At 39.2% G+C, this 55,158-nt stretch overlaps 3 protein-coding genes across 5 annotated transcripts; all 3 read left to right on the top strand.

Moving 5' to 3' along the window:
• The first annotated feature begins 25,116 nt into the window (after positions 1-25,116).
• On the top strand, positions 25,117-35,080 carry LOC110914899 (zinc finger CCCH domain-containing protein ZFN-like). Of its 2 annotated transcripts, XR_004884084.1 has the most exons (8): positions 25,205-25,542; positions 27,026-27,183; positions 27,865-27,927; positions 28,440-28,923; positions 30,275-30,568; positions 31,557-32,093; positions 32,163-32,250; positions 33,876-35,080. XR_004884084.1 is itself a non-coding variant. In XM_022159534.2 (7 exons), the coding sequence occupies exons 1-7, from the start codon at positions 25,470-25,472 to the stop codon at positions 31,815-31,817; spliced, it is 1,257 nt and encodes a 418-aa protein (XP_022015226.1). In that variant the 5' UTR covers positions 25,117-25,469; the 3' UTR covers positions 31,818-31,947. The 2 variants fall into 2 exon arrangements, 1 of the variants encoding a protein (XP_022015226.1); XM_022159534.2 differs by lacking the exons at positions 32,163-32,250; positions 33,876-35,080 and having other exon boundaries at positions 25,117-25,542; positions 28,440-28,550; positions 28,627-28,923; positions 31,557-31,947.
• Positions 35,081-41,988: 6,908 nt separating this feature from the next.
• Positions 41,989-49,057, top strand: LOC118488271. 2 transcript variants are annotated; one of them, XM_035985550.1, is made up of 3 exons: positions 41,989-42,119; positions 42,189-42,479; positions 42,551-49,057. In XM_035985550.1, the coding sequence occupies exons 1-3, from the start codon at positions 42,114-42,116 to the stop codon at positions 42,968-42,970; spliced, it is 717 nt and encodes a 238-aa protein (XP_035841443.1). In that variant the 5' UTR covers positions 41,989-42,113; the 3' UTR covers positions 42,971-49,057. The 2 variants fall into 2 exon arrangements, with proteins under 2 accessions (XP_035841443.1, XP_035841442.1); XM_035985549.1 differs by having other exon boundaries at positions 42,080-42,479.
• A 2,436-nt stretch (positions 49,058-51,493) lies between these two features.
• Positions 51,494-52,024, top strand: LOC110889169 (extensin-like). The gene has a single exon (XM_022136677.1). It carries the CDS (start codon positions 51,494-51,496, stop codon positions 52,022-52,024), a length of 531 nt encoding a protein of 176 aa, XP_021992369.1.
• The last annotated feature ends 3,134 nt before the right edge of the window (positions 52,025-55,158 follow it).

The following is a 55,158-nucleotide window of genomic DNA, read 5'->3' as shown; positions in this document are numbered from 1 at the left end:
TCAAACCTAAAGATGGGCACCCAAGTCAGCTATGGAAACTCTAAAGCAAACAAAAGAAAGGAAGAGAACTCGCCGCGTGGCAGGAAAACTGATAGAGCCACCAATAAGGCTGGTGGTAAAGTTTACTTGGGGACTAAGCCGAGGTGCGAGGAATGCCATTTTTACCATGAAGGTCAATGTCTGAGGCCTAAGTGTGGAAAGTGTGGAAAGGAAGGGCACAGCAAGGATGCCTGTTGGGCGAAGGATCCAGATGGAAGAGGTAATGGTAGAGTACCAGGGTGCTACAGATGTGGTGAAGCAGGGCACTTTAGGAAAGATTGCCCTAGGAAGAACCAAGCAAGGAAGGGTCTTCACGATCGGAGCTCGTGAAGCACGCCAGGATTCAGATGCGGTTACGGGTACGTTCCCCATTAACCAACCTTATGCATCTATTTTTGATTAATACTGGCACCAACTTTAACATTGCATGCTTAAAACTTAAGAAACTGTTTGACCTAGTTTCGAGTAAAATAGACGTCCCGTATTCTTTAGAAATGGGCATATAAAAGGCTAGTTTAAGCAAGCGAAGCAATTAAGGATTATATTTTGGGGATTCGGAAGGCCGGAACCTTCTCTTACCATTGACTTAGGAAGTCATGATATGATATTCAGCATGGATCGAAAATCCGAGTATACAGCTGAAGTCGTTCGATATAAGAAAATCCTTCGCATCCCTCTTGCGAATGATGAAACATTTATAGTACACAACCTTCCTGCAATAGGTGCAAGGGTGCTAGACCCCACAAGGCAGCGGATCTGCGACATCTCTCATTGGTCGAAGAGACACAGAAACGCCTCCGAGTAGACTGCAGAGCCTGAGAACATCCCCGTGACGGAAGAAGTTCCAGCAGCCCTTTCTGAAGACTTACCAGGAATACCCCCACAGCGACAAGAGAAGTTTAAGATGAACCTCGTGCCAGAAGCGACACCAGTGACAAGATGACGCCTTACCGACTAGCTTCGTCCGCGAAGCATGAGCCTCCGATGTAACTGCAAGAGCTGCTAGATGGAGGGAATCAAGGACATGACATCCTCAGTTAAGGATACAAGAAGAAAATATCTCTAAAACGACCTTTAGGACTCGCTTCGAGCATTACGAGTTCCTTGTCGTACCATTTGGCTTAATACATGCATCGAAAATATTCATGGACCTCATGAATCGAACGTGTAAGCCATACCTGGATAGATCATGATTATATTTATTGACTACATTCTTATATGGCCAACAACCAAGGAAGGTCGTGAGCAACAGCTACAATTTACCTTGCAACTCTTAGAGAAAGAACAGTTATGTGCTAAGATGTCGAAAAGCGGATTTCGAATTCGCGAAGTAATAACTTTAGGGTACATGGTGGATAAAGACGAAATTCATGACAACCCTACAATCAAGAGCTAAGGAGTTAGAGTTGCAATTATGTGACGCTTCTCGACAAAGGCTCGATTGCGCGTCAATGCAACGAGACCACAACATTGCATACGCGTCATGTTGGTTAAAAGATCATGAGAAGAAACCATGATCTAGATACAGCAATTGCGCACCGCAAATTTGACGTCATTACCTGTAAGAAAACGCTGCACGACCTTTACTGATCACAAGGGTTGCAGCACACCGTTGATCGTAAAAACTTAAGTTTTAACGTAGATGGACTAAACTACTGAACGATGCAGACTGTATGGACATGATACGTGCTTGTGTGATAAACTTTGATGAAAAGTTGGAACACTCACTTGCCCTTAGTGGAGTTTTCATACAACAGTATTTATCACGCCGCTGTTTAAATCGCTTCATGTAAAGCTTTAGATGGAACATAATAAGACGATACCCGTCGTATTGAACGGAGACCGGAGATAAACAAACTACTGGCCCGAGTTGGTTCAGGAAAAACTAGAGGCAAGATCGTTCAGATATGTGATCATATCAAGACAGCCCGCGGAATACAGAAAGATTGCGTCGATGAGCGGCAGAAAGCGTAGGAATTTGAAATGAGAAGTATGGCTTTAATGGGAGCCTCGGCTAGAGAAGACCTGGTATGATTTGGAAAACGTAAAGGTTGGACCCCCAGTGAAGGGATCGGAACCATTGCTCACAAGATGAAACTTCCAGAAAAAGATCAGTAGTGATCACGACACATTCCATGTGTCTAGTCTTTAGAGGAGTCTGACTCAAGGAACAGTCGTTGTTCCCATAAATAAGATTCACGTCAACGACAAACTCCAAATTTACTATAGAACCTATTAAGGTTGCGGACCAAGAGTCCACGAAATACAGAGAAGACTTAATTGAATTACTTGAGTACGATAGAATTCATAACATGACGTAGAGCTACATGGGAACATGAAGACAAAATTTTAAACCTAAGTGACCACATTTGATTCACAACTCCCCTGCGACCGATGACATCGCTTGAATTTCGGGACGAAATTCTTTTAACGGGGGGAGACTGTGACAACTGTCACTTTTCCGTACATTCCGTACACTAAATGAACAGTAATCTGGGCTTTAATAACTGTGCATGATCTAGTTTACAAGGAAAATGAATTTCTGATTACTGTTATATACATACAATGGCATTTCATGTTTCAAGACTTTTATCGTTGCTACATGCAACACGATATAGCTCTAATAATGCACAGAACAGAATTGACACCATTATTAGACAAACTAAAATGCTGACGATGTTCAGTACATAGACAGACAATATTTTGAGGCCCAGTATGAGCCAGAGACGACGTATTATGCTAGTATAGTGTGTAGGGAAGTAAGGAACACAAAACTGCTTTTCTAGGTGATAGTTTAAGTGCCGGGAAGTGCCTAAAACTCACCCAAAGTGCAGAATTCTGCATAATTCATCAAAATTCAGCTTTTTAACAAGCTAGTAATGTGCAACAATAGGGCGAAATGGTCCTGTATGCTTACCTAAGTGTCGGGAATTAAAAGTGTCACAAAAGGGTACTTAATGAACACAAAACGGAATAACTTGACACTTTAACGAACCGGTATCTAACCGAACAACCGGACATTACCCAGAACACCAAAATATTGCTAGAAGCATTGTTTTACTATTTTTGAACTAGTTAAGGTTCCCGAACACCCTAGCATACTATATAATGCATGTCACACATAAAACACTAGACTTTTACATTTAACCTCCAACTAATTATCTACCTTTACCACTTAAACTTACAATTAACCCCCCCCCCATATGGTTTACGGCCCAAAGCATGGCCCCACCTCTAAATCTTACAAGATTTATTTTGATTTTTCTTGGATATTGGAAGATTCATTTAGATTGTGATAGGATCTTGTATGTACTTCCAAAGACATAATAACCTTTGGCTAATAGGGATTAGAGAGTTATAAGAATACTAAACATCTCACCATCTTCATCACTTCACAACTCTCTCCTCTCCACCCCAAACTCTCGGCCGACCCCTCTCAGCCACACCACCATTGTTTTCAATCCAAGTTCAAGCATTCCAAGCTCATCTTGAGGTGTAAGAAAGTCACTAACGAAGCTTGGAGCTTGTGGATCATCAAGGACCTCTTCCGTTTGCTTTTATCCACTCCATTTTCATCATTGTTCTTCCCTAGCTTGAAGCTAGTAGTAAGATCCTTCTTGACTCTTTTTTACTTCCATTTTTAGTGGTTAAAAGATATGTTATGTTGAAAATCATAAGATCACTAAAAAACATAAACTTGAATCTTGAACATAAAGCTTACATATGATGAAATATGGATGAAATGATATTGTTTAGTGCATGAATGATATTTGCTTGTTGTTTACTTGAAAATATGGTGTTAATCATCACATAGAGCTTGCTAGATTGTGATTAAACACATGATCTAGCAAGTGGGAGGATGATTATGTAATAAGATGATCATCTTCTTGTATGAACATGAACTTGATGAATAAAAGGGATTTCTTGGAAAATAATAAACCAAGTGAGCTAGTGGACTTATGAATCTAAGATTTGTGAATGATTTTTCTAAAAGAACCAAGTTTAAAAAGGTGATTTATGAAAGATCATGGTTTTTACTAAACTTACACTATTTTTGGTGATGAAATAAGTGTAGAAACACTAGAAAAACAAGAAGGTTTGATAAAGGGACATTTTTGTAAAATATGTTTACAAGTTATAAACATCTAAAACTTCCAAGAAAGAAGTTTACCAAGAAATAAATATATTTTGGAAGGTAACTAAGGCTACTAAACACATTACCAAGTTACTACGCATTTTTGTGAAAGATCAAGTTCATCTTACTATGTAAATTGAATAGTTTTTGCACTTGGTAAGGGCAAGATGTTTAGGGATTGATTGTTGATCATTGTGTGTGATTTTGAAAAGAAAATGATATGCTAAATAGCATGAACACCTCCATTTTCAAAGGAAACTATGGCGAAATTTTCTAAAAATGCAAACACTTAGAAAATATTTTCTAGACAAGTATTTACAAGTATGTTTTAAACTATGTTTTTCAATATAAGCTTTGGCATAAATTTTGTTACAAAAATACAAGTATTGGAGGTTGGTTTTTGTAAATAAAAATGGATAAATATATATTTTATATTAAGACACTTGTGTGAATATTTGTATACTTTGTGGACTAGTTATATTATTTTAGGGTAAAATAATGTAACTTAACAAGTACCAAGAATTTACAACTCCAAAATAATACCAAAAATCACAAGGAATGAAATATAAGTTACACACACAATATTGTGAAACCGAACACAAAAACGTAACTTATAAAATATTCCGGAAAATACCGTTACAAATATATTTTTGGTAAATATTATGTTGGATACAAGAAATGAAAATATGATTTTTGTAAATGTTACCAAAGTATATCATATTATCGACAAAGAGAAAATATATTATTTTGAGACTACTAATACGAGAATACAAAGATACATGTATGAGGAGTACTGATACAAAAATATTGTTTAACAATTATTCCAAAATTTAATATAATTTAAAGTTAAAATAATTATTAATTTAACAAGAAATTATAACTTGAAATAACAATGAAGACATAAAAGAAACGTAACTCAAAAACGTGAATACTAAGGCAAGGCATGGCCCGCTCATCTAATAGACCCTAGTACATTGTAGGGAGTCGTGTTTGCTGAGGAAATTAAGTTGCGAGTACCGAAGGCGCAAAACTGTGAGTTCATGCTCCCCCTTTTCTTTAACGATTTTTGGTTTTATAACTCTCGGGGGTGAAATACATGTACGAATGCTTAAACGGTATGAAATGCCTACGAAATACTAGATCATGTGAGCATGGACTTAATATTGAAATGCCATTAATACTTAATTAGGGACGAGGGTTAGATCTAACGGGTACGGTCGAACCCCACTCATGGTCACAACTAGTACCAAGCAGTGCTTCGGAATCCCAGTCGAGGGTAATCGACATAGTCGAGGGTAATCGACATAGTCGAGGTAAATCGACATAGTCGAGGGAAATCGACATAGTCGAGGGAAATTGACAAGGGTATAAGTCCACTCATTACGAGTGTTCCCTATGTCCTCACATGCCTTAAAGTCCTTGTAAAACATTTATGTTCATACACGCTTTTCACACATGTTTACAAAGGAGTCTCTCAAAGATTTACAAGATTACAGTACTCACACAAAACGCATGAACTCACTCAACTTTTGTTGATGTTTTGCAGAATTACATGTATTTCAGGTAACATGATGGATCTTGGGCGCGGGTGTTGTTTCTAGAAGTAGACTTCAGGTTTAGATGTCATCCACTTTTGTTGGTTTGTAACCTAGTCGAAGGTTGTGTTTTAAAACTTAAATAACCAGTGTTTGTAATACTCAAATTTTATGAATGGATGAACATCGTTTTAATCATGTAGTTATTTATTATGATTGAATGCAATGATATTAAACCAGTCACACATCATACACTTCCGCAAAAGTCAGGGTGTGACATCTTAGGTCGCATTTTCAGAAACACCCCTTTTACCGATATTGACCAAATTCGGTCAGCTTTGCATCGCCTATATATACACATACACATTCTACTAATTTTTTTTAAACTTACTTATGGTTGATGTCCCAATCCGCCTAGTCAAAACGAGTTGTTTTTACAAACTTATCCTTTATCACTCAAAATTATCTACGTACGTCTAATCAACCATAAACTACCAATTTAACAAAAACTTCTGAACCATACATTTTTAACACGCTTATACACAAGCTCCGTATAAACACTAGACTTCAAATTTTCAACCTTGGCCAAACGTTTTTAAACCGATTATCACTCGTATCGAACCACCCAAATACCGTCTTATCCCAAGTCTTCCTCTTGAATAAATTTTGGGACGAAATTTCCTAAAGTAGGGAGACTGTAACGCTTCGCATTTTCCATACCTTCCTTATTTAGAAAGTGTATTTGTAACTCTATTTTCGGAAACTTATAATCATATACCATTCGTACTTTCTTCCCAATCTTGTAATTGAAGGCTTTGATCATAATGGAATTCATTTTTATACTTATACGTGTTACGTACTTGTGTTATACGCTACAAACTCGAATACATGTTTATACGCAAAAACGACACTTGAAATACTTGAAATTATCAAGTATACGTGCATTATACTCATACGTTACTTTGATATGCTTAGTTATTAGTTTCTAGCATAAAATAATGGAATTATTAAACTCTAGGGGTCAAACTGCAATTCTAGAAATTTAGTAAATTCTGCAGGTTGTGCACGACAATGCAACTGAGGTGCACGACCATGCACACTGCGATCCGCATGACCGCACACCTGAAGTGCATCACCCTGCGATCCGCAATTTCGCACGACCGTGCACTTGATCTGCACGACCGTGCAAAATGACCAGATCTGGCAGAATCTTTTAGAAATACGTGAATTTTGGCTCCATTTCCCCTTTTTCCAACTCCCAACCACCACCAACTTATTAATTACCTAAACCCTAATCCCCCACTATAAGTAGGAGTCTCCTACACCTCATTTTCACTTTCCAAACACTTAATAACTCTCACAACACTTCAAAATCGTCCATAAATTCTGATTTTTGGGCAGAATATCTTTGAAGTTCAAAGTGAGTTCTAACTCAATTCTACTACTTATTCTTTGAGTTTTCTTGCTTCAAAACACTTGGACAACATCAAGGTTTGTAAACCAATGTTCACCAAGGTGTAACAAGGTGGTACACCTCCGATTTTGGAGTCCAAAGCGGGTTTAATTTTTTGCTTTCACTAAACTTTATATATGTTCATCTTTTAGTTCATTCCTTGTGAAGAACTTGTACCCACTTTATCCTCAATCAAACCCATGATTGTGGGGCTTGTGTGTGGTTGTTCTCCATCAAGTTTAAGGTCCAAGAACCTCCTAAACTTTCTGTTTTGGAAGTTATGTTGCAAACATTTGTAAAACTTAACTTTCTTACATGAATCTTGTGCCTAAAAAACCCATCTATGGTTATGGGACTTGTTTAAGTTGATTCTTATAAGTTTAGAGGTGCAAACACCCTCTAAGCTTTCTGTTTTGACAAGGTTTAGACAACTTACAAGTGCAAGTGTAGTGACCATCCAAGCTCACCATTGTTCATATGGTGAGTCTTGCATGTGTCTAAATGTGTGAACCATGGAAGCTTGGGCTTTCCAAACTTGTTCCACTACCTCACTTGATGTTTTATCATATTATTCCAAGTAGTTTTCTAGACCTGAAGTAACACAACCCCGCCGCATCTCCAACATTTTCCATGATGGGTATGAAACACCCGGGTTGCTCTTACTTGGCTACTTGATTAACTAGATAGATTAGTTGTATTTTTCTTTTTATTCATGACCAACCGGGTCATCAACTAAGTTGATGACTTTATGCTTTGGTGAATCCTATAAAGAGGTATACATACCTCCATGCTTGACTTACATGATTTCTATGATTATACATGATGGACTAAATAAACAAACTATAATATATTCGATATAAAATATAATATAATACACTTAACCGAATTCTTGATGTTAACCGGGTTATGGTTATATGTCATGAATGTAGGTTATATTATCTTTGTTCTTTATTCCTCGTTTGCGATTCTAACGGGCAAGTTAGGACCCATGAAAACACGTTAAAAACTAAGTGTCCAAACGAGTGTATAGACGGGATATAATTTCTGCATACATATACTTTTGTACTTAAATTTAAATCTAAACTTCATACAACTCCAAATAGTCACACGCCTTCGTTTCCCCCATGTAGGGTAACTTCAGTGTTCCCATCTCAACAAGTCATCAACTCTTGATTTAATCGGAAGCTGTGCAAAACTGTAGGATCGTGTACAGACCCAAACGAGTCGATCAGAAGAGATCTTAGACTGAATAAGAGGCGGAATTCATTGATTCAGTCTTTGTTTAGCTTGTATTCACTATTAACTGTCATGTTTATTGATCTGGAAACAATTTACAGCACGTAGACACTTCGACAGCGCTCCGCCGTCGGAATACACCTTGCTAATTTCGTTCCAAATGAACCAGATCAGCACCTATTTATAGACTTCTAATTCCGCTTGAACAGACTCAAGCAGAATTCCATTACAAACGGAACTAAGCATACAAACGAGATTACAGGCTTCAAACGGAATTAAGATAGTTAATTCCGTGCGGAATTACCCACTGATAATTCCATGCGGAATTACCTCTAACCCTAATTTCGTTTCTGTTTTCTCGTAAAACGTGCCTAAGACTCGTACGAAGATGAAGTCGACAGACAACTGCACTAACAGACTCCCCCTTGAATGTTGACGGAATCTTCAGTGAGAGTCTTCATCGTGTCAACTCTTCAATCTTGATCGGTCTTTTCCTTTCTCAGCATGTTCCAGAATCTATCTCTTTGGCTCTAACTTCGTCAGACTCCCCCTCTCATCAAACTGGGATCGCCGTCTGGAATTAGCTATTACCTTGAGATCAAACTCTGGCTTTAACTCTGTTCAGCTCATCATCTGCACAAATTCTCGCCAAAACATAAGTTTTTACTTAAATCAATTAGAAAAACTTTCTTGGTAGAAATCATTCAATCATAATAGTTACATCAAGTTCAAATTAATGACCTTGATTAACTAATTTTAACTTCTTTCTCAAAACAAAAATTTCTTCAATTCAACACATACTCTCCATCCCAAAGTTCATCCTGTTTAGCATTTGGAATTTAGAAAATCAGCTCTCCAATCATCAGTTGTCGAAAATCTTTTTGGATTTTTCAAAAGTTTATGCTAAAACACACTAAAATCTTTTTGGATTTTTCATGGAATGAACTAAAAGAAATATTTACAGACAATCTTTTTGAGAGTTTGTGTTAGGGAATCATATCAGCTATTGACATGCTACAAGTACCATCAAGCTTTGAATTCATATTCAGATTTAAACAATTTGCTTAGATTGCTGATATACTGATCCTTTTAAATTTTTACACACATTTCAAACTATTCAGGATACACATTTAATATTTTAAGATCTTAACTTATATGCGTGTACCATCTCAGAATATACTCCCGTATCCAGACAACTATATTCAGTCTTACAGGTGAGTGCACACTAATGATATCTGTTAAGGGGTAGATGCGAAACCGTGAGAGCTCAGGTCAGAACTTCCGTTCAGCAGAGAGATGACGGCTCGACTTTTAAGTGAGTCCCCTTTAGGAGATCTTTTTTAAAACAGCACATGATTAACATTTTTTAATGTGTCATCATTTTTGTACTGAGGGCTGGCTTTAAAGATCAAAGCAAATGCAAAGCATTATACGAGGACTAGGCTATTGCTTCCGCAAAATCAGAAGTCCTGGTATAATACCCCAGATATCATCACTTACAAAGACCTAGTATGTCAGAAATAACGTCTTTCAAACAGGATTTCAGGGGTTACCTATATATCCAAGAGATGTTCCCCACGAAATAAGCAAGATTATGATTTATGTTTATATCCTGTTCAAATTTACTAAATGTGTAAAAACCTATCAGCACATCATCAGCGAGATTGCTTAATGCTTTAAAACTTTCATTTCTCTAGCATACCGTAACTGTCTAGCTAATGTACTATCATTTTCCCTTTTTAACAACAAAACTCATTTTAATTTTTTCAATATTTTTGGCATTTTCAAATTTTCTAATTTTTTTTTAAATTTTACTCCCCCTAAAATCAAAATATATTTCAATTTTGATTTTCTGGGAAAATTTGAAAACTCTACAAATAAAAAGACAAACTGATATCGAATTACTTCAATTCTCCATTCACCTGGCATAAACAATCAGAACTCCCCCTCACAACAAACTATATTCCCATTATGATTTCAAAACACTTAAGTTTGTTTTAATCAAAATGGTTTTTCCGGAAAAAAATTAGTTTTGTTGTTTTTACCACATGTAGGCTGGGGTTTAATTCATCATCTTGTTCTTCTTTAACCACTTGGAAAGATTTAACATTTCCCAGTTTTCACAACACAATCACTTGTATGAAAGAAAAATCAAGTACAACTTAATGTCCCTGATTAATCTTTTGAAATTCGAAATATCACCGAAGTGAATTTCTCAAGAAATATGCCGATTCCTGTTCCGCACTTACCAACCTGGGAACTCCGGCAAGTCAGGTTTTTCATTTAAACAGATTCACCCAAGCCTGACGATCCTTAGGTGTTTTTGCATTCTTGTTCAACAATGGTGGAAAATTTTCATCATCCATTGTTAGAACAAAATCATCATTTTTTACCTCAACAGATGGCTCATCTGGCTTTGACGAACCAGATTCATCGCCTGAACGTGGCTCCTTTGACTTTGACGAGTCAAGATCATTGCCAGAAGATGGCTCTTTTGTTTTCAAGGAAACAAATTCATCACCATTCTTCATTGGAACCCAATCCTTTCTGGATTTAGGTTTTCCAAGCTTATCAACATGTGACATGAATAAACTTTCACAATTTCTTTTATACTCAAAAACCTTGATAAAGATTTTATCCGAAAAATTAACTTTCTTTGATTTTTTATCAGTTTGATTAGTTAATTTTTCTTTCTTTATCCTTTCTTTTTTCCTCATATTTGTATCTGATGAATTCGTTTTGCTTGACTGACAATTATGTGTTGAGAAAATTGATTCATCAGAACTTTTATCTGGTTTATTGGTTGTATCCGAGGACAAAATCCTTTCCAGATACTCTCGTGCTTTCTTCCTCTTCTTGCTCAGTCTGTCTTTCTGCCCTTGTGATGTCACACCCTGGCTTTGCGGAAGCGTGGGTTAATTTGGTGTGACTTCTTAATATCATAGCTTAATCACAACAAAGCTATATGAAAGTAAAACCATGCTGATCATCCATTGTTTTAAGTTTTAAAATAGAAGTACCACAACATTGTCTTAAAGCGTTGACACATGCAACAGAAATTACAACACTACAAAATAAAAATATTATTCATAAGACACAAACACCAACATGAAATAAACGCAGTTTAAGGACTGTGACTCGTCCAGGTAAAAGTCACATCCCCTAAACTTGGATGACCCCATAACTTTAATGCAGCGTGAAAACGGAGCATACCGTGCCAGATCCTTAGTTCCCTGAAATACATGTAAGTTGGAAAAATCAACAAAAATGTTGAGCGAGTTCATGTGTAGTGAGTATGTAAAACCTTTGTAATTATAAAAACCCTGGTATGTAGCAAATAAGGAAATAAAGAGATCACCAATGGTTTGCAAGGCCATTGATATGTGTTAAGTGCAGTAGGAAGACTCAAACCTAGCAGATTTTGCGTCGGGTACCAAGTCACCCCGAGGTCCGTACTGTTGGGCCTGGGGCTGGGCTCGCTACACCCAGATAGATCTACCGCTATTGTCCCTCGGTCCTACACTGAGGATTAATGGCCTTCAGTTCCCGCCTACTCACTCACATGATCTAAGTAGTAACCCTCCTTACGCTAACCATACCATGTAAAAAGTGTTCGTAAACATTGTAACATGTATTTCACCCCCGCGGTATAAAAACTGAAAACAGTTAAGAGAAAAGGGGGACATGAACTCACCGTAGTATGTCTCTAACTAGTAATCTCCCAGTCAACCTGCTGTGCGACGACCTACACGTACTAACTTCTATTAGACGGACGGCCGTGCCTTAGCTTAAGGTTTAAGTTTTTGGGAAATAGTTAGACAACTATTTCGTGTTTACACTTCGTAATTATGTATTAATTATATTCCTTCCCAAGGATGGGGGTTTTAATACATGTGCGTTTATATAATTTCAAGACTTCATTATTAAATCCCACTTAATAAAATATACTTTAATTCGTTCGTCCAAAACATTCTATCTACAAAATATAAATATTTTTTCCAAAAATATTATATTTTATTCCATACAATTTTCCCAAAATAATATTTTTATCAAAATATACATCTAAAAGTATTTTCTGAAAATACGTAAGTTACATTTAAAGTTCGGGTGGTAATAATGATACCGGTGTAACTTAAATATTTATTGTGAGGGCGTTAGTATTATTTTGAAGTCGTTATTATTCAGTATGTTCCAGTAATATTATTTTTACTCTAAAAATAATATTTACGTAGTTCACAAAATAATCATGAAATTCACACACGTGTTACTATGAAAAATATATATTAAATATATATTTAACAAGTCTTATTTATGAAAATCCCACCTCCGACACTTGGATGTTTTGTAATAAAAATCATGGCGAATTTTTATTTGGAAAATAAGTAAAAAAAATACATTCACAACACTTGTTACAAAAATATTTCCAAGTGTTATATTTCTGGAAAAATTTCGCCAGAGTTTCCTCTGTAACTGGAGGTGGCCACGATTTCTAGCGTATCATTTTCTTTTCAAAATTCAATCAACAATTTTCCCAACATCAACAAACAATCTTCAAACATCAAACTAGTCAAAAATATACATAAATCGCAAACACATGAACTTGTAAGTTGTGTAAAAGTATGTAGTATCCTTCCATTATTTTTAGTAGATCTTTCTATCCTTAAAAATAAAATCGGTTTCTTGTATATCTTATTTTTAAAGAAAATGCATCTTTACAACTTCTTGGTCAAAGGTTACAAAAATATTTCTTTGTTAAATCTCTGGTTACGTAAGTGTTTACACACTTGCTTTTTCACTAAAAAGCTTGTAGTTTATGTAAGATCCGGGTTTAAAACATGATTTGCATCTTACATTTGGTTCTTCGAAAATACCACTTGTAGATCTTTAGATCTACTAGTTTAGAACTCCATTTTACAAGAAAAAACACTTTTACACAAGTTCATGTTCATAAGTAGTAGAGTTCATCATCTAATCATTTTCACACTTAACATAACACTAGTTCATGTTTCATGAACATGACCTAGCCGGGTTAGATAACCATCCGAACTACTACTAGCATCAAACAACATAAAATAATCATAGCAAAACAAGATTTATGAGTTTTACACTAATATTTACTCTTTAACCACCATGTTCATCATTTTCACAAGACTTTAAGTTTTGATCTCTAGTGTTCATGATTTTTATCCAATAAATCTCTTATTAACCACTTTAGGCAAGATCAAGAGGGTGATTAGAAGCACTTACAACTAGCTCAAGGCTAGGGAAGAAATCAAGCGAAAACAAGGTGGTTAATAGTGTCGTAGTGAGGTCCTTGTGATTCCGTAAGCACCGGGTCTTCTTGTATGAGATCCTTCACCTTTGTGTATGCTTGGAATTGCAAGATCAAAATTAAATGATTGTGGTGGGTGGGTGAATGCTCTCGACCGAGCACAAAGAGAGGAGAGGAGAGAGTGATCAAATTTTGTTGTGGTGATTTATGAGAAGTGAAGTGATCTTTGGGTCTTCTTATAGACCATTCCATCCCAATTAACCATTGGTTCCTATGTCACCAAGATTTTAAACATGAGGGATTATTATAATGAAAAATTTGTGGGGTGTCCCCACATGGGAACCGAATCGGTCAAGGGGGGGGGGTAATTGGTTTGGTTTGAACCATAAGGTTAAGTATTAGTTAGTTTAATTAGAAGGTTAAACCAATTACTAGTGTGATATGTTTTATAATGGGTGTTAGGATATTCGGGGACCCTAACTGGCCCAGAGAAAGAAAAACAATGTCATTGACAATATTTTTATGTTCCGGGTAGAGTCCGGTTGTTCGGTTGGATACTGTTCCGTTAAAGTGCTTAATAAGCATTTAAAGTGTCTTTAATATTATTTCTAGTGACACAAAGAATTTCCGACGCTTTGGAAAGTGTCTAGTGTTATTTTCCCATGTTTGTCCACTTTACTAGTTAGATACAATGCTGAATTTTGTGAATAAAGTGCAGAATTTGTGTTTTAAATCATATTTTTGGCACATCCGGTCACTATAACTATCACCTAGTGACGCAGTTCTACAATCCTCACCACCCTACACTTCCTACTAGTGTAGTAAACTATTCCCGGCTCATACTGGCCTTAGAGACAGTGTCTGTCTGATGCTGGCTATATCAACATGTTTAATGGGTTATCCGTTAATTGTGCTACTGTGCTTTTGTGCATCAAGTTTGTCACTGTAGTTTGTTTGTAAATAATGGAGTGACAGTTAATAAAGTATGATGCATGGTTATGTATATATCAGAAATCATGTAGCAGTTTATTCACAACTGTAAGCAAGCACAGTAATTAAGCATCAATTAAATATTAATTAATTTGTACGGATACCTGGTTTGGTGAGGATTGTCACATGTGAAAGCTTAACTTTCTTTTCTTGAACTGTCTGTTCTTTGGGCTTTTCTTTGACATTGACTGGTTTCCTTGCCATTTTCTGAGATTCATCCCTCGATCTTCCATTTGATCTCATTGGGCAATCTCTTGCAATATGACATTTGATTTGGCATTCAAAGCATCTTCTCGTTTCAAACCACTGATTTTGGCAGCTAACAGCAATGTGTCCTTGAACACCACAGTTGTAACACACTCTGTTATCATACCATTCACCACTTTCACACCAAACACTCAGATCATAGCATTGTCTGGCTTTGTGGTAATCATCACTCCTCCTGAAAGCTGGATTTGGCTTTGGAGCACTGTGGTCAAACCTGCACCACTTATTGCCAACTTTTTGTGAGTTTTGATTTTTCAGTTTTTGTGGTTTTTTTATCACGATTGGATGATTGAACTGATGAGCTTTTATTCTTGTTTTGAATATTTTCTGAATTTTTAACTTTTTGTTTCTGCTCTACTTTCTTCTTCAAAGGTTTTTGCGTAGAGCATTCACCTTTTTCAGTTGATTACGGAACAGTTTCTTGAAATTTTTCTCTTAATTCCAAGAAGATTTTCTTTTTCTCAATTTCATCATCAGGTTTCTCATCACAATCTTCAATTTTGACTTTGTCAAAATTTGTGACATTGTCACTTATTGGAACAGAATTGATCGGTTTTGGACAAGAATGATTCAAAAACTCTGATGAGGTCACAAAACCTTTCAATTTCTTTTCAGGCTCATTGATTTTATTTCTTGCACTCTCAGCTTCATTCTCAAGCTGAGAGATTTTTTCAAGATGAGACTTGATTGCCTTATCATCTTCAATTTTATTTTTTCAAGAACAGATTTTTCGTTTTCCATAACTTTTATTTGTTCTTGAAATTTTGATTCATTTTCTTTCAAATTTTTATTTTCAAGTTTTATCCATAAATCTTCATTTTCTGAAGATTTTATCTTATTTTCAAAAACTTTTTCATTGTCTTTTAACTTTTTAATTTCCAATGTCAAACTCTTCACATCCTTCAAGAGTTTGTCATTATCCGATTCAGATTTTTCACAGTTTAAGCAGTTCCCAGGAATTTGTTCATCATCAGCTTCATCCTCAGTCTTTAAAGCTGGAATCTCTTCAACCTGTTTTTTTATCACTTGAACATTTTCTTCTACATTCGCTGCCTTTTGATCCTTCATTTTTGCAGCTCGTTTATTTTTTAGTAACTCCAATTTTGCTGCAAGAAGCATATCATACAAATCAGGTGACAGCAAAACTCTATAAAATTCAAGTTGACTAATTGCTTTACTGTCATCATCACTCTCTTCATCTGAAGATTGATAAAAAACTAGAGCTTTTCCTGACACACTTTCCGAATTCTGTTCAGTTTTTTCTGAATCAATTTCTAAACCCTTTTCAACTTCATCTAGAACAATTTCAGAATCCTTTTTCATTGAAACTGGTTCTTTTAAAATTGATTCTTCTAAAACTGCTTCTCTTGAAAATGATTCTTCTTCAGTCTTAATAAAATTTTCTTGTTGAGATACATAGTAATACACTGCAATTTCTTCTTCAGTTTCCATGTTTTGGTAAAATATCAGATTCAAATGGAATTATCTTTGAAGCGAGATTACACAGTTCAAGCGAGATTAACTGCAAACACACTTCAAACGAGATTAGTTTCAAACCTAATTTCGTTTGAAATTGACCTCTTTTCAAACGGAATTACAATTCCGTGTGAGATTATCAACCGGAAATAGGACTTTCAAGCGGAATCACTAATTCCGCGCGGATCTCTCAAACGGAATTAATCCTTTGAACCGGAATTACTAATTTCGTTTCAAATCTCCCAAATAAATTACAAACTGAAACGGAATTACTTAATTTCGTGTGAAACTGTCAAACAGAATTACCTGTTCGTTCAAACGGAATTAACATTTTGGTCCATTTTTGTAATTTTTACTTCGAATTTCGATCTGATTTTCTCAAGGGTTTGTTAATACAGTATTTTACACACAATATCAGAAAATCAGTCCATTTTGACCGTTAGAACTTGATTAATTTTGAAAAGAAGGTATAGAAATCAGAATTTTCCAGCGAAAATGAGCTAAACAGTAAGAACTCTTCTTTCTGTGCTCTGATACCACATGTAGGATCGTGTACAGACCCAAACGAGTCGATCAGAAGAGATCTTAGACTGAATCAGAGGCGGAATTCATTGATTCAGTCTTTGTTTAGCTTGTATTCACTATTAACTGTCTTGTTTATTGATCTAGAAACAATTTACAGCACGTAGACACTTCGACAGCGCTCCGCCGTCGGAATACACCTTGCTAATTTCGTTCCAAATGAACCGGATCAACACCTATTGATAGACTTCTAATTCCGCTTGAACAGACTCAAGCGGAATTCCATTACAAACGGAATTAAGCATACAAACGAGATTACAGGCTTCAAACGGAATTAAGATAGTTAATTCCGTGCGGAATTACCCACTGATAATTCCGTGCAGAACCTCTAACCCTAATTTCGTTTCTGTTTTCTCGTAAAACGTGCCTAAGACTCGAACGAAGATGAAGTCGACAGACAACTGCATTAACAAAAACTATAAGTATACATGACCCCCTTTTCGTTTTTACACTTTTGGGTGCTATATATATATATATCATATTAAAACTCACATAAACACATATACGCAGATACTTTATTCATGCTAATCGAATCCATTATACATGCTTTATACGTTTATACTCTAGAAACACATACATGCTAGAAAGCCATTCTTGCACGATACTTTGTCATTAACTTTGTACAAGCCTCCCTTAACATGTATAGCGCTATAAGAGTAACGCACCGCTCGTATTCTTGAGGTCATGTTAAGTTAAATAAAACGGTCTTATCGTTGCTACGATAAGATTACGCTAACGGAAATTTTTGGGTTGACATTTATAGTTGCATGCTAGTATCGTACGTTAGTTCTAGATAACCATTATGCCATGTGGATTCATTTAAACTTTTATACATATGCTAGTATTCAAACTTGTATGCTCGCCAATACTTTATGTGTTGACATGTACTTTAATACGTATTGCAGGAAATTGATGATGATGAATGAAATCTAGTAGGGAGACTAGAAACGCACCTCTGAGTTTAGTACCTATGTTGTAATTTCGTTTTCTTGATTAAGTTGTTGTAATTTGTTTCTAAACGATGTACTTCGAATTTTAGCAATGAAATGAAATTTTGATTTATAAATACTTGTCACAAAATAATGTTATGAAGTCTCTTGCAATCTATTTCGTCCCGCCCGATGCTTCCACCATCGGTTGGGGTGTGACATGTGTGGTTCAACGTTTTTACGCCTATTTCTTTCCTCTCTAACGACCACGTCACAATACGCGAATTGTAGATCAACTTAGTTATTGTTTTCTATGTCTTACGTTTCATGTGCGTGATTCAACGTTTTTACTTCTGCCTTTTCATTTGGTTTTATTTATTTTTTTTATTCTTTTATTTTACAAGTTTTTCCGTTTTTTCTGATTTTTTTGATCGTTGGTGCTACTTATTCTACGCCCCCACCGCAACACGGAGGGCTTAATACTAGTTTTGAATATAGTATCCGATTATGACATGTATCGATGAGAAATGGCAACTTAAAGTTAAGTTAGCAGTATTTATAAAGGGTCCTAATATTAATACATGGCAAAAACTTATTTACACATGGTGTATACGGGTCGTATACAGTTATACGGCCCGTATATAATAAAATAAAACTAACAAAGTCTGTGCCTTCAGACTTTGTCAGTTTTTTTCATTCCATACGGGCCGTATAACTGTATACGGCCCGTATACACCATGTGTAAAGAATTTGCCTGGTCGTATACAATGGATACGAATAACGTATACAGGCCGTATAACTGTATACGGCCCGTATGAAAAGAAAATTAGATTTTACCCAAAGTATTTAATGGATTTAAGGTGTCAATCACACGAGACATTTTACAGTCGTTAGGTGGTCAAATCTTTCTAAAAGTAGAAAAAAATAAAACTTTAACAAGTAACAAAGATTGAAAAACAAAAAAACGTGTCGTATGACTGTAATAAAAAGGAAGGGTGAGGCATTTGATGAGAGTTGTAAGGAGAAGCGTTTTAATCACTTGTTTTCAACGGGGATGTAATGTAATGATTCTGCTAGTGGTCGGGCTTCCAATGCTTACACAGGGTGATAAACAACGCTGATATGAACCCAAACCAACTGCTTTGTCTTGAGTCGTCGGGAAAACTTTTCCTCAGGGGAGGGTGAGTAGTATGAGTCTGAGTCCATTGTGGTTCGTGAATGTTTCGAATCATCATAGAAGACGTGTCGGGTTCTGCTAGAAGAGTAAAAGGATTTTGTTGGTTTGTTTCCAAGTAGGGTTTAGAATGTTTGAAGTATTCTTGGTTCAATACCAACTCTTCTGAAAGACAAGAATACAACGTTCATGTATCACAAGGAATGACCGATCTAAGGCAGAGAACCTGATTTAGATACACAAATTCATCACCGGTTTCTACAACACAAGCACAAACACAGTTTGTGTAGAGATCTTTACGTACAAATTTGCATTATCCTTACGGTTACAAATAAAGTATTAAAAGATGTTAGTTTCTTGACAATATGGTTTCTCGACAAATGAAGTATTATTTGTCCTTGCTGCCTCTTCGGTTGGTAAAAACATAGGATGGTTTCTAATACAGGCTCTTTTAGAGAAGCGTTGGGATTCAAGGGTTTATGAGTAAAAGATGGTAGTTTATTGACAGTATGGTTTCTCGACAAATGAAGTATTATCTGTCCTTGCTGCCTCTTCGGTTGGTAAAAGACATAAGATGGTTTCTAATATAGGCTCTTTGTCAGTTGTGGTTGATTTATATGAGAAGGTTATGAAACAAATATATGTTTATGCGAATTCACAACATCCTTGCTTTATTCTTTTTAATCTATTAGAACGATCCTTGTTTTGTCACGTACATGCGTTTAATTCCCAACATCCTTATTGTATCAGACTATCTCACCTCCTTTTCTCTCTCTGACAACCTAGACCCAAACCACCGCAATCAACCACGTTCTGCGAAAAAAATATCATCTGTTCATCATTGTTCTTGAAGATGAAGATGAAGATGAAGAAACGAGGGTTTATTCTCATTAGTCTATTAGAACGATCCTTGACTTGAATTTGTGGATTTCGGTTGGGTCAGAAAAACTTAACAGAGAATCAACTAAAAAAATACAATTGATTACTCGGTCGAATAACCGGTCCATTAAAGTTGAGCTTCCTGATGCAACTTTCACAGTGGTACCAATGTCCTACTACTACAATCCTTCCAACGCCTGATTCCGATATAACCCTCGATGTTGAAACCGGTTTTACCTCATGAAAAGGAAAGAGTTAACATTCTGATTCAGATTCAGGAAGCAGATGTTTATGAGTGAAAGAGTTAACATTCTGATTCAGATTCAGGAAGCAGATGTTTATGAGTGAAAGAGTTAACATTCTGATTCAGATTCAGGAAGCAGATGTTTATTAGTGTTTGAGAAACTAACAAGGTAAACCTGAATTTTCAAAATTTTAGACACTTACTTGAACCGTTAGTAATGCTAGATGTCATTTTGGCTGAACCACAACCTATTACAGCACTATATGAACCTGTGTTTTGAAAATAGGCTTTGTTCTTCGTTTATTGGATCGTTCTAATAGATTAAAGAGGTTTTTACGATTTTTTACCATGTGTATACGGGTCGTATACCGTTTATACGGCCATATACGATTGGTAAAAAATATATTTACCGATCGTATACTATGTATACGATGATTGTATACGGGTCGTATATTGTTATACGGCCCGTATACTATGGGTAAAAAATGGTAAAATTGGTTTATTCTCTTTAATCTATTAGAACGATCCTTGTCTTGAGAACCTGATTTTGATTTAAACAATGGAATTTGTGGATCAACAGAATAACTAAAAAGAAGTCGCCATTCTCTTGCATCTGTATACGTTGATTGTGGATTTAACTTGCAAGAATTGTGTTCGTCGCATGGACTCAGACTCATACTACTAGCAGAACCCGACACGTCTTCTGTGATGATTCGAAACATTCACGAACCACAATGGACTCAGACTCATACTACTAGTAGAAGAACCCGACACGTCTTCTGTGATGATTCGAAACATTCCGAATCACTAGCAGAAGAACCTGACACGTCTTCTGTGATTATTAGAACGATTCTTGGTTCAATACGAACTAAATAACTGAAAGACAAGAATACAACGTTCTACAGCACAAGTTCATCACCGGTTTCTACAGCACAAGCATATACACAATTTGTTGGAAGAACCCGACACGTCTTCTGCTAGTTACTCTTTTCTTCGATTTCAACAAATCTTTCAAGGTCTTAAGTGATGGACGATTTCAACAATACGTTCACGAACCACAATGGACTCAGACTCATACTACTAGCAGAAGAACCCGACACGTCTTCTGTGATGATTACAACGATCCCACTCACAAGTTGTTGATACATATCGTCCGGTGATTGTTGATACATGGAAAAACAAGGACCATTCACCTCTTTCAACCTACCAAAACATCAAAAATCCGTACCGGTGATTGTTTATCCATACTATTCTTCATAGCCATATTCCCGCTCACAAGTTGTTGATACATATCGTCCGTTCAAGTTGAGCTTCCTGATACATATCGTTCGTAAGAAACTTTTCGTGCACTGAACCTTCAGTTGTGTACTCTTCAATCTTCTTGAGTATTTTTCTAACATTATGCTGTAAGATTAAATATATTATGTAATAATATTTAATCTATAGCCATCACAATCATTTACATTATAGAGATCAAAATATATTAGAACCTATTAAATAATTAGTTGGTAATTGTTGATGGACCATATTACCCTTATTAACTAATTAGGTTTCCTCCTGGGTGCTTATATAAGGAGAATTAAGTGGAGGTTAAGGGGTTACTCAGTTACACAATTACACACACCCCATTAGCCATAACATCATTACATTCGACCTCCTCTCCTAACCGATATCCCTTTTCGGTTTTCTAAGTCCCCATCATTAGTCAACACCCTAAGGAGGAACCAGATCACGATGACAAGCATGTCGAACTCCATTACTGGATTCTCCAACGCACTGTCTACCATAACAGGTATGTTCTATTGTTTTCCTTCATGTGTAAACAGAACTGAACCAACATATGCTTGCATCCACCACAGTGAATATTAACTTTGAGTGAAAGAGTTTGGAAACCGGACGGTAAAAACGAAGTAACTGTTGGAATTTGTGGATTTCGGTTGGTTCAGAAACTTAACAAGAGAAGCAACTAAAAAAATACAATTGATTTCTCTTCATGTTACGGAGAATGTTCTAGAAATTGAAGGAAAAGGAAAAGATTTGTTGAAATCAAATTCAACAGAGATAACTTAATACAACCGGTCAAATCACACACTATATAAAGATTACAGAGGTTTTTACCATTTTTACCATATGTATATGGGCCGTATACGGTTTATACGGCCGTATACTCTCGGTATAAAATGTTTTTACCGATCGTATACAATGTAAACGATTATTGTATACGGGCCGTATATTGTTATACAGCTCGTATACTATGGGTAAAAATTGGTAAAAAATGGGTTATTCTCTTTAATCTATTAGAACGATCCTTGTCTTGAGAACCTGATTCTTATTTAAACAATAGAATTTGTGGATCAACAGAAATAACTGAAAATAACTCGCCATTGTCTTGCACCTGTGTACGTTGATTGTGGATTTAACTTGCAAGAATTGGGTCCGTCGCATGATAGAAGATACATATTGTTCGTTCAAGTTGAGCTTCCTGATGCAATTTGTTGGAATTTGTGGATTTCGGTTGGTTCAGATCTCGGAAGTACTGAACAACAGAAATAACAGCTTCGGTTTCATATGCTTCCTGAATCTGAATCTGAAAGTTAACTAGACCCCTCAAGTTGTCATTCATAACAACATAGCGTCTGGAGAAGAGTATGTTGATATAGGAGAATTGATGCAATTTTCAAACATTTTATCGTGTGTTGTAATTTTAATGAGGCAATGAAGATTGAATATGCAAATCGGATGGAATCTACGAAGAAACTGTTGGAATTTGTGGATTTAGGTTGGTTCAGAAACTTAACAAGAGAAGCAACTAAAAAAATACAATTGATTACTTGGTCGAATAATGGCCAATATCCGTTCATAATCGTCGACGACGTCACTAGGGTTTTTTCTCTTCTGGTTACCAGGCCTATCATCTCCGTCTACGTTTGGTTTCCTCAACGAAGAATCATCAGCCATTATCTGCCCTTTTTCCTTTGGTTTCTGGTTGATTTTCAGGGTGAGGGTTTTGAATTGATTCCAAACATTTTATCGTGTTTTGTAATTTTAATGAAGCAACGAAGATTGAATATGCAAACCGCATCCGTCTTCTGTTATGATTCAAAACATTCCGAATAACTAGCAGAACCCGACACGTCTTCTGTGATGATTCGAAACATTCCGAATAACTAGCAGAACCCGATCCACTTACATTCGAATAACGCTGAGAATCCATAACGCTTATGGCCAGATTCTTTCCTTCAATCTTGGCAAAATCAATGCCTGCTTGTTTTATTATCACGAAAGTACTGAACAACCGAGATAGGCACAATAACAACAACAGCTTTCCATGATTTGGAGACTGATCGGAATCGAATCAGTGATTTTACTGGAAGCCGTTTGATTATTTCTTGTTTTATTATCACGAAAGTACTGAACAACCGAGATAGGCACAATAACAACAACAACTTTCCATGATTTGGAGACTGATCAGAATCGAATCAGTGATTTTACTGGAAGCCGTTTGATTATTTCCTCTTGGATCTTGAAAGGCACGTTGTCTAACATCTTGATTTTGATTACCAACTCACCATATCAATTTCTAGGTAGTTAACAACGCTAATTAGAAAAAAAACGTGATTCATATACACAACGGTCTCTTTGCTTCGTCCACTAGAACTATTTGTGTATGCATTCTTTTGGTAGTTAACAACGCTAATTAGAAAAAAATCTGTAAAATTAATCATATCGATTGCTATAACAGGATGGATGTGACACACACAAAAAGATAAGCTGTCATAGTTGTCAAGACTGTTTGTCGGGTTTACAATGCTCACACAGGGTGATAAACAACGCTGATACGAACACATGTGTTTTGAAATAGGCTTTGTTCTTGGTTTAATGAAGTTACACGTAACATCTACGTATATTCAGATTTAAACAATGCCCGCCTCAACTGAGATAACGGACATCCATCAAGCTTAAAAAGAAAACTTGTGTTTCCCATAGTCACAAAAGATTGCGGTTTGTATTTCGCATAGCCACCGTTTCCGTAGTAAAAAACGGTTGTGTTTACACATTCAATCTTCAATACTTCATTAAAATACCACTAGTAGAAGAACCCGACACGTCTTCATGTTACGGAGAATGTTCTAGAAATTGAAGGAAAAGGAAAAGATTTGTTGAAATCGAATTTGACAACTATGACAGCTTATTAAAAGTAGCAATCACCTCCAATCATTTCCTGGTCAAATCACACACTATAAAGTTTAAAGTTATTGTGTGTTGTAGTTTGGAAAGATGACCGAATAGAGATCTGAATAACAAACTGTGGAGAACTTGTTTGTGTCGGGTTCTTCTGCTAGTTACTTGATCAACGGACTGATCGGTAACGTTACTCTACTTGTGCTCCGATTTAAGTGGCGTGTTCCGATCAACGTTGTTTAAAGGTGATGAAGAGTTTAGAAACCCTAGAATGATGGTGTTTTTTACGGGAAAAAACGTGATAATTGAAAAACATCCCTATATACGGCCCGTGTACAGTTATACGGCCCGTATACATTTGGTAAACATCAAAAACCTCAGAAATAAATCCATTGAGCCGTATAGTTTTTATAAATCGTATACACTTGTATACGGCTCGTATAACTATATACGGGCCGTATATAGTAAAATAAAAAAAAACATTCTCCGCACATTTTCCTATTCAAAAATATTTTATACGAGCCATATATTTTGTATACAGCCCGTATATACTAGGGATGTGAAAATAAGATATTGGGGGTGTAGAAACTAGGCACCTCTTTATAAAATTAATTTTATTATTCTCCACGCTAAAAATATATCTAATTTGCCATTAAAAATAAAAGCAGGAGAAAACGTGTGTTTTCTTTTTGTAAAGGCTAAAAAGCGACAAATAACTCGCTCGAGTTTTAGCTGGTGGCGCGCGTGCGGAAAAAAGCAAATAAGATTTTTATTTATTTTTACAAAATAATCTTTTCGTTTTTTGGTTGGTTGTTCTTCTTCTCTTTCTTCTTGCTCGTGTGTGGAGAGAAACAGAACGCACCAGAAACAAACAACTCTCTCTCTCTCTCCCCTCTTTCTCTCTCTATCTAAAACACTCACACACACACGCACGCATTTGATCGGAGGAGACTGTGAGTCTGAGTGAGTGGATTTCGAAATTATCAAAAACCTAAGGTGAATTATGTGTATCGTATTGTCGGAGATTCACTTCCGGTGGTGATGGACGACGTCGTTTTTGTTCCGGTAGTGGAGATATGGAGTTTGATAGTGGAATTTCGATGTCACGATCTCTGGTGACCGCCGAACTGTCTCCGCCGTTAGATGACGGTCGTGTTCTATCTCTCTATATATTATATATATGTGTGTTTGTGTGATTAGATGTGGAGAGTGTTTGTTTTGTGGAGCTGATTTGACTTTGTTGCTGAAATTTGGTTTAATTTTGACTCTGTTTCACAAATTAACTGTTTTATTGATTCTGTAGTGTTTGTTAATTCTGTTGTTGTGATTGGTTGTTACGGCATAAGTAGAGTTATTGTTCATTACTGAGATATGTATAGTAGTATGCTGTCAAGTTAAATGCTATGTGACATGTCTTAATTATCTTATTTTGCTCATGAGTTTGAAGCAATTAGCACCTGGCAGGGATTGGACATTGTTCATTTAGTAATCCGTATAAACCTTTTATCCTGATTAAAAAGTTATATGTGTTTACTGATTTGAAGAATTTCATTTTTACTACTGTCACAAAGCTCATAAACTTTACTGAAATGTTAATTGCTTCTAGTTGATTATGCAATGAGAAATTTACAAAAAAGCATATTTTTGGGATTTTTGTTGCTATGTGGTAACATTTGGCCCGCTGTACCAACCAATACAATCCACTTTGCCTACTAGGAGTCCATGGATTTGTTTTTGGTTATTGCTCATACTCAAGCATGCTTAAGTGTTGGGCTTCTCTCATTCACAACCAATGCGCCCAAAAGACATTCCTTGTGAACCCAACATCTCTTGTGTCCACCGGCCGATGTGGGATTTGTCCAGGTTGTTACAGTTGTGGTATTCTTATGCTCAAATCATTTATAGAAAGAACAGATTATAAGAGAAAAGTAGGTAAAAATAGAGGGAAAGCAAGCAAACTCTAGACTATTAACTGTTATTAGTTGTAACTGTAATCCAAACCTGCAAGCTGCTGCTATATGAATGTTCATAAATGCTGATAACTTCTTCAGGTAGTTAACATGCCCTTTTCAAAAGGAAAAATATGAGCAACAATCTATGCCATAACAGAAATATTTAGAGATAACAAAAATGTTGCTGCACAACTGAAATTTTATGTATAGCAAAAAATAAACAATTTCATTTTGGGTGCGTGTAATGTATATATGTGTGGGCCCTCGGGGGGCAAAAGTGAAATTGCACTAATTTTAACGTTATTTTACTAATTTCGTGAAAATAACGTTAAAAGCGGCGGACGGTTAATCATGCATCATGTGGTGGCGTTGATAGCCGAAAGACAAAAGGGTACATGCACCAATCGGCCATTGTCCCGATTGTTGAGTGCTATGTGCCTTATGTCCATGGCTTGATGCAAAACTACTATCGAGCCGGGGGTCTCACTGGAAGCAACCTGTCTATTCCTACGGGGTAGAGGTAAGGTTGTCTACATCTTACCCTCCCCAGACCCTACCTTAGCTTTGCTATTGGTGGGATCTACTGAGTATGTTGATGATGAGGACGATGATTTTGGGTGCCTGTTTAGTTGGTCAAAGTCGGTCAACAAACCTAGCTAACAGCTGTGATAGTATTTCAGATGCATTGTGGCAACTGAACTTGAGATCAAGTGAAGCAATGGAGTCAGGATCGTACCCTGTGCGTGAAGGAGAGCCAGATTGCTCATACTACATCAGAACAGGCCTTTGTAGATTTGGGGCAACATGTCGCTTCAATCATCCTCCAAACCGGAGTCTGGTAAAATTGGTTCTGCGATTCTAATAACAGTATCTTTGATCATTAACGAGTTAAAAATGGTAAAACTGTTTATATATCTGTTAGTACTACTGCCAAAACGGTATCTTTTTTTTTATAATGTTAATGACATGCTTCACAGTTTTGTTCATTTATAGTATGTTTAGCAATCATTATGATAAAAAAAAAAAACTGTGGAATCCTTTCACGCAGGACGGAATTGCTGTCTGTTGCGTATGACGCAAGGCGGAAGTGAAAAGAAAGCTAGATACGTTCTAGCAAACTTATAGATAAAGCCCAAATTGGATATATTTTATCGTGACATCAATAAGTTCTTAAACATTACAGTTGCCTGTATTTATAGGCATTAGGCTATTTTAGCAAGCTACATATTAAATTCGATCAAAGTAACTGACATTTTGACTAGAAGCTTAAATGAAATTAATTTTGGTCAAAACAAATTTAACTCTAAACCTAATAAAAACCAGCAATCTAAATAAAGCTAATTATTAAAAAGTTTATACATGCTTTCTAGGAGTTATTGAAGCAAAGAGTTCCATTTGCTGTGTTGTTTAGATTCTCCACTTGCATATATACATTACACCTTTATAATCTATTTCTAAAAACTAAGTTTTTATGACACTTCAATTCGATAATAGTCGTTCGTGTTATCATTGGTTTTAGGCAATTGCAACTGCGAAAATGAGAGGAGAATATCCAGAGAGACCAGGACAACCTGAATGCCAGGTATGTGTATATTATTCACCGGAGTAAAATGCCATTTTCGATCCTGAGGTTTGGCCAGTTTTGCGACTTTCGTCCAAAGGTTTGTTATTTCGCAGCTGAATCCAAAAGGTTTGAAATCTTGCCATTTTCATCCGGCTCGTCTCCGTCAAGTCAGGGGTATTTCCATCTTTTTTGTTAACTTAAAGGGCAATATGGTCTTTTTCACTTTAAGTAAAAAGACCGAATACCCCTGAAAAAGACCGAATTGTCCTTTAAGTTAACAAAAAAGATGGAAATACCCCCGACTTAAATGGAGAAAATGGATGGAGTTAACGAGCCGGATGAAAATGGCAAGATTCCAAACCTTTTGGATCCAGATGCAAAAAGACAAACCTTTGGACGATAGTCTCCAAACTGGCCAAACATTAGGGACGAAAATGGCATTTTACTCTATTCCCCGGCTTTGGGTTGTTTATGACTTTGTATTTCTACATGTCACTCATGTACTGTTTTTTTTATGGGGTTCACTTCAGTACTACTTAAAGACGGGTACCTGCAAATTCGGAGCAACGTGCAAATTTCATCATCCTCGAGACATAGCTGGGCGAGTTTCACTGAATGTTTTGGGATATCCACTTCGCCCGGTTTGCATTTACAGCTCTTATTATTATATCATGTTTCTATGGTTTTTTGAAATGATTTCGTAATGATATAATGCAGAATGAGCCCGAATGTCCTTATTATCTAAGAACAGGACAATGTAAATTTGGAAACACTTGTAAATTTCATCACCCTCAACCATCTAACATGATGATTGCGTATAGTGGTTCTTCGGTTTATCCCACGGTACAGTCACCAACAAGTCCAGGTCAGCATTCGTACCCAGGTGGAATTACGAATTGGTCCATGTCTAGAGCTTCCTTTGTTCCTAGTCCTCGCTGGCAAGCCCCGTCAAATTATGCACAGATGATTCTACCTCAGGGTGTGATTTCAGTTCCTGGATGGAATGCCTACAGAGTAAGCTCAGGTTTTAAAAACTAGGGGTGTAAACAAGCCGAGCTTGAGCTCGGCTTGTTTCAGAGCTTGAGGTTGGCTCGTTTCGAACTCTATATCCAAAGCTCGAGTTCGGCTCGTGTAATAATATATATTATGTAATATAAATTAATTTTAATTAATATTAAATAAAAGATATTGTATTTACAAAATTAATAGGCTCGTGTAGCCTCATTTACGCTTGCGAGCCTAGTCAAGCTCGATATCGGTTGAGGCTTGGGCTCGTTGTTAAACACTTAAACGGGCATTAATTTAGGCTCGAGCTCGTTTAAGTTTAGCTTGTTCGAGTAGTATATCCAAAGCTTGATTTCAGCTCATTAGAAATTTTCAAGCTCAAGCTTTGGCTTGTTTACTTCTCATTTATTTTTTCTTGATCAATTTATATCCGACACATATGTATACACGTATAATTCTATATAAATAACATAATATATACATTATTTACTTTTTTATTTTTCACAATTAGTAATAGGGAAAGGGTAAAATGAGAGCCACCTTGAGTTGTGAGCACTATACCTTACAAAAGGTTTTTTCAAAAAAAAAAGTTCCTCAAAAATCTTAAAAAAAGTCACCTGTCCCAGCCCAAGAAAAACTTCGCATGCGAAAATTTACATTGATGTAAAAATTTTTTTACTGACATCGTTCTGTAAAAAAATCTACAACAGTGTAAATGAAGAATAACTGCCGGGTCAATATATATATTTTTTTATAGATGTGACATTTGTGCAAAAAAGGGTGGCCAAACTCGCCCGGGATGTAGGAGTTCTCATAGTTCTCACAACTCATAGTGGTTTTTAATTGAACCGGATTCTATAATAATATTTATTATATTAAATTAAACATATTATAGTTATATAAGCTATAGGCTCATTTAGGCCGCGGGCCTAGTCAATCTCGATTCATGCAATTTGGGCTCTGGCGCGTTTGTTAAACGAGCTTCAATTTAGGCTCGAGTTCAGACTCGGGTTTATTTAATCTCAGTTGGATTCGAGCTTTTCGCGAGCCGGTGACGTACTCACAAGTGGCTTCACTCATTTATACCCCTAGTTATAATATGCTTATATTCAGTTGCTTGATATTATGTTATCTATTGGTGTTTGGGTGTACGTTTTGCCGTTTTGGAAAGCGATTGTGTGATTTTGAATCATCATATAATCAAACAATCATTTGTAATATAACGGGTTTGTGGCGACGTTGCAAACGTATCATAAAAACATGACTAACGGTGAAAACGTCCTTAAAATCTGGAAAAGACAAAAGTACCCTTATGTAGTTAATTTTACAATGTCTAGATCTCTTGGTAACTTCTTTTCAGGGTTCGATTTCGTCTTTGGAGAGCCACCAGCAAGCAGCTGGAAACAATCAAATATATGGAACTTCACATCTAAATGAATCAGCTAATGAACCATTAGGTGGAACATATTCTTCGTATTATGCATTACCAACGGAAAATGTATTTCCCGAAAGACCCGGTCAGCCTGAATGTCAATTTTACATGAAAACCGGTGACTGTAAATTTGGTGCAGTTTGCCGATTTCATCACCCTAGAGAAAGGGTGATTCCCGCACCTGATTGTGCTTTGAGTCCAATCGGCCTTCCTTTACGCCCGGTTAGTTGTCTTTACCATATTATAATGCACTTGGGAAGAATTTCAACAAAATTTAAGTAATTACAACATTTTATGCTTAGTAACAACAACTTAATGAAATTAGTAAGGGGGCAAAATGGTCTTTCTACATGCATATTAAATTGATATACTATTAGGGTTGCAAACGAACCAAACGTTCACCAAATATTTCGTTTAATAAATGAACGAACACGAACAAGAATTTCGTTCGTTTAGTTTAGTTAAATGAACGAACATGAATAGAAGCCGCGTTCGTTCATTTATGTTCCTATTCAATAGTTCATTAGTGTTTTTAATTTTTATATTTTATTTAAATACTTCAAAATCCCAATAAATAAAATAATTAATAATTATCAGTGTAGTATATATATTATGTTCATGAACGTTCGTTTGCATTTTTTACCTAAAATTAGCAAACGGACACAAACAAACATGAACATGTTCATTTCCTAAATGAACGAACATGGACATAGAATCTAGTTCGGTAAGTGTTCACTAACAGTTCGTGAATGCATATATATCCTTAACAAACGAACATGAACGCGAACACGAAACACGAACAAGGTCTTGTTCGTGTTCGTGTTCGTTCCCTATATACTACTATAATAATAAAGATGATATTAGTTATAGTTATATATTTATATCCATTTTTCCTATTTCATCATGTAGTGAAATCTTTCATCCAAGTTAGACGTGTTAATTATTTCAATACAATTACTTATAAATGGGTTGATATAGGTTATTCCTGATCTCAAAAGGGTCAAAGGGACGTGTTAAACTTCTCCCAAAGTGTATTTTTAAAGCATGCAACCTCTTAATTCGATTTATTTAGCTACTTAGATTACTATTCTGATGATAATATCGTTCTTGTAATCTTATATAATGTATTAGTTATAAATTACCCTAACTAAAAATGGAAATATTCTTTCCTAATAGAATGATTAACATATTTATTTCCAATCTTCAACAGGGAGAGCCTTTGTGTATATTCTATTCTCGTTATGGGACATGTAAATTCGGATCAAGTTGCAAGTTTGACCACCCAATGGGAGTCTTCACGTACAGTTTCTCCCCAACTTCACCTCATGCACATTTATTAGCATCATCCTCGAGTAGTGGCCCATTAAACATGATGTCAGCAGGGCCCGTTAACGGACCAATTACCCTATCAGAAATAAGACAAATGCCCTCCAGTGATAACAATAACAATACCGTTGACCCGGATGAATAATTATTTTCTGAAATCATTATGTGGTATTTAAACATATTATTGTAAACTTCATTTATGTTGTTGATGTACAGAATAAAGTCAACCTATTCTTCTGGAATTTAATTCCATCTAAAGGCTCAAATTATCAAAATCTGCATTTTGTAAATTTTTTATTTCGGTCAACGTTTGGTCAAACACCATGTGGAGATTTTTCTGCAGGATTTGTGAAAGAAAGCCGAAAATCTATCAGCACAGCGGTTGTATGTCAAGATATATTTCTTGGTGATTATTGGACAGGTATTATAATTTATAAATATATTAGATTATGGCTTATAATTTGCATTTTAATAAATCTTGTTATTGCAGATACTACTGATGTCGTTAAATTAGAAATGCCGCGGTATGTCAATTCAACATTTAAGATGGTTCTTCAAGTATCTTGCAAACAAATGAGGTATGATAATAGAAATTCTTGCATGTAAACTAGAGGTGGTGGGATGGAGGGAGGTAAGAGGGTTGGGTAACGGGTCAAATGGGATTGGATTGGGTTGGGTTGAAATGGGTTGCTTTTTGTATGGATTAAAATGGGCCTGAGTCGGGTGAGGTTGGGTTGACCCATTAACTTTACTAGTCCACGTAAATTGATAAATTAGTTAAGAGTAAACTGCCATTTTGGTCCCTGAGGTTTGGCCAGTTTTGCCACTTTAGTCTAAATCTCAAACTTTTTGCATCTAGGGCCCTGTGGTTTCGTTTTTGTTGCCATTTTGGTCCAAATTTCAAATTTGGCCAGATTCTCCAACTTAAACCCCCCTATTTTGTCTTTATCCTCAGGGGTATTTTGGTCATTTAGATTTATTATAACTCAAATTTAATAAATAATAATGCCACTGCCAGAACAACAATAATGCCACAGCCAGAACAACAAGCACCACCACCACCACCACCCCCACCACCGCATCATCCCCACCACCACCATCCCACTGCCGCCAACACCACCATCCCACTGCTGCCAACCCTCCCAAACCCAAAACCCTCAAAAACCCTCACATAACTCAAAGCAGCCACAAAATTCCACCGCCAAAGCAAATTGTCCAAACCCTATGGCTTCAAAATCTCATACAATCAAATCGGCGACCAAACCTGTTAAATCAGCAGTGAAGAAACCGCGGAGATGAAGGGGTTCCGTTAGATCGACGGCGGAGATGAAGGCGGCGGCGTAGCTGAGGTGGTTTTGGAGATGAAGGCGGCGGCGTAGCTGAGGTGGATCTTCAGTGGTGGTGGTGATTGACGGAGGTGATTCATAAGAACAATAAATCCGATTTAGGAGGAGGTGAGGGTGTCGGGGGTGGCGGCGGTGATGGTGGAGGTGGTGAGGGCGACGGTGGTGGTGGTGGATCTTCAGTGGTGGTGGTGTTTGACGGAGGCGATTCACAAGAACAGTAAATCCGATTCAGGAGGAGGTGAGGTGGATGAGGTGAGGGTGTCGGGGGTGGCGGCGGTGATGGTGGAGGTGGTGAGGGCGACGGTGGTGGTGGTGGATCTTCAGTGGTGGTGGTGATTGTTTAAGAAGATGGAGGTTTAATTTGGTGGTGATTGTTTGAGAAGATGGATCTTCAGTGATGGTGGGGTTTATATATTAATGGTGTTAATCAATATTAGGTTATAATAAACCTAAAATGGCCAAAATGCCCTTGAGGATAAAGACAAAAAACCAGGTTTTAAGTTGAAAAATCTGGTCAAATTTGAAATTTGGACCAAAATGGCAACAAAACGAAACCACAGGGACCAAAATGGCAACAGGTTTGAAATTTGGACTAAAGTGGCAAAACTCGCCAAACCTCAGGACCAAAATGGCAGTTTACTCATTAGTTAATGATTGCAATAAGGCATTTGGCCTAATGGTATCAAGGTGTTGGTAAGGCTTTGTCTTTCCATGCAGTGAGGGTTCAAATTCCACTGGTGACAAATATTAGCGAATCAAAAAAGTTAATGATTGTAATAAATATGATTACAGAAACAATATTTAATTACATTTATTTCATAAGAAAATAATTTGCTTTCCTATTTGTCCCTATCTAGGTAACCTGCACAGTAATATACTAACATAGGATGGCAATGGGCCGGTTTTGGGATATGCCTTGGTAATCTCTCTTCCATACTCGATTACTCATTACCCGTTGGGATTGTGGGCTTTATGTTGGTATCGAGATCCCCTGTTTATATACTTAATTACGTTTAGGGGTGTAAACGAGCCGGTCCGAGCCCGAGCTCGACTGGGCTCGAGCTCGGCTCGTCATGTTCTTATGAAGCTCGAGCTTGGCTCGACTCGGCTTGAGCTATTTTGAGAACAACCTCAGACGAACTAAAAACCCAGCTTGAGTTCGCTTCAATATTGCTTAAATGAGCCAAAGCTTGGCTCGCGAGCCTAAACGAGCTTTGTATTTCAGGCTCGAGCTCGGGCTCGTTAAAGCTCGACCCATTCGAGCTTTTTATCGAGCCGATAACGAGTAGCTCTCGAGCCTTTGAGCTTGTTTACACCCGTACATGGCTGGCTTTGTTGGCCGGTCCAATATAGCCGTTGGGGCTAGCCGTTGCCAAATGGCTACTTTAATTAAAAAAGATTTTTTTTTACATATTAAACCAATATAAATACACACCAATTTTTAACATTTTTTACCACTTCTCTACTTCTACCATATCTCTTTATTTTTTATAAAATCAACCCACAACATCTTGCAATGCATCCTTTTAACCGAAGCTACGACCCAAACAACCTCTTTGGATACCGAGAAAACCCGAACCCTAGCCCGTCACCAAACCCGACCCAAATACCCCTTTTATGTGGCCATCCAGAACAACCGCCACACGGTTTAGTATACTCATCGTGTCTCGATCTAGCAGGAATCGCATCGTATTTAGGAAACCGTGTATACACGAACTTTCCATACGACGATTCATCTATTCGAGTTAACCTTTCCCAACCTGATTCCATGCCCGAAACTCAACCGCAAGACGTTGGTGGTTCGTCATCCAAATCGGCAAAAAAAAAAAAAGAAGCCACAAGAAAAAAACGGATGAAGAGAAAGCAATTCATCTATTCCAGTTAACCTTTTTCAACCCGAATCATGAAGTTTTTAATATTTTTTAAAAATTATATGTAGCTTTTTTTTTTAATTTTATTTATAGTTTTTTAAAATATTATATCTAATCTCCTTTTCTATTTTAATTAGTATGTTATCTTAATTAAATGAAATTTAAAATAGTTTAAACAAAAAAAAAAAAACAAAATCCACATGGTTGGCTACGCCAGCTGAAGCCACGCCACACCACACCCTTTGTTTTTGAATATTACCTTGTGGATCCCATACTCGCCACGTGTCGAACGATGTCCCCAACCCAAGCCCCTCCACACCCAATAGTCTAAATCTATATTTACAAAATATGATTTAGAGTAAATTACAAAAATCGTTCTTATGTTGACACTAGATTGCAAAGTTTGTCATTTATCTTCAAAAAGTACAAAAAACGTACTCGATGTTAGCAAATCCATACACATTATGTCCTTTATCTATCTTAATTATTTTTTTATTGCTAAGTGGGTGAGAAATGACCTAAATACCCTTACTGTTAAATAAATAACTAAAAAAATAAAAGAAATATAATTAATATTTAAAAATTTATGTGGGACTTACCACCCACGTCACCCCCTTCATCTTCCCCAATCTTCACCACCTCCACTACCATCACTTCATTTAATTCCCGAGTAGCTACCAAGTATCTGGAGAAAAGGTAGGATAACCAATAACCTTTCAGAAGTTAGTTACAACTTCCGATTCACGAGGTACAAATGAGCATGCTATTATATGTACAGTGGGTTGCTGAGATGCACCACTTGCATTGGGAATTCCGGTAACCTTGATGAACCAGTGGCATATGCCATTGCCGATAACGGTATTATAGATTAATGGTTATTAAGTATTCCACCGTCTTCATGTATCTTTTGAAACAAGTTTGGTTTCTTGCATATATCTTCAGACATGGTCGCTGCAGCCGTGTTGTCTGGAAGATGAAGATGTGGTGGTGAAGATTGGGGAAGATGACACAGAAATTTTTAAATATTAATTATATTTCTTTTAACTTTTTTGTTATTTATTTACAGTAACGGTATTTAGATCATTTCACACCCACTTAACAATGAAAAATAACTAAGTTAGGGATAAAGGACATAATTTGTATGGGTTTGCAAACATCGAGTACGTTTTTTTTGTACTTTTTAAAGATAAAGGACACACTTTGCAATCTAGTGTCAACATAAAGGACGATTTTTGTAATTTACTTTATGATTTATCAAACTTGTTTTTGTGTTTGAGTAAATTACAAGTTTTGTCCTTTATGTTTGTACCAAATTGCAGACGCTGTTCTTTGCCTTTAAAATTGACGGGTTTTGTCCTTAACGTTTCAAAATCCTGCACGTTATGTCCTTTAGCCCTAACTCAGTCAGATTTTTTTGTTAAATATGGTCATGTGACTTGCACATGAGGACATATTTGTCATTTTATCTTTCAGGGGCTATTTTGCAATAAATTATTATTTAGGGACCATATGTAAAACACTGAAAAATAAAAAAAAAGAAATATAAAAAACTCTCCCTTCTCTCTCTCTCTCTCTCTCTCTCTCTCTCTCTCTCTCTCTCTCTCTCTCTCTCTCTCTCTCTCTCTCTCTCATTTTGACAATGTGAAACTGCTACCCAACATCACTCATCTGCAAACTGCTACTAACCAAAATTAACAAGCTTGATTCATGTGGTCAAACTAATGAAATTGAAAAAATAAGAACTTCCATTGCTGTAAGAATAAATTCAAATTTTACAATCATAATTTTTTTTCATATAATAAGCAATCAAAATTGTTCATCAGATGCTATTTTGTAATCCATGAACAATTAGAAACAAATTGATTCAATACACATCAAATTCTCTACATACTAAACTTCCGTACAAACAGATCAGGTTAAGCTACCCTAAATCCAACAAAAATCACAAAAACTTGAGAATATTATGCGAAATTAAAATTAAAAATGGTGAAATCGAAAGGTGTAGACGTTACAGGCAAACGGCGCAGGTGAAATCATCATAAATTTGCTCCGATTCGGTGCCATCTTCCATGCTTGATCTTCGGAAGCAGAAGTTATCGTTTTTTCTCAGTTCTTCAGAGGAAGGCTTGCAAACTTCCCCACACCACCACCATCCACTACCCCACCCGCGAAACCACTCCACCCCTTTCATTCTTTTTCTCAAAACCTCTTATTCAAGCCTCCAATCACACAAGCAACAACAACAAGAAGATCTGCAATGAAAAAAGAAATTTGCTTCCTGGTTCTATTTTGCCTAAAAAATTAAGGAACTTTCAAAACCTGCAAAACTCATTGTCATCATCCCCAAGTCAGATCGGTACATCCACAGCCCTAAAAAAACTCGTTACCGCTGCCAAACCCGTTCCTATAAAAATCGCATGTCTCTCGCGCTGCCCGTCATGAAGAAAATGGCATCGCCGTCATTTTCAGAACCCTAACTCCGCTAATGTCTCTCCGGCCATCATTCTTCCTCTAAAACACCCACACACCCATCTTCTAAACCGATCAATCTTTTTTCTAATTTTTGGCACAATCAATTGTCTTGTGGGTCTTGTTCTACTTGTTTAGTGGATTTTGGTCTAAACTAGGGTTCTGCTTGTGGAGGCTAGAGAGTTTAGAGAGAGAGAGACTGAGTGTAAAGTATTTTTCTTATTTGTGTAAAATGCTCCTTGCATTAATATTATTAACAAAATAGTCCTTATAGAGTGAAATGACATATACGCCCTCATGTGTAAGGCACATGAACTGATTTAACGTTAAAATTTAACTAGGTTGGGGCCAAAGGACGTAACGTGCAAGATTTTGTAACATAAAGTACAAAATCCGTCAATTTTAAAGGCAAAGGACACCGCCTGCAATTTGGTGTAAACATAAAGGACAAAACTTGTAATTTACTCTTTGTGTTTTTGGGTAATGAAGAAACACTGAACTGATTAAGGTACTAATCAGTTTGGTTTATGTTTCTATCATGATGGTTAATCTTCTAATGAATATTTGAGCTCCGACTGGATGGATCAATCCTGCAAAACAGAACACCGTTACTCGTTAAGAGGGGAATGTGGGGTTTCCCTCTTAACCAGGCTCCGGCGTGAGAATAAGCGACTGTTTTGAGAGTAATTAAGTGCTAAGAGTGAGAGTAGAGGGAATGGAATGTTTAACCTGTGGAATGAGGTCTCTATTTATAGCCGGAGAGGTGTAAGAGGATATGGGCTGATGGGCCTTGGGCCGGAAATGGACAGCATAGCGGATATGCTCCTTGCCTCGCTGGTGTCGACCGTTTAGTGGCTTCTAGAAGTTCTTTAGTGCTGGCGCACCTTGATTGGAGACACGTGTCATTGTTGTCGGCCCTGCTGTCTTTCTGCCATCGGCAGACAAGTGGAGATCGTGGGACATTTGTCTCCGTCCCCTGGTTGGTGCCACGTAGGCGTCCTTATGTACTTATCGTCAGGCGATCGTGGCGCACGATTGACCAGACCCTGCTGGACGTTCATTGGCTCTTTTCACTGCCACTTGTACCTTGTGTACCACTGGAGGTAGCCTCGCGCTTCCCTCTTGTGTGGTTCTTGTTGGGCATGTAACTAACCCGCGCGGGGTTAGTATGCCCATGTGTTCCTTTATTTATGCTAAGTGTTTATATCTGAGCCTCTTGAGGGCTATGCCTCGCGCGACACAGATCGAAACGTGGTATAGGTCGCGCGAGGCTCTCAGTAAGAGGTTTATTAAAATAAGGAGTATGGTCTCAGGCGCAACCACAACGGAGGTTTGCGCGGCTTTTTGGGACCATACCCCTTCAAGTCCCCCCAGTCCAGTGCTGCACCATGCGCAACGCAAGTGGTTGGAGCTCTGGACTTAGAAAAATAAAAGTAAAAAGGGGAATGCTCTCTTGATCTTGGTTGGTGTGGCGCGCGCAAAAACTGCTGTTTCCAACTGCGCGGCTTACCAAGGTAGGTTCCAAGTGCATCATTAGTTATTTGATCGGGCGCGCAGTGTTGCTAAGGCGATGTTAGCTTGCGCGGCCCTGGTAACTTTTGCCTGAAGTTACTTGTAATTTTATGGCGGGAAACTTCGAAATTTGAACTCTGGCAAGTTGGTAGGATAAGTCGTTGAGTGCGACGTTTGAGTTGACTCCTGGCACGGATGTCATCATGTCGACTGCGACGGTTGCACTTCGTGTCAGGAGAGTGAGACCCACGCGCGCGTGGTAACCGTCACCCCTGCTTTTCCGCTTGACGTGGCAACCTCTCGTTAGCTAGCCTAGCGGCGAAAGCGGCATGTTTACCCATCGCATTAAATGCGATGGGTATATATATCCGAAGAGATGTGAGAGGTTTTCACTTCTCTTCGTTGCTTTCCCATTTTCTCTCGTTTTTTTTCTCTTTGAATCTTCAAGATTTTCTTCACATCTTCAAGATTTTCTTCAAATCTTCAAGATTTTCTTCAAATCTTCAAGATTTTTCAGAAACCTACAACTTGCATTACCATGACTGAGGAGCACCAGGAGGCTGTTTCTTCCGAGGAGGGTCCTGTTCCCGTTCTCAAGTGGGATATTGGGCTATTCGAACAGATTGTTCGGAGTTTCCGATTTCCACCAGAGTGGGATGCACGGTATCCGGCTCAGGGCCAGACTGCGGTCGATGCACCGCCGGGTTACATCACCTTGTACGAAGACTTCTTTCTTCAAGGTAACTTTAGGTTACCGGCGACGAACTTTATGGGGAGTATACTACACCATTACAACTTCCATCTTTCTCAGATGAGCCCTTCTGGGATGGTTAGGGTTCGTCACTTTGAGTTTTTATGCCGATCTCATGGCATCGAGCCGACTGTGGAGAAATTCCGGGCTTTCTACCAACTGCAAAGGACGATGGGTTTCTTCTCCTTTGCCAGCCGTGGCGCTGCAAAGAAGATCTTGTTAAACCCTCCAAAGAGCTTCCACGACTGAAACCTAAGTTCTTCTTTATTCGGGAAGAGGTACTTCCGATTGCCATGCCCTTCAGGGACTGGACTGATGCAGTGTTGAAGGAAGATCTTCCGATCCCCAAGCAAGCCTTATGGTATCAACAGTTAACCCCTACCCCGAATCGGGTATTTGGGGAAAATGTGCTGGTGGCCGCGCGGATGAGTGACCAGTGGTCAACAGAAAGTAAAGAGGTGCCTGTCTTGAAGATTGGCGATCAGGGTCAGTGATTCTCTTTCTTTTCTTTGTTTCAAGTGTTTGTTTTATTGTTACTTATTTTATTTAGACGTGTAGAGGCGCAACTATATCAAGCGGCCTTCGCTACATTTGGTGGATCTATGGGCGTGCGCCTATTGCGCGAGGATGAGGAGAGCTGGTACGAAAAAATCAGAGGCAATTTTATGTACCCTATTGCTGATGCCTTTACCACGCCGCCTACCACGACTGAAGGTGCGCAACTTCGTAAACCTCGTCCTTTGCGCTCTGTGACTTCTGCTGGGAAAGAGGTTGTCTATCTTTCCAGTGAGGAGTCTGTAGGGTCTTCCAACGGCGAGCTAAGTTCGTGGTCTAATATTTTTGCAGGTGTGTTGCGCGACCTGGGGATTGACCCGGAAGAGAAGAAGAAAAAATCTCTGAAAAAGAAGAAAACAGTTAAAGCGGGTCCGGAGGTGACCAGCAAGGGGGCTGGTAGTAGTCGCGCAACCGCTGCCGCTGTTAAAGGTACTCTTCGCCTTCGACAGAGTGACTTAAACGATTACGTGATAATAAGTGACTCACTTGAAGGCTTATTGCGCACAGCTGATGTAAAGACTAGAGCGGGTAGCTCAAAGAGTTCTGGAAGCGCGGGTTCTCGTAACCTTGATGCTGGCGCGACCCCTTCGGTGCATGAAGAGGAAACTGAAGAAGAAGAAGAAGATGCTGCTGCCCAGTTGGTTGGTAGAAAAAGAGTTAGGAGTGAGACCACAGCTGGTGTGGCCTCTGCGCCGATTGTTGACGTGCTTCCCTTGGTTGGGAAGACGAGCAAACTGCGCTCTCTGTACAAGTTCTCTCCTGTTAAGCTCCTGATTTCTCTCCCTTTAGTTATCTTTCTTGCTTAATTATTTGTTTTATTTCCCGCAGAGATCAAGAAGAAGACCCCTGAGAAGGGTGTCACGTTTACTGAGCCAGAGCTGAAGAGGCCGAAAATTACGATCAAGTCTTCTCAGACTGCTGGTGGTGAGTCTGCTAAAGAGAAGAATATTGCTGAACAAGACGTGGCGAATGCTGTTGACCCGCAGCGGAAAGCTGAGGAACGTCGTAAGGAGGAAGATAAAAAGAAGAAAGCTGAGGAGGATAAGAAGAAAAAAACTGAGGAAGAGAAAAAGAAGGTTGAAGAGGAGAAGAGGAAGAATGCTGAGGAGGAGAAGAGAAAGAAGGCTATGGACAAACCTATCAATGTTCAAGAGTCTGAGGTCGTTAGTGGTTCTGAGAGGAGGCAAGGGCCTGAAGTCGTCAAACCTACCCACCCCGCGCATGCTGAGACCCACGACCGTTTAAAGATACATACTTACAAGGGGTCGAGTCGGTATACCTCTGGTGGCGCGAGCTCTGGTGGAGCTAGGGGCTATAACCCAAACGTCATTGGGGCGAAAGACACCGTTGGTGATATATATTATAAGAGTTATACCGAGGAAGAACGCGGTGATGCTCCTCACCAAGCTCCCTGGAGTTTGAAGCAAAAGGATACATTTCAGGAATTCGGGCCCTGCCGTGATTGGTTCTTGAACTCGTTTACTACTGGAGAGGTTAACCGGCAGAGGGCGAAGACCCATGAAATGTTGTATCGAACTTTCGTGCTTCGAGAAGCTAATGCTCGCGCCGCCAACCATCAGATAGTTCGCGAGTGGCGAACGATGGTTAGGGAGCGGGCAGACTGAGAGGGTTATCGCGAGCGGATGCTAAAGCGTATCGCTGATTTTGAGAAGTCGAAGGCCACCTTTGATGAGGAGAAGACCAAGTTTGATGCAGACAAGAAAGCCGAGGAATGGGGGCGCGAGGGCATTAAAAATAAACTCCATACTGCTGAACAGCAATTGGCCAAGGAGAAGGCCGAGTTCAAGCGTATATGTGAGAGGGATAATGAGCGCGCCTTCGCGGCTCGGAACAAGATTGTTGATCTTGAAGCAAAAGTTGCTGAGCTGACCGCGAAAGTTGAAGATGCGCAGGCTTAGAAGGCTGCCAAGCAGCAGATGGAGGTTAGTTTACCACTTTACTTTTTCTTGCTATGTTGTTTACAAAATAGCTTAAATCTTGTCGCTTTTCAGGCTGAGTTGGCTGAGACAAAGGTGCAATTATCCCGCAAGGATAAGGATCTCCAGGCCAAGGATGTCGAGATCTCTGAGCTTAAACGCCGTCTGAATGATCAGATTGACAGATGCGAGTCCTTGGAGATCGACCTCGAGGCAGAGAGGGTTAAGGCTGCCACTGCTGAAGAGGCGCGTGCTGTCAGCGCTGCCGCTCTTAATGTGGCTAAGAACAACTACTCAGAGGCCCAAGGCATCGTTGACACGCTTGTGTCTGAGGCTGAATGGATGCGCACTCGTGGAGTAGTGCTGGTAAGTTTGTACTTGCATATTTTTGCATGCCTGATTTGCTAGCTGGTCCTAATATGCGGTTCTCGTTATAGGTTGCCAACTCTATCCTCAATGCTGGCGAGCTGGATCGCGCTGTCGCTGCTCTTACAGATTCTGCTCGCGCAGTGGGTCATCGAGGGGGCTATCTGGAATGTGCCCAACACGTTGAGGAGATGCTAGGACAAGAGTTTGATGTGAGCCATTGCTCGGTGACCGACCAGGCTAATGCTGCGCTTACGCGTGCTGAGGATGCTTATGACAACCTTACTTTGCCTGCGATGGATTTGGTCATGGAAGCTTTAAAGAAAGACGACTGGTGTCAGCGTCTTAAGGCCATTCTTGATCCACCAGTGACTGTGGAGTTATCGGATGAGGAGGAAACAGCTGGCGATGATGGTGGAAATGGCGATGATGATGGCGGGAACGATGATGATGGCGATGATGATGGTGAACAACATGATGAACTAGAATAGGCTTTGTCGATAGGCTTTGTGCCTTGTAATTTCTTTTTGTATTTTGACTGTACAACGTTGCGCTGCTGCGCATGTTTTATATTACATGAATTGTATTTGTGTTTTCCCGTTACAATTATTGCATTGTTGTCAAAAACTTAGGTTAAATTAGCTCGAATAAATGGAAGTCTCTTTAGGTAAAGTGGAATTGCTCGGTCTCGCGCTTTGTTCGCGGAGGACCTTGGGGGCGGTTCTCGTTTGATAATCTCTAAGTTGCTGGAGTGTTTTCGCGCTAATCAGAAGTTTAACATGCATTTGTAACGAAAGAAGTAATAGAAAACATGTCGTATGCTTTCATTAATTCGGAAACGGGCACTTATGCCAACATACATTAATTGCAAATGGCGTATAGCCAACATAGAAACGTAAAAAGGCGCATGGCAAAAGTAAGTTACATATAGCATTTGCGCAGTTGTTGCGCGTTCCACGTTCGCGGTAGGATGTAGCCATCTAGGGTGCGTAACTTGTAAGCCCCTTTGCCTAGCACTTCGTGGATCAGATATGGGCCTTCCCATTTGGGTGCTAACTTTACTGGACGTTCCGCATTTGACGCTTCATTATCTCGGAAGACGTATTCTCCTGGAGTGAAGGTACAAATGCGGACTCTTGTATTGTAGTATCTTTCCAGTTGGGTCTTGTACTTGGCTTCCCTGATGCGCGCGATTTCGCGCCTTTCTTCCAACAAGTCCAAGTCAAGACGTCTGTCCGCTTCATTGTCGATTGCGTTGACCGCTATCAAGCGCGGGGAGGGTAGGCCGACTTCTGCCGGGATAACCGCCTCTGAGCCATATACTAAGCTAAAAGGGGTTTCGCCGGTACTAGTTTTTGGCATGGTTCGATGAGCCCACAAGATGCTCGGGAGCTCATCTACCCAACCTCTTCGCCTTGTGCTCAGTCGGGCCTTTATCCCCTCGACAATGCACTTGTTCACGCTTTCCACCTGTCCGTTGCCTTGAGGATGCGCAACGGATGTGAAAGTGTGTTCAATTTTCATCTGCTTCATCCACTTTTGGAGGTCTTCTGACGCAAAGTTGGTGCCATTATCGGTTACAATCTTGAGCGGGAGGCTAAATCTGCATATGTTGTGCTCCCAAATGAACTTGCGCACCATCATAGCTGTAGTTGACACGAGGGCTTTGGCTTCCACCTATTTCGTGAAGTAATCGACGACTACTATTATGAATTTGACGGCGCCAGGAGCCTCTGGGAAGGGTCCCTCCATGTCGATTCCCCACTGCTGGAAAGGCCATGCAGTAGATACAGGGATAAGGTCGTTCTTGGGGCGCAGGGTTTTTGGAGAGTGTCGCTGACAGGAGTCGCATTTGCGGATCTCCTTCAGGGCATCGACATGCATCCCTGGCCAGTAATATCCGGCGCTCATGATCTTCGCGACAACCATGCGCGGTCCTGCATGGATGCCGCAGATCCCTTCGTGGATCTCTCTGATCAAGTAGTTCGCATCTTGGGGGTCCACACAGCGAAGCAGTGGTCCCAAGAAGGATTTTCGGTACAGAATACCGCCATTTATTTCGTATTACAGGGCCTTGTTTTGAATCTTCCTTGCCTCTGCCTTGTTTTCGGGGAGTATCCCTTCTTGTAAATACTGGATTATGGGGGTCATCCAGGATGGTTGTCTCATCTCAATCACGTTCACTTGACGCAACAGTACTGATGGATTTTTGAGTACTTCTATTCTTACGTCTTTTGCAAGGTGCTGAAAAGAAGTCGAAGCAAGCTTGCTTAAAGCATCAGCTGGCTTGTTTTCCGAGCGATTGATGTGGATAACCTTGTGAGATTTGAATTGTTGAAGCAATTCTTTTGCCTGTTCCAGATATAGAGCCATGACTTCGCCCTTTGCATCGTATATGCCATTGACTTGGCTGGCTATCAGGAGTGAGTCGACATGTGCTCGTAAGCTTTTGGCTCCCATTTTGATGGCGAGGCGTAAGCCTGCCAGAAATGCTTCATACTCCGCCTCGTTGTTGGTGTTTTTAAAGTCCAACTTGATGGCGTAAGTAAATTCATGATTCTCGGGGCTCACCGGGCGCAATCCAGCTCCTGCGCCATCTTCATTTGATGCTCCATCTGTATAAAGCATCCAAGTCTCATCAGTCACGTCTTTCTCAGGAGTCTCTATCAGCTCGCATTCTTTGATTTTATCGGCCGGCACTTCTGTGACGAAGTCGGCTAGGACCTGACCCTTAATGGCTGGACGTGGCCTGTACAAGATGTTATGGCCTCCCAGCTCAATGGCCCATTTTGCCAATCTGGCTGATGTCTCAGGCTTTTGCATATTGTGCCGATGTGGAAGTTGGTGAGCACGGTTATCACATGGCCTGTGAAATATCTGCGCAGCCTTCGGGACGCGTGTAGCAGCGCGAGAACTAATTTTTCCATTGTGGATCATCTTGTTTCTGGGTCAGTGAGTACCATGCTGACGTAATAAATTGGAGTTTGGACTCCGTTTCTCTCCACTAACAGTACCGACCCCACTGCCCTGTCTGAAGAGGACAAGTACAGTACTAGTGGTTCTTTTTCGAACGGTGCAATCAGGGTAGGGAGTTCGATCAGACACGCTTTCATTTGTTGAAAAGCTGTCTCGGCCTCGGGTGTCCACTTGAACTCCTGCTTCTTCACACAATTGCGCAACGTGCTAATGAAGAGGTACGACTTCGCGGCGTGATTGGAAAGAAAACGATTAAGCGCGGCCAGTCGACCGGCCAGTCGTTGCATCTTTTTGATGGTTTGCGGTGAGGGCATTCGCTCTATAGCCTGTACTTTCTCTGGGTTCACTTTGAAACCACCGTTTGTGACAATGAAGCCTAGAAACTTCCCTTCTTCCATGCCAAAAGAGCACTTGGCTGGATTCAGCTTCATATTTACACTACGCAATGAATTGAACGTTTTTTCGATGTTTTTCAACATTTGGTCCTCTTCGGGACTTTTGACCACTAGATCATCGATGTATACTTCGATATGCTTTCCGATGTCTCCTGCGAAGGTCTTGTCCATCAATCGTTGATATGTTGCGCCAGCATTTTTTAGGCCAAAAGGCCAAAAGGCATCTTTGTGTAGCAGAAGATTCCAAGATCAGTTCTGAAGGCTGTCTTGTCTTCATCTTCGAGTTTCATCTGAACTTGATGATACCCTTTGTAACAATCCAAAAAACACTTCCATCTATATGGCGCGAGCGAATCTATCTTTTTGTCGATCTCAGGCAAGGAATAGCAATCCTTTGGGCATGCCTTGTTGAGATCAGTATAGTCTACGCACATTCGCCATCCGCCGTTTGACTTTTCAACCATCACCGGGTTCGCAACCCAACTCTGATATCGTACCTCCCGCAAGATCCCAGCTTTGAGTAACTCGCATACTTGCTCATTCATTGCTTTCGTTTTGTCTGCTCCCAAGCTGCGCCTTCTTTGGACCTTTGGTTCAACAGAGAGGTAAGTGTTTAAGCAATGTTCGGTTATGTTGCGCGGGACACCAGTCATGTATGCCGGGGTCCAGGCAAATATATCCATATTTCGTAACAATAATTGCTTCAATCGCGTTCGGATGTCTGATGAAATGGCGTGGCCAATTGTCACTGTTTGCTCTGCGTATTTGCGGTTTAAGACCCATTTTTCGGGCTCGATCGTAGAAACCTTCGCCGCTTTCGCTGGGCGCATTTCGTCAGTTGACATCACTTCCTTTTTGGCATAGATGTTTGCTACTCCTGTCTTGGTTGGGAACCCTATCGCAGAGTGGGGCGTTGAAGTTACCATGTTCAGCTCACTCTGGGTCTCCCTCCCAATTAGCACATCATGTCTCGATTTCACTGGCATCACCATGAAGTTCACATTTGTTGTTCTTGAATGTTTTCCGTCAGAAAGTGTGATGGGGAAACTGATCTGACCGAGTGGGAAGACTATCTCGTTGCAAAATCCGGACAAGGGATAATCGACTGGCTCGAGTCTCGCCTTGTCCTCTTCATCAAATTGGTTGAAACACTGCTCGTAAATGATGTCTGCTGTACTTCCTGGATCAATGAATATGTATTCCGTTTCATAATGGCCGATGATACCGGTAATGACGACGGGTCGTGTGGCACGAGGACCGCCGCGCACTATCGAGAAAATGACCTGTTGCTCTTGCCATGAAGGCTCGTATGGACGCTTGCCTTTCTCTTTCGCGCTATACCTACGTCCATTGACCATGTGAGTTTCTAGACGTCGGACTTTCTTGTGGTTCCCTTCATCATGGCGCTGGAGCTGACGAGTTTCTTTGCGCACGTTCTTCATCAGATGGCTTAGTTTACCGCTTTTAAGTGCTCTCTCGATTTCTTGGCGCAAACTATAACAGTCATCGGTCAAGTGCCCTGAGTCTTTATGAAAGTCGCAGTACAAGTTGGGGTCTTGCCCCTTCTTGTTTGTCATAGGCCTGGGAGCCTTGAAATCGTAATTCTCCGTCACCAATACTTCTTTTTGCGTTTTTGTGAGCGGAGTCCAGTGCTTGTCACGATTGTCGTCTTTGACCGCTTTCTTGTAACCGATTCGGTCAATTGTTTCACGTGCGTCTTCCCTGTAGCGCGGCCTGACGTCGTGGCCTCTTTATCTCCCAGACTTCCAGTCGTTACTCTTGTATTTGTTGCGTTTGTTGTTGTCGCGCGTGTTTCCTCTAGAGAATCGATCTTCAGAGTAATAACTTTTGCTACCAGCGAGTGACTCCTCGGTTTGCGCGACGATTTTTGCAGCCTCCATGAGTTTATCCCACTCCTTTGGCATTCCATCTTTACCTGTGATAGTTCTAATGAGACTATCACAGCGGATGGCCTTCTTGAAGTGACAACGCATAAGTTGTTCACTGACGCCGTCTATCTCCAAACATTCCTTATTAAAACGGGTGATGAAGTCCTCCAGACCTTCACCATCTCTTCGCCAAATATCTTCTACTTCGGCTGTGTCGCGCTGGTAGCGACGTTGTTGGCTGAAGCAGCTCAAAAACTGTGTCTTGAAATCTACCCACGATTTAATCTTCCCAGGCGGAAGGCTATCAAACCAGGCGCGAGCCGCCCCGGTAAGAGTTTGAATAAACAAGTGACACCACATGGGCATGTTCCAACCTCCCATGCAGCCTACACTTGTGAATGTTCTGACGTGATCATCTGGATCAGTCAACCCGTTGAATTTCCCGACAGTCGGGGGTAGTTTCTCTCGTGAAAGCGGCGCGAGTGCAATTTTCGGGATGAACTTGGAGTGTTCCACAGCTTCCGCTGGTCGGTATGCCAGGCGGAAATCTCTTTCAGCCTCTTCTGTGTACCCGATGTGCTGTCTCGGCTTGAAGTACTCGTGGTTTTTTGGCAATCGGTTAAAGACTGACGAACCCTCGTCATCTACCCAAGTCGGATCGTTCGGGTCTGTTTCTTCCCATTCGTTGTTCATGTTGCGCGGCGTGAGCCGGCTGTGAACAGGGCCTCGTTGAAGGGTTGATGGATAGTCGTAATAACTATCCGTTTCCCCTCTTGTATCGCGCGTGTCGTGTACGCTCAAACGTCTGGTGGGGGGAGGCCTGTTTATTCTGCCTTGGAGATTTGGCGGTGGAGGCATCTGGCGCGCTCCTTAACTTGGGGGAGTTACTAAGGACGGTTCTGCTGTCAAAACTGCTTGTTGCGCAATCAGCGACTGGTACGCTGCATTGATAGTGGCGATGTTTTTTGCATACCACGAGGCTGGGGTTTCGCCTTCTGGTAAGCCTAGTAATGCCGAAACATTCTGAGCCGGCGCTGTGTTCGAAGGTCCTTCTCCATTGTTCCCTGGGGTGACCACTTGAGTGATGCGGGTGATGCTCCCGCGCGGGCCTCCAGTATTGGTTCCGTCGACCTCACCAATTTTTTCGATTTGTTGGGCTTGGAAGTTTTGGATTCCTTCACCCAACGCTGCGTTAGAGTTGGCTCCGAAGCCGAACTCTGGAATGGTTCCTTGAACAGCCATGGTCGAAGGAAGAAAAGATGTCAAAGGCTCAAATAAAAGAAGATGAAGGTGGTTATAGAAAAAACCGGTGGGCGCCAATGAAGAAACACTGAACTGATTAAGGTACTAATCAGTTTGGTTTATGTTTCTATCATGATGGTTAATCTTCTAATGAATATTTGAGCTCCGACTGGATGGATCAATCCTGCAAAACAGAACACCGTTACTCGTTAAGAGGGGAATGTGGGGGTTTCCCTCTTAACCAGGCTCCGGCGTGAGAATAAGCGACTGTTTTGAGAGTAATTAAGTGCTAAGAATGAGAGTAGAGGGAATGGAATGTTTAGCCTGTGGAATGAGGTCTCTATTTATAGCCGGAGAGGTGTAAGAGGATATGGGCTGATGGGCCTTGGGCCGGAAATGGACAGCATAGCGGATATGCTCCTTGCCTCGCTGGTGTCGACCGTTTAGTGGCTTCTGGAAGTTCTTTGGTGCTAGCGCACCTTGATTGGAGCCACGTGTCATTGTTGTCGGCCCTGCTGTCTTTCTGCCATCGGCAGACAAGTGGAGATCGTGGGACAGTTGTCTCCGTCCCCTGATTGGTGCCACGTAGACGTCCTTATGTACTTATCGTCAGGCGATCGTGGCGCACGATTGACCAGACCCTGCTGGACGTTCATTGGCTATTTTCACTGCCACTTGTACCTTGTGTACCACTGGAGGTAGCCTCGCGCTTCCCTCTTGTGTGGTTCTTGTTGGGCATGTAACTAACCCGCGCGGGGTTAGTATGCCCATGTGTTCCTTTATTTATGCTAAGTGTTGATATCTGAGCCTCTTGAGGGCTATGCCTCGCGCGACACAGATCGAAACGTGGTGTAGGTCGCGCGAGGCTCTCAGTAAGAGGTTTATTAAAATAAGGAGTATGGTCTCAGGCGCAACCACAACGGAGGTTTGCGCGGCTTTTTGGGACCATACCCTTCAGGTAATGAATTTTGATTTATAAAAAACTAAATTATAATTTTTGTACTTTATGTTTTATTAGATTTTAGATTTGGTCCTTTAAAAAGATGACTTTCACTCACGCCCTTTATTTTAGAACCTTTTTTTTGTTTTTAGTGCATTATACTAAATTACAATTTTGTCGTCTTGAGAAGCTCATTGAGCTTTACATCAACATTAACATGCTTCAAGGTTCGATTTTTGTTCTATTGAGAATCTTAAGAACCAGGTCAGGTCATCAACGACATGGACAAGCTCATTGAGCTTTACATCAACATTAACATGCTCAAAGGTTCGATATTTGTTCTATTGAGAATCTTAAGAACCAGGTTAGGTCATCAACTACATGGACGCTAACGTTTTCCTCAATGTCACTCATGTGACCAACATATGCCATGACTCAACAGGGAAATTGAATGAGGTTAGTCATTAGTGTATAAGACAAAAGATGGGTGAAATTTTCAAATAAAGGATAGTGAGTGAAAGTCAGTTTTTAAAAGGGTGTTATCTATAACTTGGTGAAATATAAAGGACAAGAATCAATAAAACTTAGCTAGGTTAAAGAAGGTGATACTTTATCATTTGTTAAAAGGACTAAAGGACAAGTAAATATGAAAATAGAGACCATATTCTATTCGAAATTAGTTCCGAGCAAAACAATTTTTTTCATTGTTAGCGAAATTATAATTATTTTTTATTCTAACTAGGGTTGTAGCTAAACCTGCGCTTCACAACGAGTAACAACATTTTCCTTGCCCAATGCGATGGTAATTTGGTTAGTATTGTTTTGGTTCGTTACGCGTAGAAATTCGATCGTCATTAGTGTTATATATAATTTTCCATTAATATTTACGTTAGTAGTAGTAATAAGAATATCCGATTATTAATTGGTGAAAAATATAAAAAGTAGTAGATTAAGAAATATTTGGATCATGTTAGTCGTTGAGCTTGATCATGAGAAATTTAAACCCACAAACATTAATGTTGGAAAAATAAGGCCCAGACTATTCACACTCGTCATTTGGTCTATTCACACACCCCAAAACGTCATGCTTTGGCCAAAGCGGGGCGCTTTGTGGTATAGTCAACAGACAAGGACTGAGCATGTCAGTCCTTCTGTTGATCTCGTACACTGTTTATTTTTTGGGGAAAAAGTGAGGTTTTGGTGGAAATAATGAGTTGTTGGTTTGTTGTTTGGTTGTGTTTTTTTATTGAAAAGTTGTAGATTTTTGTTTTATTTTTATAAAACATATATAATTTAAAGTTGTTTTATTTTTACATAACATATATAAATTAAAGTTGAGGTGGGGCCCTTGCTGTTGGAGATCCCGAATGATGCTAGTGAAGTTAGAAGTGTGCTTGGTGAAGTATCTAACAATAGAAACTTGTTCACAATTTATTAGGCTATCCACCTTGCATTTTTTTCTAAGGTAGCGTTTGGTATGGAGGAATGAGAGGTGGAATGGAATGGACCATTGAGAGGGAATGAAGAAAAGAGTGCTTGGTTGGTCGATGGAATGGAATCGCCCATTCCAAAATGCATTCCATTCCCTCAAAATCATATCATCCCCCCCCCCTGTTTTTTTTCCATTCCATTCCCTCTTCACCCTTCATTGACAACACCACAACTCACTATCGTTGCCACCACCCACCACCACTGTCATCCGCCGCCGGCACCCCCCTTTGCCACCACCCGCCACCGCCGTCACCCGCCACCGTCGTTGCCGCCACCCACCTCCATCCCCGCCACCGCCGTCGCTGCCATCGTCGTTGCCACCTCCGATCACCGCTACCACCCACATTCGATCATCGCCGCCGCCATCATCGCTGCCACCTCCGATCACCACCGCCCTCGCCACCCACCTCCACCATTGCTATCAACCACCACCACCCACCGCCACCACCGCTACCACCTACCACCTCGCCACCGCCTTTGACCACTGCCGCCACCCACCACCACCACCGCTGTCACCACCCGTCGCCATCTCCATTCGCCGCTGTCTCCACCCACCACCGTCGCCGCTACAACTGCCACCTATCACCACCCACCATCGCCGCCCATCATTGACCACAACCATCCGATTTTATTCTTGCGTCTTTTCTCGCATACCAAACAACAAAAAGTAATGGTTCATTCAATTCTCACATGGTAACCAAACAAGACATGTAATGGTAATGATCAATTCCATTACCTCATCCATTCCATTACCTCGTCTATTCCATTCCTCCGTCTATTCCATTACCCCATACCAAACAGACCCTAAGTTTTCACTTTACGCATTGGTTATCTTCCTTTATCGTTCCGTATTCTTTGTTTCTCTAAATCGTCTGTAAAATTATAAAAAAAAGTTGGTGAAATTGAAATTTGTGAGCCTTCAGAATCAGACGAAGGTTAAAAACACTCAGAAAATCACCAAAATGATATTGAAATTTGTGTGCCTTCAAATTATTTTGGGAAACATGAAAGAAGACAACCTCACGAAACGAGGTATCATAATCATGGAACGAAGAAATTTGAACTTGGAAGAGATCGAAGATTTGGGTACAACTTCAAGTTATGAAGATCACTATGCAGGAGTTGATCATGACGACTATAATAAAACGGAACATAATCCCAGATTGTCTTGAGAAACATTTTTATCACGTGTCATATGTTGGACAGAATATAGTACAACTAGAGGAGTTTACTTGACATCACTATAGCTATTTAGTTATATGAAAAATTAATTGCCAGTATTATATATTTTTTAAAGTACTACACTTTCCTCTTCACATTGCACATTGTATGAATCAGAAAAGGAAAAACACTACCATAGGTGAACCCTTCAGAAGAAATTGCAGGCTGATACATAAAAATACATATAACGAGTTATCGTCTTCAGAATCAGACGAAGGTTACAAACACTCAGAAAATCACCAAAATGATATTGAAATTTGTGAGCTTTCAAATTTTTTTGGGGATCACCTCACGAAATGAGGTTTCATAACCATGGGAAATGAAGAAATTTGATCTTGGAAGAGATCGTAGACTTGGGTACAACTTCAAGTCACGAAGATCACTCTGCAGGAGAAATTTTACCGCACAAAAAAAATATCTACTTAGAAAACTATATAAGAAAATTAACCATTAACCATTTATTTAAATTGAAGAATGAATAACAAGTATCCCTAGTTATTTTACATACCACCTCAGTTTAAATGAGCAAACAAGTTAACAATTCCTAAACACTTGCACATTTCTTCATCAGCCTTAGGCAAAAGACCTTTTGTAAACAAATCTGTGAGCTAAACTCCTGACTTAGCTAGTTAACTCCATTGACTTTAAAAAGACCGGAAGCTATTTTTTCCTGCAAGAAAAACAAGTCAATTTCGAAATGCTTTGTCCTATCATGAAAGACAGGATTTGCACCTATTGAAATTGCTGAACTACTGTCACATTTTAGAACAACAAGAAGCTTAACCTCAACTTCCAATTCTCTTAACAAGTTCACTAACCACAACACTTCACACGAAGCACTACACATTTCCCTATATTGTGCTTCAGCAGAAGACCGAGAAACAACACTTTGTTTTTTACTCTTCCAGGAAACTAAAGAATCTCCAAGAAAAATACAAAATCTAGTCACAGGCCTTGTACTATTAACACACTTAGCCCAATCAGAGTCTGAAAATACAGACAACCGAAAACATTCACTCTTTTAAACATACGCCGTACCACCAGGAGCACCTTTAAGATACTTAAGCAGTCTCATAGCTATATGAGTATGAGCCTCTGTGGTCTTATACATATACTAAGAAATATAGTGAACATAATATGAAATATTTGGACGAGTATGGGACAAATAAATCATTTTTCCAACCAATTTCTGGTATTCGGTGGTGTCAACCAACTTAGACTCTTCCTCTTTAACCAAATTGGTCAGAACAGAATTCTAATAAATAGGACAGTTTATCGGCTCACAACTACTCATACAATACTCAGTAAATCCATACAATATTTTCTTTGTGTTAGACATATACCACCATAAATTTTTATAACTTTAGTTCCAAGGATACACTTTAACAGACCAAGATCTTTGAACAAAGACTCAGACTGCAACATAAAATTTATTCTGTCAATTTCAACTTGACTATTTCTAGTCAACACTATATCATTAACATAAACCATTAATACAATAAACAAAGAATCAGAAGATGCTTAGACCAAACGACATCTACACAAATTTAAACGATATCTATATAACCAAACGATACCCCCATCTCTTATTTCCCAAATGACAACTTCATTTAGCCCAAACCCATGCCCCTTTTCATTTGGCAGTTAGACCAAACGACATCATGCAACTGCCAAACGACATCCCATGCTGTTTCATCTTCTTCATATGCGAACTGATCAACCGAATCAACCTTTATCTCATCCTTTACGTGACCTTTTGGTTTCCTTACTATCAATGGATTACTGATGGCTCATTGGTAATCAAACTTTAACCGCATAAAGGTTGGTAATCAATCCGTAAAGAGTCAAAACTTTAGTCGGAGAAGTTAAAAGTTGATTGGAGAACTGGCGGTCAGTAATTCTCCATTGAGTAAAACCGTCGATGGTTCATTGGATAGAGTATGACTCACGACCAATACAACGACAGAACATTATAGATTTCCAACGAATGTATATAGTGGTGAAACCACTATATTCTAGTAGTGAAACAAATTCAAAAATCAAAATCCTACCTAAAACAAAAACATATGATTAAAAAATCCCGAAAAATATGATTTCAAACCATGTTACAACACAAAAGACACGCACGTGCGGGCAAACATTCATGTCAACATATAACCCGGCCATAAAACAACATCCCAGTTATTTTCAAAGGATAGATGTAAAACAACAGCCGATGACATCCAATTCCGCGCCACATCGACCATAAAACCCGGCGAACAAACCAGCATCCCATGATTCTGAGAAACAAGTATATGCCTCCATACCAAAAGGCCCATGCTTCCTTTTGTTTGTCACAAAACACAACGATGAGACTAATTCCATTCCATAATATGTTCCAACTGTTAGGGATATCCCAGTTATTTCTTCGTCGTCATCAAAGTTAATCTGTACAAGCCAAGAATAGTCATGTTTCTAAAACTACTTTATACAATAATAAAAATTAATTGAAATATTTTGCTCTTCGTTTGAAAGAAAAAGATTTT

The sequence above is a fragment of the Helianthus annuus genome, chromosome 16, assembly GCF_002127325.2.
Source record: "Helianthus annuus cultivar XRQ/B chromosome 16, HanXRQr2.0-SUNRISE, whole genome shotgun sequence".
NCBI lineage: Eukaryota > Viridiplantae > Streptophyta > Magnoliopsida > Asterales > Asteraceae > Helianthus > Helianthus annuus.
Note: the sequence above shows the minus strand (reverse complement) of the source record. Positions and strands in the feature narration are given on the sequence as shown.

What these genes read in the sequence shown, in the direction of transcription:
- LOC118488271 (XM_035985549.1), top strand. Translation starts at nt 42,114, where the DNA reads ATGGAGGTTAGTTTACCACTTTACTTTTTCTTGCTATGTTGTTTACAA. An exon ending in GCACTCGTGGAGTAGTGCTG is followed by an intron (nt 42,480 to 42,550) that starts GTAAGTTTGTAC and finishes TTCTCGTTATAG; the next exon opens with GTTGCCAACTCTATCCTCAA.
- LOC110889169 (XM_022136677.1), top strand. Translation starts at nt 51,494, where the DNA reads ATGCATTCCATTCCCTCAAAATCATATCATCCCCCCCCCCTGTTTTTT.
- LOC110914899 (XM_022159534.2), top strand. Translation starts at nt 25,470, where the DNA reads ATGGAGTTTGATAGTGGAATTTCGATGTCACGATCTCTGGTGACCGCC. An exon ending in CTGGATGGAATGCCTACAGA is followed by an intron (nt 28,924 to 30,274) that starts GTAAGCTCAGGT and finishes ACTTCTTTTCAG; the next exon opens with GGTTCGATTTCGTCTTTGGA. An exon ending in TCGGCCTTCCTTTACGCCCG is followed by an intron (nt 30,569 to 31,556) that starts GTTAGTTGTCTT and finishes AATCTTCAACAG; the next exon opens with GGAGAGCCTTTGTGTATATT.